We start from the raw sequence: 72089 nt of genomic DNA on the forward strand, positions 1-72089 counted from the left end.
ATCATAGGAACACAAAAACAAGGAAATAGCAACTTTGAACATAATAGAAAAAATAATACAGACAGGTCAACCCATTGCAGAAGAAGGCAGGGAGAGACAGGCACAGAGAGAGAAAAATGTAACTAGTAAAATATGGTGGAATGGAGAGGGAGGCTGACCTTAACTAATCCAAAGAGGTGGGAGAAATCCTTGAATGTAAAGGGATTAGAATCAAATCCTCTGAAAATGTAAGGTCTAAGATGGCCACCATCAGGAGTTATCTCACTTAGGTAGTAGTTTATATAAAGTTCTTCCAGTTCAAGGGAACCAAAATTATTGATCTTTTTGATAGTTTCTCCTTTGTACATACACTACCCTTGAAAATATTTGACTTATTTATGAAATTTTAACTTTAGAAATTTTTATTTGTTATTTTTTTATGGAAAGAATGCAATTTATTTATTTATTTGTTCTAATTAGTTATACATTACAGTAGAATGAATTTTGATTTATTGTACACAGATGGAGCACAACTTTTCATTTTTCTGGTTGTACATGATGAGGAGTCATACCATTTGTGCAATCATACATGTACCTAGGGTAATAATGTCTGTCTCATTCCACCATCTTTCCTACTCCCCTGCCTCTCCCCTTCCCCACACTCCCCTTTGCCCTATCCAAAGTTCCTTCATTCTTCCAATGTCCTCATTCCCCATTATGGTTCAGCATCCACTTACTAGAGAAAACAGTTGGTCTTTGCGTTTGGGGATTGGCTTCTTTGCTTAGTATGATATTCTCCAACTCCATCCATTTACTTGCAAATGCCATAATTTTATTCTCTTTTAATGCTGAGTAATATTCCATTGTGTGTATATACCACAGTTTCTTTATCCTTTCATCTATTGAAGGGCATCTAGGTTGGTTCCACACTTTAGCTATTGTGAATTGAGCTGCTATAAACATTGATATGGCATCACTAATTATTATTATTATTGCTAATTATTAAAATTGTTAGTGCTTAAAATAATTCTTATCACATGCTACTGTAGGAGATACTGTTTTCCTTATTTTAAAGAATAATTAGTAATTTCAATGCTCAAAAGCAATTTTTAGAGCAGGGCATGGTGGTGCATGCCTGTAATCCCAGTGGCTTGGGAAGCTGAGGTAAGAGGATCATCAGAAGTTCAAAGCCAACCTTAGCAAAAGCCAGGTGCTAAGCAACTCAGTAAGACCCTGTCTCTAAAGGGCTGAGGATATAGCTCAGTGGTCAGGTGCCTCTGAGTTCAATCCCTGGCACCAAACAAAACAAACAAAAAACAATTCTTAGGGTATACAGTAATTGAGAATGTAATGAGACTTAATTAATGCTATTGAAACAATTAATTACATTGAAATTATTGTAATAATGAAGAATTATGTTTATATATGACAAGATCTAAAAATTCAAGAAATTATATTGAAAATTGTATACTTATGTATATTTTTATATCATTTAAAATCATTAAAAAGTCATTAATAAACAGAATGCAATACATCTATAAAACTCTGTACACATCTGTAAAAATAAAAAAAAAATCCTCTGAGGGCAGAGAGTCCAGTCGGCATCATGACAATGTGGTGGGAACCACTTTTGAGCAGCAGCATGGTAAGCAGAGGTAGGAGATCAGGAATCATGAAGGAAGTTGCTGGAGACCCAGAAGTCCCCTACTGTGGGTAGAATCCATGGGAACCAATGCGGCTGAAGCAGGTGCAGAGGTCTGTGCCTAGGGATGCAGGACGGGGTTACTAAGGAGACAGAGCACCCTTTATTTCTGGCATATCATGGGAGCAGAAGATTCCAGGAAGATGTCACACAGGCGCGGCCACCCCCCAACTCTGATCTGGGTAATTCACAACAGTGGAGGTAGAATTGTGAAGCCCGTCAAGGTTTACACTCCCCATTCTAAACAGAAAATTCAGGGGCCTCTGAGACCCAGACATCCAGGAGCGATCAGCACCTGACCAGCAAGATGAGATGTGGACCAAATCTCAAATATTCACTGACAGAGCTCCCAGAGTCAATAAAAACCAAATGCCAGCTACTTCAGCTTCCAACTGGAACTCTGCACCAGCCCCACTATGGGAGTACACAAGCTGTCAACACTCCTACCCAGGCTACCCCAGCCTACCCAGACTACCCCATCCTACCCAAGATACACCATCCTATCCAGGATACCCGGTCCTATCCTGGGGCACAGGAAGCTGAGAGCTATTGCAGCCAGCTGTGGCTCCTAGCCACAATAGCTGGCAGCTTGTAAAGAATCAAGAGTGGGAAATGGAAACCCCCAGTCCTTGATCCAGGTGTTACAGGGCTGCAAAAATTAAATACAAAGAATGGCACAATAGCCAAAGCAATGAACATCCATCTTTGTGAACATCCATCTTCGCCAACAGTTTCGATCATCTCCGTGGACACAAGCCCCTTTTAGTTTCATTAAGAATTTTTCTCCTAACCCCCCTTTTTCCTCTTTTTTGTTTTTAATAATTGTTTTTAATTTATTTATGCTATTTTAAAATTTATTTCCATTCTGCTTGATGTGTTTGTATATATGGGTTTGTGTGTGTGTGTATGTGTGTGTGTGTGTGTGTGTGTGTGTGTGTGTAGTTTGTCACTGAATGAACAGGCTCACTCTCTCTGTGTATGTATGCATATATGAATATATATGTATATGATATATATAAATACACACACAGAATTTATTTTATTTTAATTGTTTCCTTATTTACCTGTTTCTTATTTAGCTGCAGTTTGATTTTGGCAGAGTAAATTTTTATGTGTGTTTGTTTTGTTTTGGTCTTTTCCTTGTTTGTTCACATCTTGGCTTTTGTTTCTCTTATTATCCCTTATTTATTCTTTTCCCCATTAATATTCAAATTCTCCTGTTCCCTCTTCCTTCATTTTGTTACTTCAGTTATTTTTTATTCCTCCATCTTCCTACCCTTCATCTGCAATCTCCTACTTTTCTTCTGCTCACTTTTTAAATACTTCAAGCTTTCTCTTGCCTTCCTACTGTATTTTCTCTTCACTTAAGGGACTGTATTTCCTCCATCTGATAAAACTAGGTATTTTATTTAATTTATATCACATACATGTTGTAGTGAATATTAATACATTTGGTGACATAGCAGACACATGCTGATTATTGTCTGATCTCATTCATAGATATTTATAGTTGATACTGATAATAAATACTGACCCCACCAATACTCTACAGGTGGTCATTAGTATTACAGACATCAAAGTAGACACTGGACATTTATTTTAAGGTTTACAACAGTTGCTAACAGTACTATAATTCCTTGCTCTCCTTTTCTCTAAGAAGAGCTTGGAAGAGATTGAATCATTCAAGCTCACAAAAGAAAGATCTATTTGCTGAACAGCACTCAAAACACAGCATTAAAACATCAGCCTTCACTCCCCACATATACACATACACACACTTATCCCACTTGAGTCTCAAGAATACTTCAACACATAGAATAGGGTAAAGAATAAAGCAATCCAACAAGAAGGCACCAAGTAGGAAAAACTCAAACATGACCTCAGTTCTCACTCTCGGACATCTACTCATGCAGCTGAAACAGAGACAAGTCTCTAGGAGAAAAAAGATAACCAATGGACATGTGAAAAAAAAGAAGAGGAATCCAACACAACTGATGGGCAAGTCCAATACCCGTGAAAACATGAGGAAGCAGGCCAAAAAATCTCCCCCCAAATTCACAATATCCCAACAACACAACCCATAGGTAAGGGAGTAGAAGGAGCTCCAGAGAAAGATTATAATAACTGATTACTAAAATGTTCAGTGAACTTAAAAAAGATCTAGTGAATAAATTAAGAAAGCTAATACAGAAGGTGAAAGAACATCTCAGTAAAGAAATAGAGATACTGAAGAAAGCAAAAAAACAGATGGAACTCCTGGAAGTGAAAGACCATGAATCAAACTAAAACTTTAAGCCCTGAAAACAGAACTTCAAGCCTTGAAGACAGTGTATATGAACTTGTACATGAACTTGAATACTAAATATAAAATAAAGAAATAAAAAAGACCATGATCAGGATATACAAGAACTCTGGGACAACATCATGAAAACAAACCAAGAGTTATTGAGATAGAAGAGTACATGGAGATACAAGCCAAAAACATGAAGAACCACTTCAGTGAGATAGTAGCAGAAACTTTTTGCCACCTTAGAAAGGAGATAGACATCAATGTATACATACATACAGGACCCCAAATAGACACAATCAAAAAGAAGTCTCTACCAGACATGCAATAATAAAAATGGCTAAAATATAAAATATGGGGAGAATATTAAAAAGTGCAAAAAACAAAAACACAAGTCACATTTAGAGGCAAACCAATATGGTTTATTACATATTTCTCAACTCTGACTCTAAAATCAAGGAGGGTCTGGAATGGAATATCCCAAGCTCTAAAACAAAACCATTGCTAGATAAGATTTCTATCCAGCATAGAAAGTTATCTCAGAATTTACACAGAAATAAAAACTTCCCATGATAAGGAAAAACTAGAAGAATTCATGACTACTAATCGGCACTAAGAAGAATATTTTAAAAATATAGTGCACATAGAGGAACTCCAAAGCTCCCAGATAAATTAAGCTCACTAGAAGGGAAACCAACTAAATGAAAATCCAAGCAAACTAACCACAATAGCAGGAAATAACAATCATCTATCCATAATAACACTGAAGTTAAATTATTTCAACTTTCCAATTAAAACATGTAGATTGTTAGAATAGACCAAAAAAAGAAGTTACAACTATATGCTGTTGGCAAGAGAATCATCTCATAAACAAAGACATCCATAGATTATAAAGAAAAGGATTGAAATAAATATTCCATGCAAAACAAGTCCAAAAACAAGCAGGAGAAGCTATTTTCAAATGAGACAAAGCATATCTTATGCAAAAATTAATCCGAAAAGACAAAGAAGTCCACTACATACTGGTAAAGAGGACAATCTAACCAGAAGCTATAACAATAATAAATATTTAAATTGTAAATAAGAGCTCTTAATTACAGAAAACATACTTATTTACATTAAATCCCAGACAGAACTCAACACAATTATACTGGTTAATTTAACACACTCGTATCACCAATAGACGGGTCATCCAACCTTAAAAATTAATGAAGATATTTCTGACCTAAAGAATACTACAAATCAAGGATGGGGATGTGGTTCAGAGGTAGAGCACTTGCCTAGCATGTGTAAGACTCTGGGTTCAAGTCTCAGCACCACATAAAAATGAATAAATAAATAAATAAATAAATAAAAGGTATTGTACTCATCTACAACTAAATTTTTTTTTTAAAAAAAGAGAATACTACAAACCAAATGGACCTATTAGAAAATCTAAAGAATATTTCCGTCTGAAACAGCTGAATTCACTATTTTCTCACCAGGTCATGGAATCCAGGATGAGGTCATCTCAAAGTCCTTAACATCTACAAAACTGTTATTTTATTTTATTTTATTTTTTTCAAAATGAGGCCATAGTATAGGGTTTGAGAGTTGGGACACTGACACATCCTTTAGGAGATCACTATGCAAAACACTACATTTCTGAATTTATATTAAACATTTTTTTTGCATTGAGAATTTATTTCATTTATTGATAATTCCAGTTACAGAAATTTTTAAAAGCTCCCTGTGTAGATAACAACCCTTTTGTAAACCCTTAATGCTTCATTTGAATCATTCTTCTGAGTACCTTCAAGGTTGGTTGCTGTATCCAGACACCTAGATGGAGATACAAGTGAAAATAGAGTAGATTAAGCTACATTCTCACCAGTCTTTCATTAAGGGGACTTTCTATTATTGGAGGAATGGTTTTATTTGGAAGGTAATGGGAAAATCATTAACACTTAATATGTTACTCATTATACAAATCAATAATAAGCATTGTAATATCATTAGCTCTACACTGAAGATGTCATGAATTAGGATTTAAGGAGGAAATTGGAAAACATATTCCACAGAACAAGTTTATATATATATAAACATACATATATATGTGTATATATATATATTTTTTATACCAAAAGGCAGTATGATGTTAACATACAGAAATGAACTTTGATTATGGGAGCATCAATTAACATGCAACTTAAACCAATTATACAAAAAGGGTTGTTAAACAATACCTGTTTTATGAAAAATAAAAATATTCCCCCAGAACATATTTGCACCACTGAATATAGCATCTGATCAATGATAATTTTCAAAAATAAACTGAATACACAGGCTAGATTGACATGTTAATAAAGCCAGAACTGTTATAGCTTTGCTCAGAATTTCACAAATATGGATCGAAATTTTTCCATGAAGAAGCTAAGTAAAAGAAGATGATTGGCAGGATTTACTTTCTATAGTAAGTTGTTTCCCTACCTTCAAACTTCTGCTTATAGATAGAATTGCAGGTCCTAGGGCTGTTTGAGACTGAAAATAAGTAAATAAAACAATTGTGTATTGAATGACGTGAAACTTTATCTAATTTCTAAATGTAAGTGCCTTTGTAATTAATGAGCAAAACAAGCACACCTTTATATAGAACCTCTTTCTTCAGCTAGTAGGCCTTCAGATATTTACAAACCACTTGCAGAGAATAAGAGAAAAAATAATTACCACGCTGCCAGTAGCAATACTGGTGATGAAGAAATGTATTTAGAACGTTAATGTGTAGGAAATACTCCACAAAGACTGCTGGCTTATTTTCCATTCTTTAGTACTGAAATTCCAAATGAATTCAGAAGACATGAAGAAAAGAACCCATACAACAGAATAATGTTCAGGTTTAGCTATAATTTTCCTAATCTGAGTGTCACAGTATTCAACTGCATGATTGTTTCCAAGTTTTTACAGTGACATATAGTAGGAAAAGGAAAGTAATACGTTTCTAAGGAATTACTCAAAAAACAAATGTGTACATACACAAATGGAATTTTGGCAAATATTCCATAAACTTTCTAAAGATGCATACTTGGTAGTTACAATTCTCACTGGAGCTTAGTTTTTTTTTAACATTTTATTTATTTTTAAAATGTTTTCTATTTGATTATACGTGATAGTAGAATGAATTTGAATTCATTGTACACAGATGGAGCACAACTTTTCTTTTCTCTGGTTGCACATGATGCAGAGTCGCACTATTTGTACAATCATACATGTACCTAGGGTAACGATATCTGCCTCATTTCACCATCTTACTTACTTTCCTGCCCCCTCCCCTACCCCTTCTCCCCTCGCCTTTGCCCAATCCAAAGTTCCTCCATTCTTTCCATGCCTCCTCCCTCCACTATGGATCAGCATCCACTAATTAGAATATTTGGCCTTTGGGTTTTTAGGATTGGCTTACTTTGCTTAGCATAATATTCTCCAACTCCATCCATTTACTTGCAAATGACATAAATTTATTATCTTTTAATGCTGAATAATATTACATTGTGTATATATACCATAGTTTCTTTATTCATTTATCTATTGAAGGGCATCTAGGTTGGTTCCACATTTTAGCTTTTATAAATTGTGCTGCCATAAACATTGACATGGCTGTGTCACTATAGTATGTTGATTTGAAGTCCTTTTGGTATAGACTGAGGAGTCAAATGGTGTTTTCATTCCAAGTTTTCTAGACAATTTAGAGCTTAGTTTTAAATGACCCTTATCATAATATTCTCTAATATGAGATTTATGGATTAAAATCAGTTTTATAAAAATCATAAATATGTGCATTTTTTGGTATTTATACATTTTTATTCTTTTCTTTTTTTCCTTTCTTCCTTTTTTTTCCTTTTTCCTTCAGTACTAGGGATTGAACCCAGGGGTACTCTTCCATTGAGCTACATCCCTAGCCTTCTTCTTTTTTTTTTTTTTTTTTGGTAGGGTTTTCCTAAATTTTGAAGGCTAGACTTGAACTTAGAATCCTTTTGCCTTAGCCTCCTGAGTATCTGGCATAACAGACATGTGCCATGATACCCAGTACAGTTTACTTGACTCTTGATTTTCCCATTTAAAATTTTAATAAAAATCATTTTTTTCATTTGAATGCATTTTTCCAAACAATTGAAGAGATCCATTGAATTTATAAACAGATTTAAAAACCCCTGTTATTTCAGGGTCATCTCTTTCAAAACATTTTTTTACTGCAATGAAAATACTATTTTTCAATTACATTTCCTCCCAAGCTCACTCTGGTGACTGAAACACTTTGTGGCCATGGAAATGTGAAAGTATGTAGTTAATACTATGTTGAAATACTTACTGAAAAATGAACAATTTCTTTTATTATTTATAAAAATTATTATCTCATCTACTAAGTGTGGTTCAGTCATTAGTTTTTCACTGTGTATCAGTTGGAGATACTGCAAGATCCTTGACATGTACTGCTAGTATAACTGCCATATTGACTTGGAAATTGGAAAGAAAAATAGAAATTAGAATGAGTTTTTCTTGCTTTTCAAGTGTTTTAAAATTGCATCATATTTCTGCAGACATATAAGTTCCACATTCAAAAGATTATTTATTATTTTGAATTATAAGAGTATTTAAGTATTTATTCTTGTATTACTTATCTGTGAATTTGCAAATAAGAAAGCACTTAAAGCTGACCTTCCTCCAAGAAATACTGAGCACAATCTTCTGAGTCCAACAGGGTGAGGTTACACATTTGGTCAATTATGTGCCATGAACCACCTGGAAACTCTGTCTGCTTAATGCTGAACTCCAGCCTTCTCTGTACTGTGAACAAAAAAATGCAAAAATATTGGGACTGGGGTTGTAGCTCAGTGGTAGAATGCTTGCGTCTCATGCATGAGGCCTTAGGTTTGATTCTCAGCACCACATACAAATAAATAAATAAATAATAAAGATGTGTGTCCATCTACAACTAAAAAAATATTTTTAAAAAAGCAACAATAGAGTTAATCTCTCAAAATGTAAGCACAAGGCATGACTAGACAAAGAATAGTTAGAGCCATCAGAGGATTGGCCATCAACAAGGAATGGCAGCCCAGGTTCCCAAGACAGTTACTGAGCAAAGATCAGAAACAGAAGGCCAGCTGGACTTTCCTAGATCTCCCAACAACTCAAAAATCCATCCAAATCTGCATCTATTATGCTCTTCAATACAATTATTACTGATGTGCTTATTTTGATAGCTTTATGTTTTCCTAGGGTTTTTAGGAATAAGTTTTTTCTTTGTAAGAGAATTGGACTTAAATACACACCACAGGGTGACACTATGCATAATTAAAATCATGAAAGGAGATTTACTGTGACCCTTGAAGGTGACAAGGGTGAAGTCAGAGGGAATACCTTTTCCTGTCCCACGGGCCACTTCCTGGGGTGGGTAGGTGGTATTCAGATTCAGCTTTAGCTGCAATGTGGATAACCAATCATTCTGGCCATACTACAAGCATTGAAAAGTTCATGATGAATTGACTTATGCTAATTTATTCACTGTGAAGTTGTTAAAGATACTTAAAATGAGACATTGCAAAAGGGAAGATTCTAACCACATGAATTTCACTCATTGAGTAAACATATGGTTTTTAGGTTACACTTTGGTCAGCAAATAGATTAAAAAGTAAAATCAATACAGTATAATAATTAAGACAATGTTTTTTCAGCATTCTACTACAAAATAGAAAACATAAAAGCATTCTAAATCTTTCAAAATGATTCCATTTCTTAGTTTGTAAACTCTTTCTATTCACATGTGGACTATATTTCTCTTTTGAGTAAATCTCAAATTGACAGAAATCCATAAATATTTTAAAACAAATTCAAATTATTCAATTCTTAAACTTAAGCTCATTTCATTTTTATGACTAAAAGATTTAGATTTAGATTTAGTTAGAGGAAAGAAATGATAAGAAAAGAGAAGATTTACAGTGTTTCATTCTGTAATTTTACCTATGTGTGGATGAGAAGACGAGAGTCAAAATATTAGGTTTAGTTTTCCTCCTTTCTACCATACTGATTATTTAAAAAGCTTACTATTTATCAGTTGTTGATATTATTATTATTATTATTATTATTATTATTATTATTATTATTATTAAAAATAATAGTATTTAAACCAAAGTCAAGTAAAATAGTAATTCCTGACCTACATTTCAATCTTGTTTGGATGGATACCCAAAGTTGACATGCTCTCTTCTCTCTGGATGTGATTTTTCAACACAGAAAAGCTAATATTCAGCAACACATACTAAATTTAGAGCCTGTGGGATAATGGATAAAAAGATGGTTTCCATTTTGGAGCATGTGTTTTAACTTATATGCATGGATATAATAAGAGAAAAAGGATACTTGTACAAATCTTCATTAAAATAATTGTCAAATGTGCTAAATCAGGTCTGGTGCTATCATTCGCATCTGTAAGTTGGATATGTTATATTTGAGAAAAGTATGGGCAAGAAAGTAAAAGAATTGAAGAGAATTAAGAACACCTCCTAGTTACAGGTAACAGTTGCTTCCAGTAGGACTGGATGGATAAGAAAAAATAATATTGTATTACAAGATTTTGGATGATAGATGTATCAAGAAAAATATGCATTTATAAAAGTATTTGTATTAAATATATTCTTCGATAACTAGTATCCTCTTGGTCCATGGCCTGGCAATTGTACAGCTGGTCATACAGCATATTACGTGGTCTCATATATTTTCTGTGTACGTGGAACTAAAGGAGTTTTTATAAGGTGATAAAATCCATACATATAATTAGTCCAGTTGAGCCTCTGACACAATAGCAACTCTGCATTCCTTAAGAGGATCCAGTGGATTGAAACTTGACATGCATACATCTGTCTGTGCCACATCAGAATCCAACTTCTTGCCAGGTCCAATCTAGGCCAAGTTTCTTAGAGCATACGCTGTGCTTGATACAATGAGATAGGTGCCTTTGGAGTGTGAAAAGCAAACTGAAGAAGGAGAAAGAGGCCTGGGGACAGATGCAGCAGCCCAGATATTTGTCAAAAAGCTCAGGGGTCATAATACACTAGAGAGTGACCCATGGTAGCAAAGCTCAGGGCAGTCGAACAGAAATTTTAAAGCTTCCCTAAGAAATACAGTTGACAAGTGAACAGGAAATGTACACCCAGGCCTTAGTGCTTTCATTGCTTTTTGGGCAAATTCACATGCAGAGAGAAAGTATAATTTGAGAATGGATTCTTCACATGCTCCATATCCTAGCAGGAGGGATCATTATTGTCCACATGTGTCACATACTGAGCAATCAAGTAAATTTTGGTTCTTCACCCTTAGGAAAATGAGAAGAATAATCCAAATTTAGGTACTTACTAAGAATACTAAGAAGATAATTGCTTATCAAGGTTTTAGATAATTAGGAAGTATTTCCTGAATTGATGCTATGGAAAAAAAAATTTCTTATTTTATTATTTAAGTGAAATTCCATGAGAGTGCTACTTTCAATAATAACTAATGTAATAAATAATAATCTCATTCAACACCACTGTACATGCTCAGCATGGCTCTAGGATTCATAGATAACATTTAAAGCTTAAGAATTTTCTTAAGACAAAATGGTGGTTCATCTCATTTTATAAGCAGATGCTTTTATTGGAATAATTCATATTATTTAAGGTTTTGTTAAAAATAAGGGAAGGCTCCTAAATCAATATTTTAAAATATTTCTTTTGTGCATGCAGATGTCCATTGTAGAGGCAGGGCCAGTCTTGGCAGCAGGGCTCATTGGAAGGAGACATACTCTTTAGCATGTGCCTTCTGCTTTGTGTTCTGGGACTGGGTGGTGTGCAAGGGACCCTGCACTAGCTGAGCAGCAGGAAGGATGGACAGCTCAAGCTGACACAGTGGGGTTGGGAAACTTCCCTTGAGTAGGGCCACAGGACCAAATGGCACAAATAAAAAAGAAGCAGAACTGGAAGGGAGCAAGGAGAGCTGTGATCTTGAGATTGCACCATCAAATGAACAGATTCACAGTCACAATTGCAGTTATTATTGGCTAAATGACAGCCACCCCATAAGTTTTCTTTGCTATTTTCTTTAGGTTGTAATGAAAGTGGAGTTGAATCCTGCTGGACCTCTGGTTTTCCAGGGTATTTGTGTGCTTCACTAGTTCATCAGCCCATTATTTTAACAAAGGATGGGTGAATTCAACTGATGAAATAATGGCTCTCTAAGTCTACTTTCTGTCTATCAGTTAACCATGTGCTCCAAAACTGTTGGCAGACAGGACATGACATAAATCTATAGGGACACACAAATGTGAGCATATTTAGAATATTCTGCCAACCCTGAGGTGATAGCTGCCATTGGATACAGTCTGTGTGTTCTCAGGAAGCTATAATTAAAATAAAAATGCCTGGGAAGAGCCCATTTCCAGGAGGAACTTAGGAAACTTTTGAAGAAATTAAATCCATGCCATACCAACTTCCATCCTGTATACACAAAACGACTGGATCTTCTCTGGCAGAGAGCTGTTGTTCTGTTCCAAGGTCACATCATGCTCACTTATTTCTACTTTGGCTATAGTATTATTTTCTTTGCCAAAATTTCTACCACTTCCTTCCCAATTACCCAAATCCAACCCATGCCTCAAATCTCAGGATTAACACTTCCTGCAGCTTAATTAACCAGGGAATTTCTGGAAGTCTTTATTTACACTAAAGCATGATCCTCTCACAGCTTTCCTCTGGGTAGCAGGTGGTTATGGCCATCCTAGGGAGGAGAAAACAGAGCACAGATAGGTTAACCCAGTCATCCAAAGACCCTCAGTCATGAAGGTGTCAAACTGGCATCAAAACCCACACAAAGTGAGTTCCGTTTGTGTACTCTTGACCCTGCTCCATGCTTTCCAAAGGGTGGCCTAGGGTTCTCTCTTATGATGGGTGGTGCTTTGTATGGCCACATGTCTACATGGATTTTGGTCTCGATTGATGCTCTATTGCTGTATAAATATCATTAGATAGGCCTATATATAGTTTGTATGTATGAACATTTATATACAGATATATACATTTATTGGTGGCTAGCTAGATGATAGATTATAGATGATCTGGACAGATGATAGATGACAGCTAGACAGATAGTAAAAGTGAGGGAGAGAAACATGTCAGGTTACATACTCTGATATACTAGTAACTTCTCTCAGGCAGGAGGCACGGAGCATTTTATTTACATTCTCCAGCACCAATCCAGACGGTGCTAAACATTATTTTTAGTAAGGTGATAATTCATAATTGCTAAAAGACTAAGATTTGGGAACAGACGACTGAGCTTAAATCCCAGGATACATGATTTACGGCAGTATGATCTTGAGAAAGTTTATTAAGCTTTCTGAGTCTCAGTTGTCTCATTTGTAAGTAGTTTAGAATAACAGTTTCTTCCTCAGAGAACTGTGGTTAGTATCCAATAAAGTCACCTGCATTAGATCACCTCCAGGAGTGCCTGTCCTTACTGAGTATAAGCTACTAAATGTGGAACTTGATTGGGTGAGATGTAAATTTATTTACAGAGGTCTGCAATACCCTAAACATTTTCTCAAATAATTTGACAGTGTCTAACCTGCTCCTGTCAATGGTAGATTTCTATTTTAAACCTACAGGTTTCACTAACATTACAGGTTTTCCATGGATAAGTTTTGCTAGTAGAGAACAACCCTAAATTTCACAGTCTATACATGCATACATGCCCTCCCTAAATCTCAGCCACACAGAGTCCATTGGCATCAGCATCTTTCCACTGTCATGGTGTTTTTAATTTGTTTTCACTTGTTTGCTTTTTTCTTTTTTTGCTTGCTTATACATAAAGGAGCTAGTGGTGAGAATTAAATTGTTCAAAATGCATTAGCAATTGTGTGACTAAGCTATTGTTACCTCTGCACAGAGCAAGGCATGCATCTTGATGTATTTTGTAAGAACCTAAGTAGTGTCTGGGTTATAGCTGTTGTTCTCTGTAGGTCAAAGATTAGCAATAAAAGCTACAAACCCCCATAGCACAAGTTTGTAATTGCACAAAAGCCACAGTCTATTTGTCTCAGTGGCCCTTTATTGCGGTGGAATCAAGTACCATTATTGCTACTTCAGTGGAGTTTCTAAAAACATTTCATTTATTTTAAATTTCCATTCAATTACTTTTTCCTCCTTCCATCTGTTCTAGTAATTGGGCAGGTTGATAAGAAAGAAACAAAAATATTCAAAGTGCTTGAATATTTACTATGTACTAAAGATTTCTCCAGGCACATTTCCTGCTTTTCTTTAATTTCTTACTGTTTTTTCCTTCTAATGTGTTCCACTGTCAATGGAGCTAGGATTATCAGGCCCTATTGCTCAAAGCTACTGTCATTTCACTGCCCACTGGGCAAAGACTAACTGGAATGGTCGTGAGGTGGTGTCCGGAGACGAATCACATTGGAAGCCACTCTCTGAGGCGTGTGATAAGTTGAAGCAGGAGGTTTTTTCTGTTGAGATAAATCACAAACCTACTTCTCCTCAGCAGCCCTGTTCACTTGTCTTGCCACATTAAAAAAGCTGAAATCCAGGACTCCTTCTATTCCTCATCAATATTTATGCTGGTGAGTATGGGCATTATGAGAAATAGCCACCCAAAGGAGGTCTCCTTTAAAGCAAAGTGACTAAAAACATTCTGGATTTTAAAAGGCAAGTGTTATGATCATTGCTATTCTTTTTTTTTTTTTTAATTTTTCCCTTCTTTTTTTAATGAAACACTTGGGAGCCCAAATAGGCAATGTTATTATCAAGGTCATGTCTATACATGGACAGAGCCAGACTAAAAGAAGCTTTATAAGTTTATTGTGTAAATTGAAGATGCTTGATAAGCTCCATCAGTGATATCAGTATTGTCAAGAAGTCTTTTGTGAAAGACGTTATCACCTCCCTTGCAGGGTCTCCCATTTAATGTGGATGAGCTGAACCAACTGCTTGACCACTGAATCTCTGTAAACATGGATTCAAGCTCTGGCAGAATCGAAACACAAGGCCCTGTTTTAAACAGTACCAGAGACAAAATAACATACACAAATGTCCACTCCACCTTCACTTACTCAGTCCTCAAACTTCACTTTCTCTGCAGTTACAGGAACCTGATGTTTAGCTTCCAGCTGTCACTCAATAACCAGCAGGCTTTGATTCATACAGCCAATGCCTCTCTGGCTTCCTTTCCTTAAGCCACAGTCCTGCAGCAGACACGTGTATCTCCCAATATGGGTGGCTTGAACAACTCCCAGCATCCTCTGTTTTTTCTCTCATCTCCAATAGACACATGGACACGTGTGATGGGACTGACCATGGTGTCACCTGCACTTGCTGAGGCTGCAAGAGATGATAACATCATGACTGAAGAGTCTGATGGCTAATTCTGCTGCTCCCACCCACGCCCAGACTCTGACACAATTGTCACATTTTTCTGTAGCTAGATGAGTCCTTTCTAATCCTAATGTCCATGACTCATTCATAGACCTGGTCAAATTTCTCTGTACTTTTAACTTCAGAGCTATTGATACATGAAGATGCTCTAGGAAAAATTTTAATGTATTTTTGTCTATTTGATTTTTTGAGCTAAGGAATTTTAAATAATCTATAGGGAAAGGGAAATGCATAATAGAATGATCCAACATAGTTTTAGAAAATACTACTCTTTTGTAGCAACTTGATGGCAGGAAGGAATCATTTCTAGTTGGCTGGGAAGTGAGAAAGGAGACTCCCTCCACTGCTAAATCAACCTGCAAAGACTGTGAAACTGTGGGATTTTGTTTTTGTTTTCTTCTATGTTTCCATTTTTTTGTTTGCTTGCATGTTTTTTTAGCTCTTGGCATTCAAATAAATCTGTCTAATAGTAACTGGATACAGGCTAATGAAATAAAGACTTTAGTGACCACACATGACAAGAATCTCAATCTTTTAAAAACAGAGTGGATAAATAAATAAACAAAAGGTCTCAACAGTTAAGATCAGCAGAATCTGACCTCCAGAATTATTAGCTATCACATTCAATAGTCTAGATGTCAACAACAATAAAAAAATCACAAAACATTAAAAAGTAAGACAGTATGTCACAAAGAAAAAATTAATATATAAATTTAAAAAAAACATATACATAAGGAAACCAAAACAAGGAGTGGATTAGATAAAACTTTAAATCAGCAATTATAAATACGTTTAGAATTAATTTTATTACATGTTTTAATAAGTTAAGGAAGATCATGAACAAAAAGTAAAGGAAAGAAGGAGAAAAGAGATACAAACAAAGTAAAAATTCTGATGGAAATTATAAAAAAGAATAAAATAAAAATTCTTAGTTTGGACAGGCAGCAACAATACTACCTGAGAGAACTCAGGGTTAGTTAAGCCAAGTAGGGCTTGGGAGCAGGGGAATCAAATGTGTGAATTTCCTGGGGTAGAAGGGATCATAGCGTGTTTGGGTAACAGAAAAACCATGATAAGAGAAGGAGTCATGTCAAGGAAAGGTACAGATGGAGGCCTAGAACATACTACCCACGTCATGGGAAGCAGCTGATGTTTCTATGAAGAGCAATGGAAAACATTTAAAAAATTCACCCATGGGATAACAATTTTGCTTTGTTCTGCCAGACCACTCTGGCTTCATTGAGGTGTGTTGCTTGCAGGACTAGGAATTGGGAAATCCAGGGAGCAGGCCACCACATGAGAAGAATATAGGAAGAAGTGAATGGAGGTGAGACATCTTTAGAAGTGAATGCTCACTGGCCTTGGCAAACATTTGTTCCTGAGGGTGAAGAGAAGCTGCTGTCAAGGAATCCCTATACACTCTAAGCACCTGTGTGCTGCTATTACCAGTCATGCTTCTTGCTTTCATTTTTTATTGTTATTACATTACCGATACTATTTATATTTCATTAGTGTTCACTTCCATTTACCTGTGCAAAGTTTAAAAGTAATTTCCATATAATATTACTTCACTTAATCTTTCTACACTTGGACTTGGGGAGGCTATACCCCTTCTGATTTTAAATGTCATGAAATTGGAAAGCCTGTGAACCAGTTGCTACACCTCTCTGAGGACAGGAGAGTCTTCTGGCTAGAAGTGTGTGAATTAAGAGATGTAGGTTGTCATTCCCTGGCAGGTGCCTGACTGTCCTTTGAGGTAGGAGTGGGATTCTGTTGAAATACACTTTATTGCCAGGGCTCTCAGGAACTAACTGCCTGTGTCTGAGATCCCATTTTTGCCACTAAGCCGAGGCCCTTGGGGTGTTGGCTTATCAAGAAACTTGTTTTTTAACGGTATATGAGAAGGATTTTGGACATGTGGGAATATGGGACTTATATAATGCACACAAATATATTTTGGCCATTAAATAAATAAATAAATAAATAAATATCCATGTCTTTAAAAAGTCCATTTAGAAAGATCAGCATATTTGCTTCAGTTATTCCATATGTTGATGAGTTACCTTTGTGCCTCACTAAAAATGGAACAAATATTTTATTGTTCAATGTAAAGACAGGAAAACTATTACTTCAATTGACAAAATATTATTATAACAAATTCACAAAGACACAATTTATGGAGACGTAGAAGGGACACTTTCTGAAGAAATGATACAAAATAAATCTCTTGAACAATAAAATAAAATGTATTTTCCTAAAAGGCAGACTTTGGTACTGTAGTTTTATATTGACTTGACTAATATGTCACGGAAGCTAGCATTCCAAAGTTTATAAAGAAAACCACTATCCTTCAATCACACTGAGAATTTTTGATAATTTTGTAAGATTTAAGAAAAGAATTAGAAAAAAAAGAAAAGCATTAGAGAATATTATTTAAAATCATTATTTAAAATGTTGTTTAAATTGTTTTTGAGAGCATCTGGGTAGATAGTCGAAGCACTCTGAGACATTGCCTATTCAAACAGACACAGAGACTGCAGTACTTGCTCATTAATGTTATATGTAAGTTTTGCAATGATATAATTTGGACTTTGGGGAATTTAGTTTAGTTTCTATATGGGCAAAGATCATGGAATATTTTCTTTAATTTTAAGAACTTTCTAATGAATTGCTAACCTGTAGGATGTCATCAATAAGATCATGTGAACCAGGCTTCTTGCTGGTAATGACTGTGTGAGTGGATTAAACCTTGAGTCTATAAGTCCTTCTTAATAATTAATTGAAGATTAGACAGATTTAGGGAAATATTGCTTTTTAAGAGAAAATGGAGCATGAGATTGACTTGGTAACAGTTTCATCAGAGAAAATAATCTGTACATGCTTAATTGTGTTTATATGAGATCAGTTTGCTTTCATTCACCTTTCAGTTCTTCAAGGATCACAAAAGCAAGCCGATGAGCAGAGGTTCTGTTGACAAAGCAAATCCTAAGAGCACCAGACCAGGCCCTGTCTCCCCTGATGCCAAAATTAACCATCTTGACCCTGATCAAATATTTAGAGGGCCAACCATGCTTAACACATGATTGGCATTTTATCTACACTGTATAGGAGATTTTATACAAGGTAATTTCAATGAGATATGGCTGAAGTTTGTTTTCAAGTAATACATGGAAAAACTGTTTTTTCAAAAGTACATTTGGTTGCTTCCATAAAATAATTCAATTGCAAAAATGTTTGTTTTACCCTATGAAATTCAATAGCTTAAATGATGTTCCTGATTATTTATTAATCACAAATATTTGATCCAAATATTCACCAGACCCAAAGACCTCATATTTGGATACTGAACTTTAAACAAGAGCAATGAGCATATTTAATGCATTTTTAACCCATTGAATAAATATAATTACATAAGAATTGGATATAACAGGCCCATGGGTATTTTATGTTAGCTACATTGATCTAATCACTTTAATATTTAATCTTTCTTTTGTGTTTTTTCCTCTTAGGTAAATTCAGATGGCAATCTAATTGTAAGTTTTGGTATTAGTGTCTATAAATATGAATTGCTGCAGGCCCACAATTCCTTAGCTCTGATTCCCAAATCTGATAGTGCTTGATAATAACACTACTATCATAGCCCATGGGGAACACACCTCTGCTGAGCCAGCAGGAGCCTATTTATGAAAGTCTTCATGTACCACTGAGGGCAAATATCTGCATATTTCCCTACAGAGTTATCAGCATGTTTGACTGGATGCCATGCTCCAAACCCTTTTGAGGCATCACATGATAACTTTTGCTGTCACTGTACCATTAATCTAATGGGCAAAAATTCTGAGCTTTGGAAGTCTTCTGACTACCAGGGTTTCATAGGAGAAATTGTGAACCTGAGTCAAGATCATTGAGGCATATGTTCTTTATTTACTATCGGAAAACACAGGATACATAATAATTATCCCTAAATTACTTTTTGAAAAGATGAAGAATTGACACAAGAGTTTGAAGAAGGTATGGAGATGTGATGGTGTGAATGAGGTTGCTATATTTCATGATTTCTTGGGGTCAGCCTGATCTTCAGTGATGTATAAAATTAGAGACAACAGGAGCAGTGACCTGGGGTTCTCATTGGAATAACTTAGAGGATCCGAGGATCTATGGTCAAAGAGAAAGAGCGACCTTAAGAAGTTACTGCAAATGGGCACACTAAATGGAACTGGATATTAGGGAAACCCAGTGGGAAATGTGGAGTCAGGAGAGGATCCCAGAGAAACTGAGCAGACAATAAAATATAAGAGATCTCAGAAGAACCATGTAAGCCAACATGTAGGAGTAGGTCTGAGCTGTGTACTGGGAAATTTGCTACACAGGTGACACATTATTGCATTTAATTCTCCTCAAATATGAAAAAATTCAGCGATGTTAATCTCATGTTCTAGATGAGAACACTGAGAAATCAGGTTCACTGATTCGTGTAAATTCAGGAGATGCCAGGATCTCCATCCATATTTAGACTGGATAAAGGATGTTTCTCCATCCATGATATTTTCTTAAGAGATGAATACATTTTTAAAATGAGGGACCTATTTTTTTCTGATAAGACAGAGAAAATATTCTGCTGAGTTTTATAAGAATAAATTACAAATAAATATAATTCAGCAAAAGCAATAGCAGCATTTGTTTAAACAATATTTTTGTTCAGACGTTAAAAACAATCTGCGGAGTGCATGGGCATCTAAGATTTAAAGTAGTATAGAATAGAAATTTGGGTCTTACAGAGGCAGAATGACACTTGCCTGCCATCTCTATGTCACATGCTATTGAATCTCTTAGATTTTTCTTTTTATGTGAAACAGGGATGATGAAGGATTGTTCTTAAGTTTTATTGTCATAAGAGTAAGATGAGGTTAGTAAAGTATTTGGCAGAGTACACAGAACAAAGCAAAGCAGTTCCTGACTTTCTTCATTTTATTATCAATACAAACAGAAGAAAGAGGAAGGTGATAGAATGGAAAGAGATCAAGCCTTTGAAGTCAACCATGAGTCACAGGCAGAATTGAAACTTCCCCTTAAGACCCTCCAGGTGTTGTGCTCTGAACATTTGAGCCAGACTCACAGATTGAAATCCTAACCCCAGGGTGAGGACATCAGTGGGTGCAGCCTTGGGAGGGGGTCATTGGACCAATAAGATTAGTGCACTTATGAAAGCAACCCTGGAGAGCTCAGTCTCCTGTTCTCCCATGTGAGGACAGAGCAAGAGGACCCCTGCAACCAGAAAGAAGGCTCTCAACAGACACCAACCCTGTCAGAACTTGATCAAGGACTTCTAACCTCCAGAATTGTGAGAGGTAAATTTCTGTTGTTTCTAACGCACCTAACTTATGATATTTTGCTATAGCAGTCATAATAGACTAGAAAACACCTAGTTAAGGGGGGGGATATGAAAGTACAATGATGAGGAATTAATTATCACAAATATTATAAGTAATATTCTCATTAATATTGAAATTTGCATAGAGTTATTTTGGTTTATATAAATTATGATTTCAGAATCAACAGTTAAGCCTTCTGTTTTACTAAACAATGAGGTTAGAAAATATGAGAAAATACTTTGACCTGAATAAAAAGAAGCACACACATACAGCACAACAAAGCATCACGTGTCTGTAATCATCATTCCTATTTAATATGGTGCTTGAGGTCCTAGGTAGTGCAAGAAGGCAAGAAAAAGATATAGAATTCAAACATGTAGGAGAAAAAGTAACAAGACTGTTTATATTTAAAAAAAACAATGAACTATGTTGAACTTACTAAAGAATCTGCAAAGAAAATTCACAAAACTAACAAATTTTCAAATCATGGGCTACAAAATCAATATGTAAATCAATATATTTAAATGTACAGTCAATGAACAATTAGAAATAGAAAATTAAAATTAAAACACAATGCCATCTAAAATAGTACCAAAATCCCTAAAATATAGATAATAATTTCATGAAGTTTTTACATGGTCTCTATGCTGAGAATAGACTCAATAAATAAAAAGATATACTAGACATGTACATTCAAAGATTCAATACTGATAAGATACAAATTCTCCCCAGATTTATCTTTTGATTAAAAGTAATACCAAACAAAATCTCTTGATAGATATTGAGAAGTTAAATTTAAAATGTATGTGACAAGAAAAAATATTTCTTGTATGATTTTTGTAAACAATACTTGTAGGATACTTATTACCATATTTCAAGGCTTTCTCTATAATCATCAGTCAACATGAGAGTATCTTATTATGACATTGGAAAAAGCAGAGATATGGAGATCAATTGCAAAATAGACTACTGTATGTGTATGTGTTTGCATAAATATCTGATTCACTTATAAGATGCTAAAGCAGTTGTTTAGTAATACTTGTTTAGTAATACTTGTTCAGTAATTAATTAATTAGTTTTATCATTTATCTGCAAAATACCACTCACTGTATTTTGTCCAGTTCATTTGATTTTTCACCTGCTACTCTTCTAGCCCAGCTAACTTTGTGTTACTAGAAAATAAGTTCCCTGGGTGCATTTTTTCGCAAAAGATGCTTTGTGCCCAGAACACTAGCACAGGAAGCACTCAATAGGTCTTCATTAGGTGGACAAATCAACAGCCATTTCAAACAAGCATCCCGATATGGATTTCCCCAGGGAGGGCTGGGAGGCTCTGGGAGCCCACAGAGCTGAGCTTTCTCAGTGAGACTGCAGCAGAGATGCACCTTCCTGACTCTGCTCTCACACCTAGGATCTGACTCTGCTCTCACACCTAGGATCTGACTCTGGCACCAGCCAAGGTGTTTTTAACCATTCTCAAGATGGACAGTGGAGTCTACATTGCCACACCTGTTAAACCGAGCCAGCAGAATATGGTCAAAGGAAAGATTAGATGAAGCTAGAATGAAGGCAAGACAGAAGGTCATTTGGGGTGCATTTATAAAACATCTTTCAAACAAATTGACAGAAAGAATTGAGTGTTGTCACATGACTTCCAGTTGCTCATTCACTTGTTCTTTCTTTAAGGTTTTTCCCCAAGTTCATTTTGCTGTCTATCATTCTGTCTATCATTGCCTCAGAATTCAAGGTTTGTACCAGTAGAAACAGTTATTCCTAAGTGAAGCCAACTGTGTCAAACACATTGTCGCCTGGGAAGGACTTCCCCAAGTTCAGTCTGCCAAGCCTCGATGATGGTCCTAGACATTTGATCCAGAGCCAATACAAGTGTTTTCCTCTGAATCACATAAAACACAATTTTATTTGTCAACTTTGTGTCCTTTTCCTTAATGTAAATAAGTCCCCACCTAACATGAAGAGAAGCGGTTAAAGTCAGACCATCTAAGGACATGCTGCTTTGTAAAATACTGAAGCCACTGTGCTGCTGTTGGCTCTGGAGGACTGGAGGAAGTCAGGAACTCCTGCACCTTGGGAGAAGCTTGGGAATTGAGTTCACCTGGGCTTTTGTAGTTGGCTTTCCTTTTTACAGGGCACATGGTGCTATTTAGCAAATTATTATTGGTGCAGACACTGTATGGCAGAAACCTGGAGGGGCAAATGCACTTCCCAAAGGTCCCTAATTAAAAATGCAAGAGGATCTTTCTTATCAAGAATATCTGGTGATATATGTTAAATATCTTTGTTCACTTCAGGATGCATTAGCCTGCTCTGAAAGCCTTGTCAGTACTCTTTAATACCAATTATAGAGAACCTTCAAAGTATTTTTCTTACAATCTGTGAATAATTATGTGGTGATTTGAATCTCAGCCTATATAGTCAAATTACATAGTTAACTGGGAAGTTGTCCTGCACTGGACAAAAATACCTATTATTCTAATGTGAATACACACAGGGAAGGACCTGAAAGAATTTCAGCTGTTTGAGCCTTTTATTCCCCCAACTATTTCTTCTTCTTCTTCTTCTTCTTCTTCTTCTTCTTCTTCTTCTTCTTCTTCTTCTTCTTCTTCTTCTTCTTCTTCTTCTTTTGTACTGAATAAATGATTCATTTTTCTGTAGAAATGGCAATAAATTCAATAACAAGAAAATTTAGAGAATCTGGTGGCACTTCCTGGATTGTGACAATGTGGAAGAAGCAATGAGAGGGCTCTGTAAGGCAATGAAGCCAGATCAGTAGTTCCAATGGCAGGCTCTCCAGTAATCAGCAGATGTTTGTGATAACCGATGGAAGTCATAGAGTCCTTGAAATCATAGAAAGGATTGATGATACTGCTTATTTCTGAAATTAAAAGATGAGATTTATCTTCATGATCACGAATGGGTCAGCTTAAAATTTCAATAGTTGGGGAGGAATTGGAACCTACTGTCAACTAATCAATTTGCAATCACCTGGAAGCACAGGAGGCAGTGGGGTACAATCAGCTTCCTCCTTTAGTGAGGGACCAACCCGTGCCAAGTCAATTTAATTTCCTTCTCTAATGGAGTGACAGGACACTTAGACAGGCCCCGAGACAATAGATGTAATCTATCTGCACTTGAGAAAGACTTTTCTCTCAACTCCACAGAAAACCCTTATCAAAGAGATACAAGAGTGTATCTGGGTGGGTGAGTGGGTCATTATGAGGGAGGTCACAGAGACACAGCAGGGCAGAGCCCTGGAGAGGCAGAGCCCGCCCACCAGTGACTCTGAAAGGCATCATTCAGGATGCAGGAAACTCGTTCTGCAGCATTCCTAAACACCACTAGACTCAAAGAGGACAGTGATGACTGAAATTTAAGTTTTGAAAGATACAGCCCAAGTGATAAAAAAAAAAAGCATTTAATGTATTTAAAAAATTATTTCTCCATAAGTGTGTAGTTCCAGGTTCTGGTGATTTTCCGAATCTCCAAAAAAAACAGAACTTGTCATTTTTTGAAATTAAGTAGGACTGATAAAAGTAAATTAGGAGAACTAAAGTCCTCAGATAGTAATTATATAAAAAATAGTGCCAATTCGTTAAAAGTCAAATTTAAAATGCTGTAGAATAATAGACAAGTGAATATTATCAAAAGAGGTCATTTACAATACATAACATTAACTCAACAAAACAATAATAAAAGTTCATGCAATGTTGTTAGTATTGTTTTTATTTCACATTATCTTTCTGTCAGTTATCTCAATCTACATTAAATTAGGGTCATTTTTGGTAAAACATTTCAGAGAGATTGTTAAATAATACTGCAACAGTTTAGCCTACAGACCTTCAAAATACTTAAGTATATGATCAGAAGGATTTTAAAGTGCCTGGGAAGTCCCTGATCCACTCTGTGTTAAGGTCCTACAAAAACTACATTATTGATGCTTGAAATCATATCTGGATTAACTACTTTATAATTTAATAAAGTAAATAACTAGATCATTTTGGAAGGCTGCAGAAAATTCACCCAAGATGAGATGGAAAACCCGAATCATCAAAAGTAATTAAAGAAATGCAAATGAAGTAAACCTGTGGTAAATGTTTGCACTTGCTAAATTAGTATTTTCAATTATAGCACACAAAGATGGCAAGGTTAGGAGGACACTGAATTACTCATAAAAATTTGATTGCGATCTAAATTGGTACATCCTCTTTCTATAAAGATGTGTCTTGTGACATGGGAAATACCAAGGTACACATGAAGTTTGGTGAATGCTTCCATTCCTCCTCTGGGGATTCACCTACAGGAAATAATACAGAAGTAAAAACGTGCCCTTCTATGTCTTTACACAACAATAACACTGAGCACTCTGCTGGCTTGTTATCAGCCCCCAGCTGTCTCTGCTCCTAGAAGGAAGGAGCTCAGGACTGCACAAACTCTTCCCTTCCACAGCAGTTCTGAATAAAATCTGTCTCTACACCTTGCACTTGTGCCTGGCTCTGCTCCTCTTTACCAGCACCTGTAATAACTTCCTTGACCTTGGACAATGGGATAGTTACAACACACTTCACCTTCCACATCAGGCCCCTTACCTTCAACAACATAACCACTTTCTTAAAATCTCCAGTGTCAGGATACAAGGTTGAAAGGACAGCTCTGAGGACGGGATGATGCCAGAAACTTCAGTGACCACTGCTTACAAGATCTGACACTAATACTACTGGATCAAAGAACCAATATGCAAACTAGTGAAGATTTGTTGAAGTACAGTATGCAATAAAATTGTCTTATGGATAGGATCGTTCTGTGCTCATTGCTTTTCTGGAGACAACGTGCATATGAGCCAAGTTGTGGGAAGACTTCTCCTTAAGTATGATATCAGAGCAAAGGCAGTTCATTAGTGGCAGTTTTTAATAGCATGAGGTTTTGTTAGGCTGGTGGGCCCATCTCCACCAAGATTGTGAACCAACGACAGAAATGCAGTTTTTTTGTGAAATGGAACCCAGGCAACTTGAAGGGGCTCAGCTCACTTCTGTTAATTCTTATGTTTTTTTTTTTTTTTTTTTTTTTTTTTTTTTAGAAAGAGTGAGAGAGAGGGAGAGAGTGGGAGAGAGAGAGAATTTTAATATTTATTTTTTAGTATTTGGCGGACACAACATCTTAGTTTGTATGTGGTGCTGAGGATCGAACCCAGCGTGCTACCGCTTGAGGCACATCCCCAGCCCCTGTTAATTCTTATTGACAGGGTCTTTCTTTTGATATGCTAATCCTTTTAAGCAGAATGTAGTCAATTGAGTCCTAAAGTGACTTTGCATATCACCTCCCATCTGATTTAGAAAGGGAAATTTCTTGGCAGGGCAAGAGGAGATGAATGTGTACAGTTCTGGCCACGTATTTCACAATACTGTTTGTCCAAGGAGCTTTACAGTGTCATTGTCAGGAAATGGGAGTTTGGGCCTGACCGCCTCACCACATACTGAGTGCTTTAGACAGCATGCAACCTCGCTGACTTTGTGGAGATCAAATAAGATTATTTGTTTGAAAGAGCTTTGCAAACTGTAAAAAGCACTAGACAACATATGTTGTTTTAATCCCCTGATTTTGTGCTTTATATCATCCGAGAAGGCGGGAAGTTGTGATCCATCCTCAGAAAGAAATCCCTGTCTCTAATTGCCCATGGCACCTTCCTGAGGAGATGTAAACTACGCCTTCATTTTCCCCTTTGATCATCTATTAATTAAAGTCCCTTCACAGACCAAATTTTCCTTTCTTCTCTTTCGAGTTTCCTTTCTCCCCAAGTACCGCCCCCCACTTTTGTTTTCTTCCCTCTGCTTAACTCCAGCATCCCAGAATATTGGGGGACGAGGAGTCAGACCTTATAACTGGTTGTGTACATCCCATAGTGTTTAGGAACTGAGGAATGGAGTTCATATGGCAAATGTAAAGTGCTGTACGTTTCACCTTATTCCATTGTATGTCCCCCAGAAGTGGCAAGTGCTCCCTGACTGTGGAGTCCACAGGGCAAGAAGATACCTTCTCCCCCAGGACCTGCTTTAGGGCCTGTAGACTGTACTGCCAGGTGATGCATGTACTATGTGGATGTTAGGTAGGAAACTTCTTCAACCACATTTGTATTTAAGTGTATGTGTTGCTGTTTTTAGACTCAATTCCGAGTGATAGAGTCCAGTACAGAAGAGGAGCTCAGAGGCTGGATCTCCTGAGCTTGTTAAGTGGTGGGCACAGCTGCAATTGGCTGCCAGCGGGAACCAGAATGGAAGGTGAGAAGGAGGCAGGTTGAAGCATGACTCAGTTTAGAAGGGAGCCTGAAGGTATTTCCCCTCCGAGGTGGCACAGGCTGTCAGGTTAGGGACACATTTTTTACTCTTTAAAAGTTTTTATCTGAAATCTGTCCAATAACCAAAATAGAATTGGGTATACGTTTAGCCATAGAAATACATTCTATTACCTGATCCTGAAGGGACTGTTTTGTTTCCCTTTTAAAATGATCTTCCACTTTCACAATCCTGTGATGGAGTTGAAATGCCAACCCAGGCCTTCCTATAGATGTGTGTGTGTGTGTGTGTGTGTGTGTGTGTGTGTGTATATCTATAGGGGTCCATGATATACGTATAATCATTTTTTTTAAACATACCTTAGCAGCAATTGCAATGCAGGAGAAGGAGGAAGAGGACAACATTAAGACAATCAGACTAGTGAGGACTTCTCCTTGACTTGGCCTGATGATGGTACATCAATTTGTAACAAAGACTTTTCTCCCTTCTGAGTTTCTCTTGAATTTAAAGTGCAGCCTGCACAGGACACCATGCTTGCTCTTCTCCCTGCATCTCACAGACATTTAACTTGGGACTAATGTGCAGTCCTCCCCATCTGCCCATATATCATTACAAGAGCAGGGTTTCCTCCCAAGGTAATCCTGGCTGCAAATGAGTGAGAAGGTGAAATATTCAGGGCAGGTTCAGCCCACATAATAAAGGGAGGCAATCTACTATGCAGGCAGATGAGGAAGAGGTAGGTGGAAAGACAGGAAGTGCATCCCAGGTGATGCTGAACTGCCCATCACCCACTTAGCCCAATGAACAGATTTGAGATGAGTCTCATGTGAAGAAAAATAACCTCTAACCAGAATACCAGGCCTGCCCACTGCACGCTGTAGGGTAAGCCAGTTTGTACTAGTTCTTTCTTTGATCATTTTTGTGAGTTAAGACACAGATAATCAGGGATGTATAGGATATATACTCATGTATCTAACATCAAAATATTAAAATGATTTGAAATACTGCAGGATTTCATCCAAATATTCCATGGCATGCCTTTAACTTGGAGCTTCCTCAATAGGAATATTATACTATGAAAAGCTTAAGACAAACTGGAACAATGTTTCTCATAGCACCTATCAGCTTAGCTGGAATATCCAATGATCAAATGGTGTCTCATAGAAATGTATGTTTAAATATTATAAATTATTGGGACATTCTATAATGCTCTTTTTTTGAAAATTGAAACTTTTAACAGGCACATGTATACACTGGCTTGATGAGGGCTCATGTGTTTTGGAAAATAAATAATTTGGAAAAGTTAGAAAGTTTCTCTTTTCTCTGAAGCTTCTAAAATTGTTCTTTTTATTTTTAAATGATATTTTAACTTTTTAAAAAAAATTTTATTTGTTCTTATCAGTTGTAAATGACAGCAGAATGCCCTTTGATTTATTGTACACAAATGGAGGACAATTTTTCACTTCTCTGGTTGTACACAAAATAGAGTCACACCATTCATGCAAACATACATGTACTTAGGATGATGATGTCTATCTCATTTTGACTTTTTATGAGTGATTTTCAATAAAAGTAAAGGAAGCCCTGCTCTTATAATGATGTACGGGCAGGTGTGGAGGACTGCACGTCAGTACCAAGTTAAATGTCTGTCTGTGAGATGCAGGGAGAAGAGTAAGCATGTGTCCTGTGGACGCTGCACTTTAAATTCAAGAGAAATTCAGAAGGGAGAAAAGCCTTTGTTACAAATTGATGTACCATCATCAGGCCAAGTCAAGGAGAAGTCCTCACTATCGGATTGTCTTGATGTTGTCCTCTTCCTCCTTCTCCTGTATTACAGTTGTCACTAAGGCATGTTTAAAAAAAGAAAAAGATTATACATACTTTGTAGATCCCTATAAACACATGCGTGTGTGTGCGCGCACACACACACACAAACACACATATATCTAAAGGAAGGCCAGGGTTGGAATAGGATTGTGAAAGTGGAAAGATCATTTTAAAAAGGGAAACAATATAGGAATAAAACAGCATAGGAAGTTTTATATAAAATGCTGTTATGGTTTAGATATGAGGTGTCTCCTCAAAAGGCATGTGTTAGACAATGTAAGAATTTTCAGAGATGAGATGATTGGGTTATGACAGCTTTATCCTAATCAATGGATTAATCTACTGATATGGATTTACTGGGTGGTAGCGTATGTAGGTAGAGTGTGGCTCAAGGAGGTAGGTCACTAGGGACATGCCTTTGGGGTATACAGTTTGTCCCTGGTGAGCAAAACACACACACTCTCTCTCTCCCCTTCCTATTTTACTATGTCCTGATCCACTTTCCTCCTCCACAACCTCTGCCGTGATGTTCTGCCTTACCTCAGGTCCAGAGCAACGGAGTTGGCCATCTATTGACAAAGAGCTCGGAAACCTTGAGCGACAAATAAACTTTGCCTCTTTCAAATTTGTTCTTTTCGGGTCTTTTGGTCACTGTGGTGAAAAATCTGACCATAAAAAAGTTTTGACTTATTTATATTCTAATTCAAGCATGAATCAGAAAATCCCAAGAACAAATTCCTTTTTCAATCCCAAAGTCTTTTTTTTTTTTTTTTTAAATAGGGTCTTGCTAAGTTGCTGAGTCTTGCTTTGAACTTGTGATCTTCCTAGCTCCCAAGTTACTGAACTATAATTATGAACCACTGTAACAAGGCCCAAAATACATCTGTAAAAATATTGAGACATTGAAGAGAACAAAACTGAAAGTCTAGTCTGAAACCCTTGGGTCTAGAGCTAGATATCTTGGCTTCATTCTTCCTTTGAAATGGAATATTCGTGTGACTTTGGAAGAGTTATTTAATTTCACTTTGTCTCATTTCTAACATGACATTATTAAGAGTTTTATTATTCATTATGTCCTGTTCAAAAGAAGTAATCTCAAATATATGTACAATTGGATGCATAAAGGTATAAAATCTTCATGAAACTCTTTATATCTTTCATGATAGAGTCTCTATTCAAACACAGATTGTTAATTATTTTGATAAAGAAGATTGCTGTAGGAGAATAGCACTTACTCCACTAAAGGGAGTATTATTCAGTTTGTATCTCTGTGACCAAGATACCTAAACAGAACTTAGAGAAGGGAAGTTTCTTTGGGTTCACAATTTTATGGTTTCAGTCCATGTTCAACTGGGTCCATTGTTCTGTGTCTGAGGCGAGATAGAACATCATGCCCGAAGATGTGGTAGAGGCAAGCTTCTCAGCTCATGATGGTCAGGAAGCAAAGACAAATAATGCAAGGAAACAAGAATGAAATATTAACTCAGAGGCATGCCCACAGTGACCTAACTTCCTCCAGTCACTCCTAACCTGCATATAGTTAAAATTCAGTCCATTCAAATTATTATTCTGTCAAGTGGATGAATCTATGGATTAGGTTACATCTCTCATAATCTAATTATTTCACTCTCTCCATCAACACAGGAGCTGTTGGGGGACACCTTATGTCCACACCATAACATCCTGCAACTGGCTCCCAAAGCTCATGTACATCTCATAATGCAAAATGCACCTATTCCACCTCCATATGTTCCCATAATTTTAACTATTCCAACATTGCCCAAAAGTCCAAGTCAAAAGTCTCCTCCAATACTTTTGTCAAAGTCTTGGTTGTGAGCCCCTGTAAAATTAAAAGCAAGTTATATAATCCAATATACAATGACAGAGTCAATATCCCCATTCCAAAAGGTAGGATTACGGGTATAGAAAGAAGGAAGGGGACCAAAACCAAACCAAACTCCAACTAGACAAACGTAGCTCCATACCTACCATCTGGGTCAGATGGTGGCACGATGTGAGATCCAACAGGCTTGAGCAGCCCTGCTTCCTCATTTCTCACATGTCTGCCTATGCTAGCCCTCAGTCACTCCCCCAGGGAGAATCATGGACTGTGGCCACAACCAGTCAATGCACTCCTTTGGGGCAATATCAGATCTTGTGTCTTAAAGAAGGAGCAGGCAGAGCTGTTGTGGGACCAAGGGCTGAGAGTCTGCAATACAGTCACATTGGCTTTTCAAGGGCTAGAGCATAGTGACTGTACATGGTTACTTCACTCGGAGGAATGATTACACCTCATTCCATGTCAGGAGTTCTCTATAGTATAGCACAGTATAACTGGAGAATCACAGAGGGATGAATAGCCACAAAGACAGGACAGAATGAGAATTCAGATAGTCCAGGAATTAGCTCCATAATTTATCACTGTTGGCCCCTATAGTCTTAAACATATACTTGGTCTCTCCATACCTGCTGCATTTGACTGTGGAATGAGATAATTGTACTACTTACTGGGCTATTGTGTGGTCGCCATAGGACACTATCAGTGTACTTATTGGTCCTCTACCTGGTAGGAAGCATTGGAAAGTGGTCACATTGTCTCTATTTGGTAATTTGAATGATAACCATGTGATAAAATGCTTTATGCCATAAATGATACACAGGCCTTAGATATAAAGTATTTTACATTAACAAATTATGTTAAAGAAGCTATTATAACACATCCAAAGGACAGGAGTAGTTTCATAGAAGACCACCATGTAAGACAGTTTTTAACCACCTCACAATATCTGGTAAAATATTATTGGGTTTCCGAATAGTTACATTTATTTTATTTTATTCATTAGCACAGCAAATATATATTGCATACACACAAATAGATAATATATACATAGACACATTATGATTCTAGAAAATTGGTATAACATTTAAAATCAATACTCAAAGAAAAGTATGTGATGAAAAGTCTTCAGAGTTTGGTGAAGTATCATTCTTGAAACACAAAGAAGGGGCATATTTGTTCTAAGTCATTTTGTTGATTAAAGTAGTCCCATTTTGAAGTAAATAACTATTTTACTAGGTCCTAAAATCCAACCATCTCTTTATATTACTCTAGGGAGTACTTTCTATAATATTAACCCACTGTTCGGTACTTAGATTGAAGTTCTTGAAATGAAAAATGACCATTTACCAGACTAGCACCAAATGAAATAAGATTACAGGCCATAATGTCTTTTAAAACAAAATGGCAATGTAAGCCACAAAATGTGCAGCATTCATAGTTATGGGAAGAGAATAAATTGTTAGCTTGAACAAAGTCTGCCAATTTGACATAAGGCAAATGTTTTTGTAATGCTTTTATCTCACTTCCTGTAATATTCATAACTTACTTCCTTAAAACAGGCACAGACAGTAAACTCATGATACTGAAGTGGCACCTGCAAAGGGTTGGGCAACCACTGGCAGGGGTTCATGCTTAACACCAACTAAGGATAATGAGAATTTTCCCATGGCAGGAACAGAAAGCATCACCTGTGAACATAGGAGACCTGACAAGCTTTTTCAAGCTGCAACACCAGAGTACAGATTGCTTTGAAGGCCATGGCTCTCAAGTTCTCAGCCAGCTTTCCAATGATTATCCACAGAGTACTTGTTTACAGTTATTATTTACTTCATGTTCAGAAGCCCTGGGAGTCAGGGTAAATTTCCAGGTGGGAAGCCTGAGCTTGAAGGATTGTAAGTGCATGTCACCCATTTCCATGAGGAAGCCAAAGGGTGGAAATGAGAAAATGATGTTTGGGTCAAAAATTAATGCTTTAACTAAGACATAGGAACATAGAAAGAGCTGTATAATGAGAGGGAATAAGTCATAAAAATGTAATCCTAAGAAGGACTTCCCAGAATGGTCTACACAGAACTAGATCCTCAGCAGTGAGGTCTGCTTTTGCATTTTAAGATATACAATAAAAGTAGGTGTTTCAATAACACCTTATTCTTCCTTATTGTTTTAAGCATATTAATTAACTTTATATTAGAGCAGTTTTAAGTTTACAGCAAATCAAGCAGAAGATAAAAAGCATCCCATTCGGGTGCAGTGGTGCACACCTGTAATCTCAGCGGCTTTTGGAGGCTGAGACAGGAGGATCATGAGTTCAAAGCCACCCTCAGAAACTTAGTGAGGCCCTAAGCAACTTAGTGAGACCCTGCCTCTAAATAAAATATTTTTAAAAGGCCTGTGGATGTTGCTCAGTGGTTAAGCGCCCCAAGTTCAATCCCTGGTACCAAAAAACAAACAAAAATCCCGTATTGCCTGTGCTTCCAACCTGCACATACACAGCCTCCCTCCCTGCAGTCCACTTCCCCCTCTTCCCCCAGCTGAGTGCTATTTTTACCTTTTGTGACTCCACCATGACACATCATCATCAATCAAAGTCCACAGTTTACATTAGGGTTCACTCTTGGTGAACATTCTATGGGTTTGGACAAACATATGATCATACAGAGTAGTTTCTTTGCTCCCTAAATTATCTGAGCTTCACCTATTCCTCCTCTCCTCCCTCCAGTCCTTGGCAACCACTCATCTATTTACAGTCTCCATAGTTTTGCTCTTTGTAGAATAGGATGTATATTTGATATTAACAATGTAGCCTTTCCAGACTGGCATTTTTCACTTAGTAGCAAACTTTGTACACATTTCTAGATGTTTTTGTGGCTTGAAAACTCCTGTTCTTAGTGCTAAATAAAGTCCCATTGTCTGCATGTACCACCATTTCTTCATTCAGCTAGTGAAGGGCATCACAGTTGCTTCCAAGTTCTGGGAATTGGGAATGAAGATGCTGTAAATGTGTGTGCAGGTTTTCACATAGATATAACTCTTCAATCCTTTGAGAACATACCAAGGAAATGATTTCTGGATTGTATGATAAGAGTAAATTAATTTTGTAAGAAAATGCTAAACTGTCTTCATCAGTGGCTGTGACATTTTGCATTTTCACCAGCAGTGAAATAGGTTCCTCTTGCTCCAGACCCTTGTCAGCCCTTGGTATTGTCAGTATTCTGAATTATGGAATTCAATTAAGTAAGTAATGGTGTTTTAATGTATTTGCTTTATATTTTCTACATAACACATGATATTAAGATTCTGTTCATGTTTGTCATCAGTATATCTTCTTTGATGAGATGAATTTTCAGGTGTTTGGCTCATTTTTAAAACCATATTTTTTTCTTATATGTAATTTTTGCAAATCTTTACTTCTATGTTGACTTTTTTTCTCTCTCTCTCTTGTCATTGACTTTTGTAGAGCAGAAAATTTTAACTGCAATGAAGTCTGCTCATCAGTTCTTTCTTTTGTGTTTGATGTTTTTGGTATCATATTCAAAGGCTCATCCAAAACCCAATGTCATATAGATATTCTTTTATATTATCTTTCAGGAATTTGATGAGAGATTTGTCATTTTAATTTGTTTCAGTGCTTCACTTAGAGTTGATTTTTCTCAAGATCATATTTTGGAGGGATTCACATTTGGATGCCCAGTTATACTAGCACCATTTATTGAAAAAAACTATCTTTTCTTCATTATATTGCCTTGGGTCCTTGGTCAAAGTCTATTGATTATATTTACATGGATCTATTTTTGAGCTCTCTGTTCTGTTACATTGATCTGTTCTGTCTATTCTCTAGATAATACCACACTATCTTGGTTATTATATCTTTTTTTTCAAATTGCTGTTGACTTGTGTATTGCAATCTTATATTCTACAATATTGCCATGTACATTAATTATTTATAGGAATTCATTGTTGGTAATTATTTTTGGTTTATTAAATTTGTTTTTGTAAAGATATGTAACCAACCTATAACACATTTCTGGATAATAGGATTTTAAAAATTAAAAGGATCATAATTTCCAACCCAAGAAAAATACACAAAATAGGGATTTAGATTACTCCTAGAGAGGGTGCAAGTCATGAAGGACACTCCAGAACCTTTTTTTCAAGAACCATGACAATTCCAAAACAAAAAATTCTTTAGGATCCTGAGTTCCTCCACAGGGCCATCACAGCAGGTCACCAGAGATATTCCCGTTGGAACCTTGTCTATGGAATACATGAGATGAACACTTGATGTTTTTAGTTTATTTGATGTTGTGAGATACCACCATAGAATTCTCCCCATCACTAGCAGCTGTTCCTTGTAACAGACTGACAGCATTCTAATGGATGTATATCATAGAGATGTGCTAACATCTTGCCAATGAATTTTCCCCATGGTGGAAACTAAACCAATGAACAATAACCTCTCTGTCTTCACATATTGATATTAACGATGTAGCCTTTCCAGACTGCCATTTTTCACTTAGTAGCAAACTTTGTACACATTTCTAGATGTTTTTGTGGCTTGAAAACTCCTCTGTTCTTAGTGCTAAATAAAGTCCCATTGTCTGCATGTACCACCATTTCTCTAAGATTAACTGCTCATTAAAAAAAGAAAGAAAGAAAGTTAAGCCACCAAAAATTAAACTTGATTATTTAAAAGAACAGATAAATGGACATAGAGCCTAGAAGTCATACACAGTCATCCTCCCTAGAGGGTCCCCGATATTGGGGTGATGTTCAGCTGTTACTGTCTTAAAATTCTTAATATGTTTTTGGTGAGGGATCTTACATTTCCATTTTAAGTGGAACCCACAGATTATGTAACCCATCCTGTATAAAACCAACTTTTGGCAATATGCATAGGCATATTGTAGGACTATCTTAAAAATATTATCTCAGAAATTCTCTGAACGTTTTTAAAGTATTTCTCTTAACTTAGATCTTTATTTGGGGTTATTAGAAACCCAAGTAAAATGAAGAAAGTGTAATGTGTATTCTAATTCTCTGCAATCAAGCAAAAGTGTTTTTTTTTTTAATTTTTTATTGAGGTAAAAACACATTCTCTGCTTTAAATAATTTGCTAATATTTTACCAAGCTTGTTTTCGTTTTATATTTTATCTATTGTTTTATTTTCAAGGAAATTTATGGTGGTTTCAAAATTTATAAATACAGTCAAGACCAAGAGAAAAAAAAATTAAGGCACAACATGAATTGATAGAAATACATGTTATCCTCTCTCAAAGGATTGTTATGGTATGGATATAAATAAGCCTCAGCACTTCCTAATCCACTAAGCAAGGAAGAAAATGCAATCAGCCATAGTTTTCACAATGTTTAATCCACATTGGGGTCTAAAATTCACGAAGTCAGCAGGTGGTGTACTGTGAAGAAGCAAGTATAAATCTCCAGGACGGGTTTCCCAGTCAGAGCTAGGTTGCAATATGCCTTCAACAAGGATATGTTCAAAGAAGATCCTTCATGATTTCTCAGGAACACAGTGGCCCTGAACCTCTGTAGAAGACACAATTCTCCTTTGTTGTCACATAATGGATAAAGCTTTATGAAACAAAATTCCTACAACAAATATGGTAGTTTTATCCTTGCGATCATTTCAAGAAAAGTTATGCATTTGAAGTTTATGATAGAGTATAATACCAAAGTGCAGTTCACTGAAAGGGATTTTTATGGGGACAAAGACTATAATCTATGAACAATATTTCCAGCCTTTGAGGATCAGTGAAAGGCATGGAATGTCTTCCTAGAGAAGGAGCAATTCAGTATTCCCAAATTTTATGAAGCATTTCAGGGGATGACAACCTTTACTTACCAGATACCTCATTCTGATTACCTGTGGTAATTTGTGATTCAACTGACTGTTCCATGAGTCAACATATACATGAACTTCAACTAATTAAAAAACTCAGCACTAACGCAATTTTCAACAATTCTCTTAGATTCTATCAATCTCTCTGAAATATATGTATGTGTATATGTATGTAGATACATATATACTACCAGGTAATACCATCACCCCCATTTTTGGGGTGAATTTGTGTGTTTAACTTAAAGCCAGAAAACTGAGTCCTGATTCTAAATCTTTATGAAAGTGCTAGGCGATATCTCAAAATACATTAAAGTATTTATTTAAAATATTATTCCTCACTTCTTTCCCTGACCACACTTCAGCATTATTTCTCATCAAAAGCAACATAAATGGAAGCATTAAAACAAATTTTATTTTATGACTAGAAAAGAATAGGTTATTATAACCAGTAGACTTTATTAAAATTAATCCTTTCATTTTAAAATATGCTAATTTTTGTTAACATAGTAACTGAAAACATGGTTCTTTCTTAGAGCACCCAATAAAAGAGTTATATTTCTTCTTTATAACTAGTATAAAAAAGTTTAAAATAGATTATATTTATAATGTCTTCAATTTCTGAACCATATGAAGCCATTTTCCTGGGTCAGAAAATTGATTTGGTCCTTCACTTTTCCTTAGCCTCAATCATGAAAAATAGGAATTCTGATGTATTCAATTTTCATCCCTAGTAGCATTATTCTGCTTGACTGTGGTAAAAATATCTCATTCTCACAGAACACCGTAGGCTTTGCCAGTGGGTTCCAATAAGTCAAGGCATTCATAGAAATGGATAAGTAATGCTAAGTTGCAATAGGATTTAACTCCCTTTGCTTAAGTGTGACTAAATGACAAAGCCCAGCTGATGTCATCATTATGTGACTAACAACTGTCAGAATACAGGAATGAGTAGAGAAGATCCATTAGCTGGTAATAAATATTTTCTAGTAGTATCATGTGTTTAGAAATGACTTAAAATTTTGTTTGTGCTTCTTGATATTGAAATTGACGAGATCACCTTCATTATGGGTAAAAATCAATACACTTGAATTTCAGATGTAAGATGACATTAGACCCACTCTTTTCTGAATTTGGATATAAATGCCTGCTATTTAATAAGGGAATCCTTCTATTAAAAGGAAAACTATTAACATGGAGTCAGAATATCCATGTTTGAGACCCATCTCTGCAACCTGGGTAGACTTCATGATCTTTCTTCTTATTGCTAGCGGAGGTAATATTTTTAATCTTGAAGAATGAAGAACTCAACTTAGATCATTTGTGTCAATACCAAAGAAAGTTTTGTCTATTATTAATAAAAATTATAGAATAGAGGATTTTTCTCACTTTGGATTTCTGTAAGTTGTTGATAGATGAATGATGGGGGCATCTTTTAAATTTTAATGAAAGTAAATGTTGCAAATCTTTATCTTATTCTCTAAAATTGGACTTCTATTCAAGAACCTACCTGCTTTCAAATATAAGCTTAACTCTTATTGTCTCAAGAAAAGAGACCACTCACACTTCCCTTGCAGTTACTCACATTGAGATGAATAGAGAGAGCTAGTTCTCCTACTTAATTTTATTGGAACTTTTAAAAACAATTATTTAAATTAATCAATTAATTTCGGTAGGATCCTGCTATTTTCAGTTTGCATTGAGATCTGCTAATGTAGTGGACAGAGCTGCTAATGAGCATGATACAGTAGAGAGAGAGAAAATAAAACTTAGGGGAATAGGAGAGTAAAGAAGAGGTCTATCCATAGTACACTAACCCTATAGCAATGGGTCAAACTTGAGCTTGCCTTGGAATCACCAAAGATCTTGTCAAAACCAGATTTCTGAGTATCTGCCCCCCAGAGTTTCTGACTCTGTAGAACTGAAGTGGAGCTACAAAATTTGCATTTCCATGGCATTCCCAAGAATGCCCATGTTGCTGGGCAGGAAACCAGACTTTGGGTTTTTAAATTTATGGTAAGGAACAAAAGACTATGATTTAGAGAAGAAATATTGGCTATTTGGGTCTGATGTATATGTAACTATGTAAAGTTAAGGTAGCATCTTTTCTAATGAGGTTTGTTTTTCTCTTTCATGTGTATAATGGATACATTATGAGTTTACGCCAGGTACAATAGGAACCTGATTAGAAATGCAATGTGATTCTTCAGCACCTCCTGAAAGTTCTCTAACAATCTCTCACTCTACTTTAATTGGACTGAGTAGGTTTTAGTGATTTGCAGCTGAAATCTTCTCCTGCTGTAGGAACCTAATTCCATTCACTTACCCTGCAATATTACTTATGTGAACAAAACAAAACAAAAATGAGATGGGAAAACAATGAATTCCTGGAAGGCCACATTTTTCTTGAAAGATTTAAGCACTTCCTCCTCTAAAAGTGTCTGACCCTATTTTACTAGGTAAATCTTTGTCACTTTTTCCTTTTTCTGTTTAGCTGAAACAGTGCTCTTATCAGAATACAGACCAGGTAGAAGCACAGTGCAAAAGCAATTAATATGTCCTTTGTTGAGTAATTAATGTTTTCTTATCAATGAAACTTTAGCCTTGCATTACCAACCTGCACAAAAATCTTATTGAGATACCCAGTCACCAAATTGCCTCCATTATTGCAGACAGTACAGGCCTGGCCCCACCATTACCATTTCCTGCCCAAAGTCATCCTATAAGCCTCTATGTCCTTATCTGTTTTACCCATAACTTCATAAAGTTCAAGGATGTATGTGTGGGGTGGTGCTTTTCCTCTGGCTTCAATGAGGTAAATTAACCTAATCTTGGACTGTGACCACAGGTGTATTTTTGTTCCTCTCTCATTGGTAAATATCAATGAAAAAGAAAAAAAAAAGATGCTTAAAATCTGATCCTAAAATAACATGAAAATGTGCAATAGCTCAACTCAAGCTTATGTAATAAATAAAACCCAATTTTGAATTTGATTCCTTACTGTTTTATATTTTCAGCAGTAAGTATAACAAATAAAACTAATGTCAATTGTACTTGTCTTAGAACGTAAGAATTGAATTGGAGGGAAAATGGAGATCTGATTTTTTTTTATTTTTATGCTTTGTAAACTTGATTATTCATCAAACAGAAATTTGCAAAGATTTGTTTTAATTTAGGTTATTGCTTAGTTTGGAATTTTTCTAGTATTTTGGGATAAAACCTAGCCATAGATAAGCCATGAGCAATTATCTACCATTGTTAGCATTATTGTTTGTCCCAAAAGCACTTCTGTCTGGATTGTATAGATTTATATTACATCATTTCTCCAGTGCACTAGTTCTCATTTGTAATAAGGAGCAGTGGTTTCTACTGTTGAGGAGAGAAAATCACAGTCAAACCTTCCTTAGAATATCTATTGGAAATGCTGGCTCTGTATTGTCGATTTCATTATCGTGTTAGAAACACTTTTGCCCCAAGTGCTTCTTGTGGTCCTGATTCTTAATTGTTGTTATTTTGCAGTGTAAAATATTGATGACATTGGTCAAAAAGATTGACAGCTGCATGAATTGTTATTAACCAGTCGGGTGGTTGCAGCTCACATTTCAATACACTGTAAGATGAAGCACAAGCCCTTAGGGGGACTCCTTTTCATTTTCTTTTTCAAATAGGCCAATATTAACCCTTTCTTTGCATTTTTTCTTATTTTCCTTTTCCTTTGAGCAATGAAAATGTCATTTATTGATTTCAAATATGAAATTTAAAAGGACTAATCATTTATCATGTTATAAATTGGAAATTATCCAGAAAGCTCAACATAATAAAGGATTCAATACTTGTCACTTAAAAAAAAAAGAGTAGGAACAGAATTCTGCCCAAAGAGTCCCTTCCACCTTGACCCTGAAGGTCAACCTGGGAATGACAAAGCAGAGCTGAAGAGAAAGACTAAATGACAGCAGAGGAGAAGAACTTCCCTCCTGGCTTCTTCAGCAGACACATACAGAGGAGACACACACTTGGAAAGTTAATAACACAGGCAAAGCCTTTTGGGGAATGTTCATCTATTTGTTCTTTTTTTTTTTTCAGCAGGTAAATTCTGACTATCAAGTCCTCTTGTGAATAATTTTGTCATCTATAGCGAATTACACAAAGTTTATCCGTATGGTGTGTGTTAGTGTGGATTACTCTCACTTGTACACATTACTATAACAAATTTAATGTATAATTAATAGCATGAACTGAAAAACAACATTGGAGTAAAAGAAATAACTGGGTGAAAGCAATAATTCCAAGTACTTCTGTTTCTCCTAAGAACCAATCTTAGTTTCAGAAAATAGAAGTGATTGAATTAAAGGTAATTATTTTTAAGCATGTAAGTAAAAACATAATTACAGTGAATTTTAAGTTGCATAACAACTTTTAGAGGAGTGTGAGCTGGTTCCTTTTCTACAGACTCTTAAATTAAGAAGTCTTAGCAAGTTCTAATTTTGGGTAGAGAATTGTGGCATGTTATCAGAATGAGCTGTGTAGTAGAATAAAATCACAATGCGTTAACAAAACACCTTTCCAGAGAGCATTATAGAACTACCAGAGAGGAATTGTGATAGGACCAGAAAACTTCTTTAACAAGTTGCATGAACAGTTATGGTGAAGGAATATGAGACCCTCTACAAGCTCCAAACCCTTTTCTCATTGAATCACTAATTAGCTAAATGATATTCAGAAGCATCTCATTTTCCAATTCTGCTAATTTTTTATTAGAATTTCAAATAATACAGAGGATATTTATTAAAACCCACACTTGCCTCATTACCTACCTTTGCACTGATCTAGCTGTCCAGAGACAACATCAAGCTATTCAACTTTGTAGTTCATAGTGGGGATGTTGTACAATAAATTTGTAGTTTCTTTATAATTTATCAGCTTTATCTATAGACTTTTTTTTTAATCTGGTAAAACTATAATTGATCTATATGCCTCTCTTCCTATTCCTCTGTGCTTTCCATTGTTCATGATATAATTGTAGATTTAGTTTATCTGTCTTATCCATTTTTAATTTGTTCACAATTTGTAATATATACTTGAGCCCCAATATGCTATTTTTATAACATTATAAAACATCTCCAGACTCCTAACTTGGTGAAATGAGAATAATACCAACGTTTCCCCTATTATTTGTCAATCTTTCCTTTTTTCTGGTTTTTAACTATCTGCAATCAACACACACACACACACACACACACACACACACACACATCTATATTTTCATAGGGTTAAAATCCGTAATATTTTAGTTTGCTTTGCACTTAGTCAACATATCACTAAGAATAATACTGTGTGAAGAATAATATACTATATACTTTCTTCATGTGAACCAGTTCTTAATCAATGAGTATAAAGTTAAAAGAAATCATGCATTATTAGAGATTAAAGTCAAACCAAATATGATATATCCAATCCAAAATAGAAGAGGAAGCAAATGGATTTTAGCTTAAGATCTAAAATAGTCATAGTAGCAGAATAATTAGGTAAATGTTTTATTTTATTTTTTACTTTAACTTTACAAGTTGCAGTCTGTGTATGACTATATCTTCACTTTTGCTTTCAAGCGTTCAACTATTCTACAATTTTTTTCAAGGCCTCTCCAGTTGTTTCCTCAGCCTTTAGGTGAGAATCAAAGCAGGGTGGTCTTGTTTGCAAAGGAATGTGCTCATGGGGCATCTGAAGAAATCCACCTTTGAAGTGTGCATACAACCTGTCCCATGTATTCTCCCTGCTTACAGGCATGGGACAGCCCTCCATTGTACCCCAGCCTGCTGCCAGGAAGAGTGCATGAGGAATAAAATGACCAAACCCTCTTCATAGTGTTGTCCAAGTTCTTTCTCTGGGATCAGTGAAGAGCATTCTGGGCCTCGGCAGCCCCAGGGCTACTCACACATTTCATATTCTCCTCTGGTACTGATTGTTGAAGAGGTCATGAATCCCAACCCCTCTTGTTCTTTTCCCGATGTCCTTTTCACTTGTTTGCTGCTGGTTTTATTAGTGTCCTCTCATTTGTTTCTCTGCCCTCCTGTTTTATACATGGTCTCATTCATTTTAAATTGGTGTGTTATGCCTTGGTCAGTTCTGACCCTTAGAAAGGCCTTGGCTAATTGTCCACTCTTACACATAGAACATCTTTGCAGGAAGAAATCCTAGGTTACTGAAAATTATTGACCTACAAGAAACTAAAAACTAAGGCTGCATGTGTTGACAGTCACAGAGTGGGGCAGTTGAAGAAGGAGATATGTATTGTTGTTAGGAAGTAAGTGATGTGGCTTCTGGTGTTGTTTGGGATCCCACATGAATAGAAGACCCAAGAGCTCTTCTGACTTGGCATGAGGTGACCCCATATGGCTCTGGAGAGAGGGATAAGGAAGGCAAGCACTGGGACCTTTGTTAACTTTAATATGAGCTGTTCTTTTCCTTAACTTACTTAACATAGGGACTCTCAGGCTGGGATCCTTATATTATTTTGCTCATCCTCCTCTCAGTTCATCCTCCTCTCACATTATTGTGATAGTCTGTGTCAAAATCTTCTGAGTATAATCTAGTTTTGCTTATAAACATCAGTGCCAGTGCGCATTTTTGAAATGTCTGTTTTATAAAATGTCCTTTAATCATATAACCGAGACCTTTAAATTTATACTTATAAGGAAATAATGAAAGCGTTTTCTGGAGATGAAGGCTCCCAGACTGTTAGACTCCACCGTCAACAGTTCCTCTTCCTACTTACAGTTGTATGTCATGGTCTCCCTACTTAGACAGACACCAGGGTCAATATAAAGAATATAATCATGTGTCAAGAAGAATCACCAAGTAATTTATTTAAACAATGCTTACAATTGTGCTTCCTCCATTTGTGTGTCTCTGGTAATTTAACCTGCAGCGTTTCATTCATGACATTTAATCAATACATGCAAATCACTTCAGGGACCTATTATATCCCGAATTCATTAATCTACTTGGGCAAGAGACAAGCATGTAAGAGGATTTTCTTGGTTGAGGTCAAAAAGGAGGATGGATAGTATCAAGTTCCACAATCACAAGTACTTTTGACACTGCAATACCCCGGAGAGTAAGTAGTCCTTTTGATTTGCTTTTTAAATTCAAACAATTTTCAGTCAGATATATTTTGCACTAACTTGAACATGTACGTTGTTACTTAATATTATTGTTATTTCTAGTTCTACATGCTAGATTCTGACATAAAATGCAAAATAAGGATATTTTTCTTTTTTAGAGGTCAAAATGTTTTATTCATCATGCAATACAAAGCTGAAAGTAATTCGGTAAATTTCTCTTATACCAATCTTCAATAGGAATTTGGTTTATGGTTGCATCATAGTAAACCAATGGGATCAGAAGTTCTATTATGGTATATCATAAAATGTTGCTTAATCCTTAGGCTTCGCCAAGAGAGGATTTATCAAAATGTTTGATGGATATAAATTATGACAAGTATAATGTGATACAAGACAATCTGACTACTATTACTACTATTTTATGAAATGAGGAAGCTTCAGTGTTTCAGAATTCTTGTTTTTCTTCAGAGTAGAGAAGAACAATGAGCTATTTGATGATTTTTCAGTTATTTGTATTCCTTTGTTGAATAGTCTATCCTTTGGATTATTTTGGATTGCATACAGACAGGCTTTGCCATTATTAGATCCATTAATAAATAACTCTAAACTGTGAATTTTCACAGTATGTCTCTTCTAGCCCCATAGTACAGATCTCTGATGGCCTTGGTGTCTAAACCTCTTTCCTGCACTGGCTGTGTCCCAAACAAAACAGCACGAACTCTACCCCAGCATGTGCTAATGGGCGTGGTTCTGTAACACAGATTACTAGTGCACACTCCAGTGAGTGTCTAGTAAGAGAAGACTCAGTGGGTGAATTATAAGCACTGGGCTTCTGGATGATTGAAATAATGAGTATGATCTTGGTATACTAATGGGAGACACTGCTCCCTATAGTTTGAGTTAGAAAAGCAGACAGAACCACAGACACTGAATTCTTACATCAGACTGTTGTAGATTTCACATGTATGGAAAGGGCATGATAAAAAAAGAATTGGTATTTATTTTTCCTTTTACTTATACAAAGAAATGTGAAAGGAGAAAAATGTCAATGAAACTTGATACACTAAAGAGACTTAAAAATACAGTGACTGAGGAGACAGGAATAAGTGAGACTTATGACTTATCTCTTCTTTATCTTTTTGGAGTTTCGAACATATAAAGATGTGAATCCTATATAGGGATACTATAGGTGATCTGCCCTAATCGCCTTTGAGGGACCACAGCTCTACCCCCGCTGCTGCTGGGTATTAGATATTAATCTCTCACATTGGTACTTTTTTACAGAAAATTGCTGTCACCACAGCTTGTACTGTTACCCTGGAAATAACTGAGAGGTTGCATATGTCTTTCAGTTAGTAAGATCCCACAACTAACTGATATGAAGGTATCAAGTGTTCTTTGACTCAAAGTGGGATACCTCTGGGCTTGCTATACAACTTGGCTGAGGGAATAGACTGCAGTCTAAATCAAGGGGTGATCTCTGTCTCCCCTTTCTCTATTCTGCTTCCCCCATTCCTTTTAGATTGATCTTGAGAGCACTCCATTAATACACCATTGACACAAGAATCTCCATCTGAAGTTCTGCTTCTCAGGAATCTGTCCTTAATGAGTTTTATGGAGCAAAAGAAAGAAAAAAGAAACTCAAGTGTAGAGAGAAAGACTCTTAAAGGGTTTTTACTTAAGTAAATTATTATACTGTATTTTAAATGGATTAATGCCATTCTCGTTGGATTTTGTAATTTCTAGATTCTCACAAGCTAAATACAGCATAACAAATAGAAAAAGATCACCAGTGACTACTCATTGGCCATAGGTAAAATGATGGCTCTCCATGGATCTATGTAAACCTTATGCATTTTTATTTGCCTTTACAACAATAGTAAGTTATATTAAAATTAATTTTATCCAACATTTACATTCCAGACTCAATGGCCATTATTCAGTAATAAGAACTTCACTAAGCAACAGTAATGTTGCATGCATTTCACTAAGCAAGTGCAAAAATCAACGATTGGTCACCTTGATGGTATTTGAAGAATTCAAGAGCAATGACTCTGTCACTTAAGGTATGATAGGGGGAAAAGAAAACACTGCAAGTATCTTGAATAGCAGGTCCTCTAATACAGGGACAGTGGTACCTATGAAAGAGATGGGAATCAGAAGGGAAGGAAGGTACAACTTGGGCTAATCACTTGCAGAGTCAGCAAATGTCTGAAACCACAGAATTGCAGGAGAGACTCTTAACTCTCCAGGACAAACTACAGCTTGCTCCACAGTCTTATAGCTACTGAATCTCATCCATTACTTGCATGCTTTTGCAGGAGGAAGAATAGGCTTCTGATTCTCTTCTATCTTTGAAATCTCATGCAAAGTTCAACTGACAAGCAGTTTGGAGAAAGTAATCTCATTTCTCTAACAGAGGGAAAGCCTGGTTCACAGGTAGAGACTGACCCTCTGCAAATCGAGAAAAATGCATTTTAATCCTTAGAAATAAAGTTACAGCAATATGAAATGGGCACCAGCACATTCACTTTTAGAAAAGATGTGTCTATAGGGTCTGGTGGACAGTTTCTCAAGTTTGGGATTGTATTATTCTGTGTTCTTGAGTTTTGATTTGATTGCATCTAGTAGCAGGGGATTGTGTTTTCTGTTGATGGAACTGGAATGTCTTCTTAAAAATGTACTTAACATTTTCCCACAGCCGTAGCGAGCTTCACAGATTCAAATTAAGCACTGAGCTGCCTGTTTCCCTTGTAAAATGCTTATTGATTTAATTTCCTTTTAGTTCAGATGGTTAAACTATATGTTACCCTGAAGACAAGGTTTTACACACTGAATGCCCTGAGACTGCTAGCCAGGCACTTACTAGAGAGGCCGATGATGCCTTGTCACATGGGTATCAGTTTAGGAACATTAGGAAGAAGGTCTGAGAATATGTCTATAATAGTTTCAAAGTAGTTGAAAATTAGGGATGTATTATTTAATGTTAGTCTATAGCTCACAGGTAGTGGTAATCCAATTTACCTCATGATTTTTGTCACACAAAACATATTTTTTTTCTAATAGCAAGAGAATCCAAAATCAGCAACATGAATAAAAAAAAAAGAAGAAAAAAATGATAAGATATATCATGATAACTGAGATGGGAATAAGGTGCTCTTAAAGGGGGACAGGGTCTTTAAAAGGTGACAAATTAGGTGTTGGAGATGTAGCTCATGTGCTAAGCATGTGAGAGCCCTGGATTCAACACTCAGCACCAAAAAAAAAAAAAAAAAAAAAAAAAAAAAAAAAGAATGAAAGAAAAGAAAAGAAAAAGTTTACAAAACAAATTATTTTGTGCCAAAATGATGTAGTGAAAAACGTTTTGACACTGAGTGAATAAATTAGACTCTTTAAATATAAAATGTGATCACGTATATCATGTACTGACCACATAGACCATCTCCACACCAAGAATGAATGAAGTAGGGTATATGAAAGCCTTAGCCATACATATGTTGTGAGGATAGTTTCAACTGTCATTATGCTCTGACCAAGTCTGTGCTGTATTTTTGTCTAGCTTGTTGACTTGACTACTGGAAAAGTGTGTCATACTTTAAGTATCTGCTGTCATTTGTAAGCTCCGTGCTGCTCCATCTGTCCCAGCATGGAGCATGAATGCCCAGTGTGCCATTTTAGACCTTGCATCCCTCCTGGTAACCCTAAAATTTCACAACACTTACTACATTCTGATAATTTTTAAACGTGCTGACATCATGACAGCACAGACCTTTCTGGGAAAAACAACTTATATCTGGATTTTTTAGAGTGCTGAAAATCAACAAGGCCTTGTAATAGATAGAGACACAGCACTTGCAACATTTTTTTTTAAAAAAAGACCTCCATGAAAATCAAAGTGATTCATTATCATAATTTTGATTTGGTCCATGGTATAAAGGTTTCAGTTTCAAATGAGATAGCATTTTATGCATGATCATTGCTGAATTAAATTCACTCAAAATAGAATTCATATAAATAAAGATTCTCACAGCACAAATGCAGGCTGAGATTAGAGCCCAAACTCTATGAATTTTTTGGAAGATATGACAAATTGAACATATTCTTCTTATCAAGTAAAAATATATGTACTCTTTTAGTCTTAAGCAGATACATCTGGAGATCCAGTGTTGAAGAGATTTAATCAATGCTCTACCCAAAATTGGCCACACTGTGAGGATAAGGGCACATTTCTCCACACTCCTCAGTCTGCCCTAGATTTCTGGGCTGGATTATGGTTCTGAAGTTTCCCAAAACTACCCCCAGTTTTCATAATTTGTTAGAGAACCTTGAGAGTTTCTTGAGCATTCATTGAAAACCATTGTCATGATGCTCATTCATTACAAGGTAATAAATAGTACAAATTAGAACCAGCCAAAGGAAGGCTCACTAAGGGCAAAGTTAGGAGAGTTCCAATTAGGAAGCATCCATTGTCCTCTGGACACTCCCATAGCATCAGTGGTGTTTGCGAGAGTGTGACAGTAAACACAGTGTCACCCAGGAAGCTCATCCAAGCTTTGGTGTTTTTCCCAGGGCTTCCTTATTAGACATTATTTTTTGATTGATTGCCCCACTGGATAAACTCAGTTGCTAAATCGACTGATAACACAGAACACAAAATTCCCACTTTAAATCATGTAGTTGGTCTTTCGGCCATGACCAGTCCCCACCCTTAGTCATTGCTTGTGTTAAACTATCAGGTGTGGTCTGAAGGGCCCATCCTGAATAACAAAGGTAATCCAGCCCCTGGGCAAGTCCAGAGGTTCAGAGGACACCTCCTAGGAGCCAGGGATGATGGAAGACCTCTCTTTAGAGAAGGGCACCGTTATCATTTAAAAGTATGACATCTTAAAATGTGGCAGACATTTAAGAAATAATTATATGGAACTAAAATGTTCTCCTCTAAATTGTGTATGAGTCACATCTAAACTTTAATATGACTAAGCCCAGCTAACCAGGAAGTTCATTTAAATAGCAATCTATAGCCCCACATTGTTTGGAATGTCAGTGTGGAAGCTACACAACTATTGTTAACTAAAAGGGAGGGAGAAATTCACTGCAAAGAAGAGAGGTGCAAGCCTCTTTCTTCCCTGGATGAGCTAGAATATAAGGATGACTGAGACCTGAGCACTCCTCATCGTGAACAACTGCACTGTAGGTGAAGTTTAAGAGAGGATGCATCTCAAGGGGACTCTAGGAAAGATAGCAGACATAGAGAAAATGGACTTAAATAAAGGAGATCAGTTTTGTTTTTACTGGACATATTTATGAATGAAATTGATTAGGCTCCTTGCTTCATGCACTGTGTGTGAATTTCAGATTTCACTGTGTATATATCAAGCCTCTACTGACCCATATTCCTCTCTCACTTTTATATGTGACAAAATCTATCTGCCTCAACCATAGAACTTCTTTGCTTTTCTTCTCTGTTTAGTTCAAGCTGAAGTAAAGCAAAACAAAATATTGGTGGCTTAAATTTTTAAAAATTTCACTCAAATCATCAGTCTATCTGGCCTACAATTTTTATTAGGGAATCTGTATTCTAAATTTAAATGTTAGTTGTAATGTCCCATTAAAAATGTCAAATTAGGGATATTTCAACTAAAAATTATCTTCTAGGCTTTTTATAATTTTCATTATTTTGTGTTCAAAAAAGTGTCCTATATGTATTATTGCATTTTGGTTTTCCTGTAAAAGTCCATTCTGCAAAACTGAGGGATTGGATTGATTATGTTACACTTATTTCAGATTTCATTGTAATTCAACATATTGATCCATCTATTCATAGAAGCTTACACTGACACAATATCTTGCTGATTTTGTCACAAAGACTCACAAATGATTCTGTTGATACTCCATTTACAATATGTTATTAGTTTGATGTCAGAGTCAAAAATCAACCATTGGCATGTTTATCAATATACATCTTCATATTGAACATATATTAATAGCTGAATGGTAGACCCATAAGATAGCCATGGTAGAATTAAAAGTTGCTGGATATATATTTAAATATTTTATCAGTATATCCTGGAATATTATGTTTCTTTCCCCCTAGTCTATGACAATAATTATTATAGACTTGTAGTAGTCAAAAACTGTATTGGCTTTGGGATGAATTAAACAAACAAACAAACAAACAAACAAACAAAAAAACCTTGCAGCCTGTTTGTTTAGTAACGAGAAACCACAGATAGGTCATTGCTGTTGTCATTTTATTAAGGCCTGGTGAGGCTACTTTGATTTACAGAATAATCTGCCATGTTTGTATAATAGCTACTCAGTTTGGGTCTTCAAATCTTTGCCACAGAAGAGAAAAAGGCATAGTGAGAGGACAAGGAAATAGATGTGTACAGAAAGAAATGCTCTGTCAGAAATTCTAGTAAATTCTGCTTGTGTCCTTATGTGTTGATATGGTTTGGATATGAGATGTCTCCCAAAAGCTCACATGTGAGACAATGCAGGGAGTTTCAGGAAAGAAATGATGGGATTGTAAGAGTCTTAACCAGATCTGTGAATTAATCTCTGATGGGATTAACTGAGTGGGTGCTAGAGGCAGGTGGGGTGTGGCTGGAGGAGGTGGTTAATTGAGGGTGTGGCTTAACTGAGTAGTAATAGAGACAGGTGAGATGTGGTTGGAGGAAGTGGTTAATTGGGGGCAGGGCTTAACTGAGTGGGAACTAGAGGCAGGTGGGATGTGACTGAAGGAAGTGGCTAATTGGGGGCGTGGCTATGGAGTATATATTTGAATCTGGAGCTGGTGTCTCTTTCTGCTTCTTGATCACCATGATGTGATCTGCTTCCCTCTGCCACCCTATCCTAATTTGATGTTCAGCCTCACCTGGAGCCCTGAGGAAGGGAGCCAGCCTTCTCTGGACTAGGACCTCTGAAATTGTGAGTCCTCAAACTTTTCTTCCCCTACAGTTGTGCTGGTCAGATTCATTAGTCACATCAGCATAAAAGCTGACTAGGACATGTGTCTTCACCCACAAATGTATTATAACTTCAAAAGAGTTGAAGTAGAAGAATTGTTTTTACCTGTTTTACTGCCATGGAAAAAGTTAAGATTCTGTACGTGAAGCATAAGTGGTGGATAGATATTCCGTAAGCAGCTGACAGAAATCCCACATAAGACACAACAGAATTCCAACACAGACCATCCACTCTATTTTTGCATGCCAGGGAGATCACATAGCCTGAAAAAAGAGAAATAGGGAGAGAAGAAGATATCTATCTCTGGAGTTTTTTTTTTTGTTGTTGTTGTTGTTGTTGTTTTGTTTTTTTGCAATCCTCCGTTTTGTTCATTCTCTTATCTTAGAAACTACCTGTATTTATAAGACAAAATTAAGTTAGTACGCTTTGAATATATTTTTCTATAGCCCATATTTGTAAAAACAACTTCCCTTTTTTACTTTTATAATAGCTTATATTTACTTTTCTTTATTCCTCCTCCTCCTCCTCCTCCTCCTTCTTCATTTTGTAATACTAAGAATTAAAGCCAGGGTCACTATGTCACTGAGCTTCATTACCACCCTTTTTATTCTTTGAGACAGGGTCTGACTAAATTGCCCAGGCTGGCCTTGAACTTGCAATCCTCCTGTCTCAGCCTCACAGGTATCTGCGGGTATAAGCAAGCCCCACCACACCTGGCATTGTTTGTTAGGACAGTTATTAATATAAATATACATTAACATGATATAAAACTATTGAAGACATTGGAAAATTGACAAAAATGTATAATTTTAAATGACTCAATTTCTTGAAAATCATGGATGTTCCAGAAAAAGGAGAGTTTGTTGATATCTTTGTGTGAGAATGTTTGTGTGTGTGTGCGTGTGTGTGTGAATTGTGACCATGAGAAAGGCGAGAAGTGTGGAGTGACTGGAGATGATCACACAGGTGGCAGGATGTGATTGCTGCAGGAATTATTAACAAAGAGGTCATGACCTACTGGCTGTGCATTCTCCACTTTCCAGAAGGAGTGGAAGACCATGGAGCTTTAGCATCAGGATAAAAGAAAATTGGAGCTCACATTTAAGATTTCAGGTAATTTAAAGGAAAAGGTCGTCAGGCAGAGGCATCAATTTGAAAATTATTACAATATTCTCATTGAAAAATGATGAAAGAATAGACTATAATTGTAGCATCAGGGTGTGTTCCCAGACTTGAGACGGAATGGTGTCCCGATAAATCCATTGTAAATTTGAAGTATCTTTGGTGGGAAAAGCACTTCATTCACTCAAGCTACTGAACATCAGAGCAGCTCCAATCTGTGTGGTCCGGGTGTTTGCCCTTGGGATTTTGTGGCTGACTGGAAGCTGTGGCTCACTGCTGCCGCAGGCCTTGCAAGATAGGATCACAACGCACATCCACTAGCCCAGGAAAGGATCAAAATTCAAAGTATGGTTTCTACTGAATGCATACCACTTTTAACTTTGTAAAGTCAAAAAGCCTTCAGCTGAGCCTTCTTTAATTGGGTGTAGTCTGCATTTCAAAAATAAATGTAATCATCTTTTCATTGTGTGATTGTTGACTTATACACGTCTGTGGTCTTTACTAGATTGTAAGAGGTCAAGGTAGGAAGGTGTATATTCCTTCTTCTTCTTTTTTTTTTTAACTTAGCAATAGCCTAATCATATAAAATATGGTTGGGTTTGATTAAAAATATCCTAATTAAATTTATTATTTCCTATGGAATAATTTTAACAATTTAGATCAAAAACACAAAGCTGCATAACTTTCATCAGTTATGAAACACTGCAAGACTGAAAGTCACTGATTTGAATGTGATCAGGGATTCAGACGCAATTCACATCATATAAAAACTGGCTAAATTAAATGTAACAGAAGACCTGCCTGGCTTTCTTCCAGCTCTTTCTCCAGATGGTTTGCCCCTGTACATGTAGAGGTATGAAAATGAAAAATGATTATTCTACTAGATCTGTGTCTCTGTGCCAAACGGAATTATTTACAAATTTGAGGTGAATAAAAAAAAAAAGTCAAATAAAAGAATGGTACTTTAAAATCTTGTGAATGAAAATTTCCCGAAAATAAACGTAGAAGAACATTGAGAGGGACTTTGAAGACTTCCTCTTTCCTTCCTCTCTTCTTGCTAATTGGCTTTTAGAGATGATCAGTCAAAATGGCCCTCAGCAATGAAATCCCCAAACATTAAATGTTCTCTTTTTCCCCCACAATAAAAGTTACTGTTCAACTAAACTTTTTCAATGTGCATTGGTCTCATAGCCACTGTTGAATGACATAGAAATAAAAGACAGTCTTTTTGACTTAACACAGGCAAGAGATTCCATTAATATTTTCTATGTCATGGAGAAATGTTTGGTTCTGTAGAACACTAACTCCAACTCATGCTAGAAGGTTAATATGTTTGTTTAACTTAGTGTTTTCAGGCTCATTAGACAGTGTTTAGATATTATGTATTATAATTATTAATCATATCTCAATGGAGGAAAGAACTATTCCACCAAGTATCTTCAAATTAATATTCAACTTACTCTCTATTAATTTTGCAAATGGAAAAACTAATGACGTACTATAAAAGATTATATGTATGCTTACTATTCATCTAAATGAATATCTACATAAGGTTTTAAAAATAATTTTTCCAAATGGCTTGGGAACAAAAAGCACTTATATTTATTTAAGTATCAAGTTCTAACTAGAAGTTACTATAATAACTGGATATGATGTAAAAATATTGATCTTTGTGCTTTCTTGTATCCAGTAAGCACAGGATATCATAAAAATTCAATGCAGCCTGATTTTTCCAGCTTCCATTTAAAGATTCACGAACTTTAAAGCATATTCATCATCCATATTCCTGTGCGTTTATGTTCCAATCTATAGCAGTATAATCTCCTGAGGAGTTTGGACTCATAATTCTCTCTCAGAACTTTTACTGAAATGGGTCTGTTTTATCATCAAGCTTGAATCTTAAATAGTTTCTCTTTCAAATCCTAACCATGGGTTATTAACTTAAATGTTCCCTTTGTGGTTCCTTCAATGAAGACTTATAGGTGTGATTTGTAATTATATCATAAGGTTGTTAATGCCTTTATTTGAGAAATACAATAAAGTAAAATAACTCAAGCTTCACACCTTAAAGTTTAATATAGAACATCCATGGGAAAGGTAATATGTTTTTATCAAACTAATTTTTATTTTAAAACAAATTTGTAAAATACAAATATATGTATCTTTAAAGCATAATGTCCTACTAAAAAATAAATTCTCTAAGTCAGATAGATATATTCCTTGGGTTATATACTCACTAAATAATCGTATTAATCAATCCATTGTCTATCTCCAAATTGTACTTTCCTGCTCCTTTATTTTGGAATAACAACATTTGCATACAACTTAAATAAAATCAACTCCAACATTGTGTAGGACATGTAGGATTTATTCAATAATTGTGCAATTCTCAAGAAGACAAATATTTTTTTTTATTTTTTAACATATTGTAATTATGTGAATTTTTGCTAATGTATTTGACAGAAATAATTAGCACACCTACAATCCCAGATACTCAGGTGGCTGAGGCAGGAGGATCACAAATTAGAGGCCAGCCTGGGCAACTTAGAGAGACTCTGCCTCAAAATAAAATATAAAAACAGGGCTGGGGATGTGGCTCAGTGGCACAGCATCCCTGGACTCAATCCCTAGTAACCCTCCACACACACATACACACACAAAGAAACTTGTCAAATCTTTAACTCATAGTAAAATCTCAAACTTCTTATGCTTATTCTAAATGAAATAATGCTATATACATCTTAAGTCTGTAAACAATGGAAATTTATTTCTCCCATTTCTAAAGGCTTGAAAGAATTTCAAATGTTATATCTTCAAAATGCACACATGGAGGTTCATTCATCTAAGATGATGCAAAAGGGATTCAACATTTGAGTGTGTGCGTGATTGTGCATGTGTGTGTGTGTGTGTGTGCGCACGCAAAAGCATGTGCACACCTGAAATAACTTAAAAACTAGTTGTATTAAGCCCCAGAATACAAATCACTGGACATCAGGCAATGGTCCCTGAGAAATTGGAAACAGGTATGGTGAGCATGCTGGGTGCCTAAGTCTTGTGAGTGGAGAGGGTTGAACAGGCCTCAGTGCAGGAGAGGAGTCTGGGAGTCCAGGGAGACTCTTCTTGAGAATCCACAGAGCAGGGTACCAGGAAGCAGAGGAGCAGAGAGAGAACTTTTGATGCCCAGGGTCTGCCTTCGGTTCTACTCCTGTTGATGGAACTGGACAGGGGAGAAAGAAAGGATTTGAAGGAACAATAGCTGGGACCAACATCAGGCTGAGGATAGTTCCTATTTCTTCCAGAAATACCGTAAAACTTTATATTTCAAGGAGTATTGAGTACAGTAGTCAGAAGGGTTTTGCCTCAGTAGAGAGGAAAATTAGCCCTCAGCTGAATATTGCTCTCATCCCACACAGCAAAGCCTCACCACAAGCTTGGTAGGGGCAAAATCTTTCTAAGCCATTTAACCACATCCCAGAACAAAACCTCAATATTCACCAGAATGCAAAACTATCTGACAATGAGAAGATGAGGTTCACAGAGTCTGGCATCCAGAATCTGTTATAAGATTTATAAAAATGGAGGAAATATGTCCAATAATGAACAGAATAACCAATCTCTGAATACCAGCCTAGAAATGAGTCTGATGTACTATCTGTAGAGGAGGATGTTTCTCAAAACTCTAACATGTTTAAGAACCCAGAGGAATAAGGGAGCATGCAGAGTTGGGAAAAGATAGAGAAGGACTCCCACCAAGCTTTGGGCAATAAAAACTAACATTTCTTTTCTTCTTTTAATATTTTAAAATTTTGAATTTGTTCTTTTTAAAATATTTTGACATATTGTATGTACATGGAGTCTAACTTCCCATTCTTTTGGTTGTACATGATATGGAATTTCATTGGTTGTGTATTCATATAAGAACATAGGGTCTGGGGATGTGGCTCAAGCAGTAGCGCGCTCGCCTGGCATGCGTGCGGCCTGGGTTCGATCCTCAGCACCACATACCAACAAAGATGTTGTGTCCGCCGAGAACTAAAAAATAAATATTAAAAATTCTCTCTCTCTCTCCCTCTCTTTCTCTCTCCTCTCTCACTCTCTCTTTAAAAAAAAAGAAAAAGAACAGAGGAAAGTTATGTCCGATTCATTTTACTGTTTTTCCTATTCCCACCTCTCCTACATTTCCTTCATTCCCATTTGTTAATGCAATGAACTCTTCTCTCCCCATCCTACCTATTATGAGTAAGCATCTGCATATCAGAGAGAACATTCATATTTGGCCTGTAGTTTCTTGGGGTTGGCTTATTACCACTTAGTAGTAGTTCCAGTTCCAAGCATTTGTAGGCAAATGCCATGATTTCATTCTTCTTTATGACTGAGTAATATTCCATTGTGTATGTGTACTACATTTTCTTTATCCATTCATCTGTTGAAGGGCACCTAGGTTGGTTTCATAGGTTGGCTACTGTGAATTGAGCTGCTATAACCCTTGATATAGCTGTGTCACTAGAATATGCAAATTTTACATCCTACTGAGGAGTGGAATAACTGGTCAAATGGTGGTTTCGTTCCAAGTTTTCTGATGAATCTGCAGATTGCTTTCCAGAGTGGTTGCACCAATTTGCCATCCCATCAGCATTATATCAGTGTACTCTTTTCCCCACCTCCTCGCCAACATTTATTGTTACTGGTATTCTTGATAATTGCCATTCTTACTGGAGTGAGATGAAATCTCAGTGTAGTTTTAATTTGCATTTCTCTAATTGATAGAGATATTGAATATTTTCTCATATATTTGTTGACTGATCATATTTTTTCTTCTGTGAAGTAACTTTTCACCATTTATTGATTAGGTCTTTTTTTTTTGGCTTTAAGGAAAAACTAACATTTCTCAAATCGATAGTATGCTAGATATGCTAACATGCTAAAGATAATAAGATGAAATAATTGAAGACAGAGGCCAAGCCTGCTTGGGTTGCATAGAGTAGGTGGTCTATGAACACTGAAGATTTATCTCCTCCTGTTTTCAGGCTGGACAGCCCAAAATCAATGCCCAGGCAGCCAGGTGTCTGTGGAGGGCCTGCTCCTTGGTTCCTAGACTGTCTTTCACTGTGTCCTCACCTGGTGGGAGGAGAACACAAGCTCCCAGGCCTCCTGCAGCTGCACTGAATCCCATTCACGTGGGCTCCCTCCTCACAAGCTAATCACCCCCAAAGCCCACCTCCTCATACCCTCTCCTGGGGGCGTAGGCTTCAACACGTTAACTCAAGGGGACATGGACATTCAAATCACAGGACCCAGTAACAGAGACTCTCAGACTGGGTGTGCTATGCTGCTCCTGCCTGTTTACCTACCAGTAAGTACACTCAGGGTGCAGATGTCTCCTCACTTCCTCCTGCTCACAGCCCAACAGCCCCTGTAGAACCGAGTAGGCGTCGGATTTTATCTTTGGTTCTCTAGTAGTTTCCCTGTGGGATGCTGGAACAGGAAGGGATGCTAGGTCCAAACTGGGGAGATCAGAATAAAGCATGACTGTACTTAATCAAAATGTTAACATCTGTCACTCATTGTAAATAATGTGCCACACTAACTTAAGATGCTAGCCAGGTGCTCTAGTGCTCACCTATAACCCCAGCCACTTGGGAGCCTGAGGCAGGAGCATTTCAAGTTTCCAAAGATAGCCTCAGCAGCTTAGAACCCATCTCAAAATTTTAAAAAAAACAAAGAAATATATACATAACTAAATAAAAAGTGACAAGAGATGTAGCTCAGCAATTAAGCATGCTGGGATTAAATCCATAGTTCAAAAAAAAAATTGCTTGGGAGCCATATTATCTTTGCATTTTTATCCTACAAATTCCAAACTTACTTATTTAAAATATTTTGTAATTAAAAAAAATCTAGGGAACAAAACAAAGATTAAAGTTACTAATTTTCTGTCCTACTAACCTAGTGTATCAAAAAATATACATATCATGCTTGGATTCAATTTCAAAATATTTTTGTTATCTCATAATTGATACCATCTGCTATGCTCCAGAAGTGCTTATTTAAGAATGCAAACTGAATATTATTATATCTAAACCACTATAATTGCCCCAAACTTTGGAAATATAGCACTTCTTTGAATAGCTTGCTTCTTAATTGGCTGATTAGCATGTATTTTGGCATTTATTCTACCTGTGACATATAATAACTCAATCCACACAGAAATGTATGCTGGTTGCCAGAATATCATAATCTGAAAAGCCTTGAAATCGAGAGCAGTAGATTTATTCTCTGGAACTGCCACTTACAATGAAGTTATTATTGGATAGATGTCTTAAAGTACTTAGATTTTATTTTCTTCTTCTGTAAATTGTAAATAGTAATAGTTACACAAATTGATTTGTCATTCATTTGAGTTAATACATAGCAATTGTGTAATTTGAATGTTAAGTATACTAATTACATTTGGGGGTGGATACTCTGACTCTCCTCTACTTTGGCAACCTCAACTCTTGAACTCCTTTACTATTGGGCCTGATAAAAAGTAAAGTGGAGAACTTGAAAATCCAAAATGGTAGGTCGGTTGTATTTCAAAGGAGAGAGACTACTAGCTGGTAAAAAGCAGAGCTCCAGAAAAACAGGAGGTGACTAGAATACAGGGCACATAGCAGGACTGTGGGAGCTACAGAGAGAGAAGGAAGGGAAAGTGGTCGCCTTCTGCCTTCTTTGAGATGCTTAATATGAGAGAAAAATATTTAGCAATCCCTGCTATTAACTTCAATATCTCATATTTTTTTAAATCTAAGAAACACTTTCAAAGCTACATTTTTAAAGCAACTTTTTTTTTCTATTGTGTCTCAGGGAATTAGAGAGTCTCATAAGGCAAAAAGAATTTGACCCACACTGAGGAGTGTGGCTAACAACTTCCTTGCTAAATCCATGCAACAAATCAGGTGCCTGTCTGCCCAGTCACTGCCTTACAAGTACTGTGTGCACAGGGCCTAAAAGCTGGTCTCCTGCATCACAGGGTGTAAGTGCCATGGTGGGAGCAGGTCTCTTGACAGGCGCCTCCAGTGTGCAGGATCCCCATTCCCAGGAAGAGAGTTCTACACAGAGGCAAGCGCTCATTACTTATTTACAGCCCTGACAACTGTGCAAATGAGATTCCTTAATGGAGTGCAGGCCACTGCTGACTCAGACACATCAACACCACTTGCAAAACAGGCACTGACCAATTTGCTGGCTTCATTTAACACATATCAGAAAGCACGCGGCCTAATTGTGCTGCTCACAGACAAAGCCTGAGTTGGGTGGCCACGTTCATGGCCCACACAAACACAAAATGGAACCATTTTTTCCTTTTCTTCTCTAGCAGATCTGATGTGATATCAGCAAAAGAAAGAGTCCCAGCAGAACAGGAGACTGAGGTGACCCCAGCCCCTCTAAGGAGACAGGGAGACAGTATCCTATTTGCGCAGGGAGACAGTATCCTATTTGTGCACTGCAGCATCAGGCTCTGAACAGGGCTCAAGGCACTTTTGACTGAGTCTACGGTGGTGTAAGATGAGGACCCAGTTATGGAATTGTGAATTATTTTATTTTATGTTCATTTGGAGAGTTACAATGACTACATGATTTTTTTTTTCTCATAGCATTCTGTTTTTTTATGTCTTGGTGCTTTTCTTATTTTTTGGCATTATATCATTATTTGTATTATAAGAACTTTCCTAACTAGAATATAAATTCAATTAAAGAGACCCAAATACTCCTTTACATCTCAAATATATGGCATTGTGCTTTACAAACTATGATTGGCATATTAATATTCTTATTTATGAGTTAAGTAAAAAGACTGTCGGCAAGAATTGCTATTCCTTGTTTCTTGGTAGATGTTTCCTTAACATACCAGGGATTAATGGAACTCAAAATAATAACTACTTCAATCAGAGTCACGGAAGGAGCAAAAGAGGAGCGTGAAGCCTCATCTAGGACCTCCTTAAGTGGCAATTAAGTGAGCATCTGCTGTCACTTGAGCCAAATCTATGATTTTTATTTTGTCCCTAGTCACATAAAATCATATTGTGGGAAGGCTCAAGTTCACTCAACAGGACAAAACTGGGAAAAAAATAAAAGTTTTGTTTTGACATTTTTTTCTGCCTTTGACAGCAGATCTTGTAGCCCCAAACTATTTTGTTAGTTATTTTCTAGTGGAAAGGAAGAAAGCTGCCTAGGTGCTCCCAGGCTCTTCACTGTCTGAGCTGAACCCTGGCACCGCATGCACTGTTCCTTGCTTTTGGCTATCAACATTGTTAAGACCCATTTTGATGTGTGAAGCCTGTCATAGTTTTAATGCCACTTGGCAATACCAGGTTGTACAGGTGGCGATCTGTCGATGCTGAGAAGAGTTTACGCTTTGGGTTATTATTCCAAGAATGAAGTTAGAAAATAGCAAATGTGAAAAGCATGCTCCAAAGAATCAATAATAGCAGCGTGCTGGGAGGAATATCTGTGAGAACAGGATTCCTTGGGTTAGGAGAACATTTTATTGTTCTGTGTTTGAAGCAAAGGAAGACATGCAAAAAGCTTCAAATCAGGGAGGTGCTATTTATCTTCCTCTTAAAGAGGTGACCAGGCAACAGGAAGGCACAGACCTCATTACACCTCTGATCCTCCTTGAGTTATACCAGACAGTTGACAAGTGGCTGTGGCCATTGTCCAGCCTCTGGCACATAAAAGGAGAGATAGATCCACCAGGAACCAGGTACATAATGAGGGGAACCAGGTTGAATCAACACAAACTGTTTATGAGGAAAAACTAAAGAAATTCAGAAGTGCAAGAGCAGAATTAAAATTTATATTAAAAGCAATGACCATAAGAATATCAGCAGTGCAGAAAATTGATATAGTTTTGTGATAACACAGGCTGCTTTACTGTGAAGTTATTAAAGCTAAAACTTAAACAAGTCTCCATTGCGCGGCTGGCCCTGTAACTGGGGCGACCACTGGAAGTTAAAAACCACACTGGCAATCAAAGAAATGCAAATTAAGAACACTGAAATTCCACTTTTCAATGAATTAGATTTACAATAAGGAATCAGTCCTAGTGAGTGAGTGCACAAAAGTATGTGGAAAAGGGACTCAGAAGTGGCTAGTGTTGATGTATCTTGGAAAACTACTTTGGACAGCAGTTCCATAGCACCACCAAAGTTTAATGATGTGGCAAATTCACTTCTGTGTTCCTGGAAAGCTGTAGGTTCTAGGTAATATATTTATCCAGGCATAATAGGACTGTGCAAAGATAGTAATTTTCTTTGTTAGCATAGGAAAAAAGGGAATGGGATATTAGTCATTAGAGGTATGGAATATATTGTGGTATTTTTATATCAACATTATAAACTGGAATTAACTAACAATCTATCCATCTATCTACACAGAGTTAAAATTCACATACATAATATTTAGAGATAAAAGGATGTCAGAAAACATACTTATGCAGATGCTCTTCAACTTAACCAATGGGCTTACGTCCCCATAAACCCATTGCAAGTTGAGAATAATATAAGTCAAAAAATGCATTTCATATGCATAACTCCATAGCTTACCCTAGCCTACCTTTCACATGCTCAGAACACTTAATTAGCCTACAGAAAAAAAAAAAAACATTGAACACAATCCTATTTTATAATGTAGTATTGAATATCTTATCTCATTCATTGGATATCTGAAAAACACTGACCACAGAGTACAGTGTGGGATGTGGGTTGTTTATCTCTCGATTGTGGGGCTATCTAGAAACTGCAGCTAACTGCTGCTGCCCAGGATCTCAAGACAGTGTCATGCCACATACTGCCATTCCAGGAAAAGACCAGAATTCAAAATCCAAAGTACAGTATCTACTGAATGCCTATCACCTTTACAGTATGGTAAAATAAAATAATCATGCAGAACTGTGGTAAGATAGGGAAGATAGGGACAGCCACTAGAACAATTCACTTACAATGTCAAATATGCTATGGCATTCACACACACACACAGAGCATTATTTGTGGATGAATACTGGTGCAAGTAGAATATTCATATATAAATATAAATATATATATATATATATATATATATATATATATATATATATTTATCAGTACATATCTATCTATCTATATAAATTATAGCATGGGGTTATCTGTAAGCATGGAGAGAAGCTAATGCAAAAGTCTTGTGAGATTTTATCTGTAAGGTTTCATGTTTCTAAAATTAAAAGGGAGAAAAATGAGGCAAATATAGTAGAATATTGACATTTTTTAATTATTAGTGTTTAGATAAATATTAGATAATTTCAATAATATTTTATTATAAATTTAAAGTGTTTGACTCAATTCCTTGAAGTAGGTATTTTTAAGTATAACACTCTGGTTGTTTATAGAGATGTCACTTTAGGGTCATTCATTGAAATATGATCTACTTTCCTTTCTTTTGTCCTTCTTCCCTTATTATTTATTTCTCTCCCCTGTCCTATCTTTCTCCTTTGCTCACCCTCCTATTCTCTCTCTCTCTCTCTCTCTCTCTCTCTCCCTCCCTCCCTCCCTCCCTCCCTCCCTCCTTTTCTTTCAACTTAATTTCCCTTCTTCACTTCCTCTTTCTTCCTTTCCCCCTTATAATCTTTAATATTTATTGAACTTCTATGATGCATGAAGCCCTGTGGGAAGTGCTTATAATAGAACAAACAATCAAAAAAGAAGTCAAGTGACCTTCCTCCCAGGGCTCATGTTCCTACAGAAGGAGTTAGACAAAAGAGAAGCAAACAAGCAAGGAAATAAATAAATACAATAGTTAAGACACTGCTAGAAAGTGATCGCTGCAAAGAAAAATAAGGCAAGGCAAAAGGAAGTCTAGGATCCACCAAGAACCGATTTGGAGGAGACAGAGAAAGCAGACTGTGCAAAGGGCCTGTGCAAGGAGACTGTCCTTCCAGTGTGAGGAGCAGCACTGAGGCTGGTGTGATTACAGCCTAGTGAGAAGGCGACGTCGCGTTGGGGACAGCCTAGTGAGAAGGAGACAAAACGTTGGGGGAATAGAATGTGGGGGCTTATTGCCCAGGACTTGTGTTTCATTGTCAGGGAAAAGGAGAACACTAGATAATTCCGGGCTATCAGGCAGCAAGGTCTGGCTTGCAGGTCAACAGTGTTCCTGTTTGCTGAGTTGAGTATAGTTTGCAGCTCTGTGAGGGTCAAAAAACAGGCACTACTTGGAGACCATTGCAATCACTCAGGAGTCAGAAATGAACATGGCAGAAAGTGTGTGGATTCAGAATCCTTTTGTAAATTGAGTATCAAACATGTACTGCAGTGGAAAGTGAGGAATCACAAATAGCTTTCAGGTTTCTGCTCTTGAAAAACGTGGTGATGCAGTTGCCACTCACTGAGATGTTAAGGACTGATGAGGAGGTTGGAAGTCAGGATCTGAGCTTGGGCATTTTAAATCCGAGCTATCCACAAAACCTCTGAGGAAATCATCAGTTAGTCTCTGAGATGAGTGGGAGCCTGGATTTCATGTAAAAGTTCAGAGTAGAAATATAAGAATGCGAGGGTATTGTTGCTATATAGATTTTGTTTAACAAAACCATGGCGTTGGATCTGTTCATCAGGGCATTATGGATAAAAGTAGAGATCTTTTCAGCACTGAGCACCAGGCAGTCCACAGTACCAGTTCAAAAGAAAAACAGGGTGATGTATTTTCCTGGAAGGTGAGGGAATAAATAGTGAATTACCAATCATTTCAATTATTATTGTTAGACCAATAGAATAAGGACTGAGATACCATTAGTTTTACAAAACTGGACACTTTGACAAAGCTCATGATTTTAGAGTGTGAGGCAATAACCCAGTGAGAGTAGCTTCACAATAATCAGAGGAGATTCTGAGATGGAGTTTGACTGTCAACATGAGCAAAGAATATAAAGAGGCCGTGGGTTAAGAGAAAATGTTATTGTTGGTTTTACTTTTCTTCCCCCTCCCCCCGCCCCAGTGGATGAGCTACATATTTTTATAAAACAAGGAAATTGTGGTTTTAGGTCCTTGTGGAGAAGTCATGACTCAAAATTTTTCTAGTGTTATAAATTTTGTAATCAATGCAAGATTGAAAATAGAGGAACAGAGTGGTAGAATTTGTGTGTGAAATAGCTTGCATATGTGGATTGATGATTATGCAACATTGGGCAGAAATGCCAAAATTACATAAAGTAACATCTCCTTCAGCCTTTGAAATAAGAAGATGTGGTTTGTTAATTCTGTTTATTAGTACTAAATATATATTTTCTAAATTTGACTATATTTTATGAATTTAAAAAATCAGATGATAGTATCTATTCATACATTGTGCAATAAAAGTAGCCTATAAAAAAGGGATGTGCAACAATCTAGCTTTATCATTCAGGTGTATCTTAGCATGCCTGCACAACTAACAGTTTTGTGATTTCCTGGTTCTCTTCTGGAGTTTGTGAATTTACTGGGGCCTCAAATGCACCAGTCACTTCTTGCTCATCATGGTATCGATGAAGAGATGAGACTGTGATATCTTGTGGGATCACACTGGTCCATCTGTCTGTAGAGTATGACAGAGAGTTTGGGAATTTTATTTACACAGTCCTGGGCTCTGTTGGTAAATACATGTTCTTGGTTTTTTTTCAAGTGAACAAGAACTGTTTCTGATCTTCCTTCTAAGTAGGAATAGAAAGAGTGTATCTGTGAGTTTAAAGGCTGCATACTCAGGCACTGCCTGGAAGAGAGGCCACAGTTGGAGATCAGATAGATACTCTCCATGCTATGAGATCTATCTGTCATTGAAGAAGATACTCTGCTGAAGCAAATGGAGATATGTTGGTGACTTCCCCATCTGCAGCTTTTTGGTCCTTCCTGCTGGCTCTGAGTTTTACCCTTCTACCTCTAGGAGGTAATGCTCCTCTTGGTATGTTTTTTTGTCTGGGAAAAGAGAGTTTAAGAACTTACACTTGCTGTTCCTAAGTATAGTAACCATCACTCCATAAGTCAAGGAACAATTGTGAGGGTCATTTCAATGACCATGGAAGACTGGAGATCAGAGAAATAACCCTCACTTACTCTTACCCTATTGCTTCATGTTAGCCAGGTTTGTGACCAGTACCCCTGATCTACAGAAGAGAATCACAGACCTTCCTCATGATCCCAGAACCTTGCACTGGTATGTGCTTCATTGGTGTGGCAAGGGCTGCAGTGTCCACAGGTGCCCACAGTGTATCACATGGCCTCCGGCTCTTTGCTTAGGACCCTCACTCTAATGAACAGGTTCTCACTTTTGCCCAACATAGAGTGTGTCAGTTCAGGCATTTCTACCTCCATGTGTCTGCCATGCCCATTTTCCCTGCCTCTGGGAGAGACCTTGGCATCACCTCTTAGGGACCTTGCTGCACAGTTTGATCCCCTTTCTCTCCAAATACGTAAACACTTTTCTATCCAGACTCATCACTTGCTCCCCCTTGTCAGACACTCTCAGAATCCAGTCCTTGGTGCACTTTTCTGGCTGCTACTGGTAAATGATAATTAATTTTACTGTTTTGTTACTGTATAGCCTCTGCACCAAGGAATCAATAGAATTTTCAGGTAATCCCAAGGGAGCTCAAGAGAAGACATAATCTTCCATCCCAGCCTGAGCAGGAGGAAGAGGCCAGGCCCTTCTATTTCCCTGCTGACCAATCAATGATGGTGCATGGCATAGAAGAGGGCATGGTTGTAGGAACACTGAGAATCTTTCAGAGGCTGACAAGTGATGTCTGTCTTCTGGCATGACTCCTAGCTGCAAGAATGAAAAAAAATAAAAGACCATCATTCCTAAAAGGAATCTGGGCTGTGCTTGCACATGCACCAGAGAACAAGGTACACACCACTAGTGAACTATCTCCCTGCTCCTCACTGATTTCCTAGGAGTCCCAGCATCCCTTCAATCTTCTCTTTATTAAATGATTCAAGAGCCTTTAACTGCTCTCTGTCTTCATGATGACTCTTAAATCCCTGTCTCAAAATGGCTCAGCAACTCTGATCTTAACAACTTTCCCAAGGCCTCTCAGGAATCATTCCTTCATTTTACCAAGAAGATTTGAAAGATGCTGGAAATGCTCCTCTTGAAGACAGCTAAACAAATACAAGCAAGTAATAATTGCCATTAAATATTTTCTTAACAATGGGCAATTTGGTACTTGCTTTAGCAAGGTGGTAGTTGGAACAATAGCCCTATACTGAGCTCATTAAGAGGTGTGACCATCTGTGACCAGGGAAGCTTGTGCAGATGCACTAAAACTTTTAGGCAACTGTCTCTATGTAACATTAAATCCTGTTTGGACTAAATGCTTACACATGATCTGAGTGGCACCGGACCTAGAAATTTCATATAATACAATGAAATTGATGGCATTCTGTTGTTTGTTCCTTTTCTCTCTAAAGCACGAGGTTAGAAGAAGTCTCACAATTAGGTAGTTTAGAAATAAGTTTGCCCTTCTCTGTGGGGAAACATTATGACAGACATTATTGTTTGAGGTACGTATTAAGAGAAATAGTTAAAACTGTGAAGGCCTCTAGCTAAACTCTGGCTCTTGGATCATAAAGCCTCTGGCATTTACACAAATAAATTACATTATGTTACTTTCTCCTGTTTTATGGCTGAAAATACCAAGTGTTTTGGTAGACAAATGACAAGCTCTCAGCCTGTCCCTGTTGCAAGTTACAGACAGATGTTTGATAACTGCAGCTATCGCAGATGGAAGGGGTTGTGTCAGGGTATCTTCTCCTGGGGGGCTATTAGTCTCTGATCTGAGATATGCCATGGGGGAAAAAGGAGAAGAAAATAGTAAGCACCAGCATTAGGGCCATTTGTCACCTACTGCTGTGTGTGGAATAAAAGGGTCCTCTTTCAAGATAGTCTATTATCTGCTGCTTGCTGGCTTCATACTGTCATATGTTTTTTTCAGTAGTCAATAAATTGCTGAAGGCCACATTTAGAGAGTAAGTACTTTTGTACATCTAACTTTATATATTGTTCCTTTATTTACAGCAGCATTTGCCCATTTTTTGGAAGAACCTGCTGTATATATGAAGGGTTTTTTTTTTTTCCTTCTTGTTTTTCTTTTGTCTTACTGGTTCAGTTAACTGATGATAGTTTACCAATTTACTTTTATAATATATTAACCAGCAAAACATGTTTTAAAATATTTTCCCTGCCTCAAAGTAGGAGCACACTTTCATTTCTCGAAAGTCTTAACTTATTCCTTTTATTTAATCTCATCTCTGATGTAATCTGTGCCTCCTTAATCAGTTTGCACACCATATGGGGTTCTATAAACCGTGTATTAATTGGTGGAACAGCACTGTTTTCTTTTAACACTAAAGCCTAGATAACTGGGGATTATTTCCTATGCTGTATTTTACAAAATCAAGGAGGAAAAGCGAGGTTGAGAATCATTCAAGAGTGTTTATAGGTAAGAAATTTTCAACAACCTTTGTTCTACCCAGCCAGCCATTCACCTACTAATTTATTAGGGACAAGATCAATAGCCTGAACGAGATTGCTGTGCTTAACTTGAATCGAATTTATGCCATGTTTACAGCTGTTTTCTCTGATAGCATCCTTGGAGGAGATGAGCTGTTAATCTAATGTGCTTTTGCCACCATTTTGCATGTGCTGATTGCTTCAATGACTTCCTAGAAGATTCTTTATATCAAGACCAAACTCATAGCCCCAAATCAATCAGAACTGCACTTTATTTCTCCCCAAAGAACATATAAAACTTACGAGAAACAAAAGAATGCCTCTTAGCTGTGATTAGCCTTGGAAAATGTATGTCCACCTAGGCAAGCAAAAAGTGGTGAAACAGTATTTTTGCACTCTGGCAACACAGTGGGTACTGCACTAATGTTCTGCATGGTGCAATAGATAACTACCAATGTGCTTGCTTAGAACACTATTCACCGTCTCTCTAATCAGAAGGCTTAACATGGCTTAGGTGGGTCTCTGTGAGCTTCCTAGGGAGGCTCAGGCTCAACCAGGGAAGAGTCCCCTTTCAGGTTCCCTCAGGCTTTGGGCAAAATTCATTCCCGTAGGACAACAGGACATGTGTCAGCGAGATTCTAGAGTGAGTTTTTGGTAAGATGGAGAATTGAATAAAACAACATCATGGAAGGACACCCATCATCTTTGCCACAGTGGTCTTCTGGTTAAAAGCAAGTCAGACTGTTTCTGAACAGACTTGGGAGATCACAAGGGGATGTGAACACTAACTGAAGGGATCGAGGGTGCCACCTTGGTAGCCTCTTGGACACAATCTGCTTTCTGCCTCCCATGAGGCACCTCCTGCCCCTGCAAATGCAGCAACTCAAACTCCAGAGTTTCATCATCTGAATCAGGTGCTAGTGCAGATGAGGATGCTGGGCTTGACTGTTGCAAATGCCCCCTGTACATGATTCTTCCCCACTTGTGGAATTAGAGAGTTCTTTCTACCCTATCCTGCATACCATGGGGGAACAGGCATAAGATAGCAGCAATAGAACCCCAAGTATCAAAGAAAAAAGTGGAAAGTAAAAAGGAGGTAGTTTCCCATAACACTTTTGAAAATCCAGCCAGGCAAAGGTTGGGAGGTGTGTTGCTAATGTCCATGAGGTTTCAAGATGTAGGAATGATTCCTCCTGCCCCTCCCCTCCTTCATCTGGGACTAGGCTCCTCTTATTTGGTGTATGCATCTTCTTGCTCATGCACTGTGCTGGCAGTATAGCCATGGGGCAAAAATTATCATCTATTAGAAATATTTTGACTAAGCAGCAGAATAGCAAAAAAATAAATAAATTCTGTTTCTGATGTTATCTACTAAAATCTAAACATTGAAAATGTTATGTTCTGAAAAATCAAAAATGAATAAGATGTAGCAAAGTTATACACATCCACATTTTTCTAGGAGTTTTATACACATTGAAATACTCCTCTGAATTATTATTTTTAGGCAATTTCAATTCATATTCCTAAAATGCTGAGTCAAATAATAAAAACTTTAAAAAGTGGACATTTAATGGATTTTTAATGAAATGTTTTAAATTCACACCTTTGAAAAAACTATTGTGCTCTTATTTAAAGAGTAGGGTGGAGAATGAAATAATTATTTTTATTCAAAATATTTGGGAAACCCTATGAAGAGGAAGAATTTCTTCTGAATAACATGGGATGGAGAACAGACATTTTCTCAAAGGAAAAAATGGATGCTGTTATCAAGGGAGGAAAAAAAAAAGCAGGGGAAATATGTGTAGACCCACAGCCCACAGTCACTGGGGCACACTACCTGCAGAATGTGGCTAAGGCAAGACCAAGGTCTCACTCTTTTGTTTGTTTGTTTTTGGTACGGGGGATTGAACTCAGGGCACTTGACCATAGAGCCACATCCCCAGCCCTATTTTGTATTTTATTTAGAGACAGGATCTCACTGAGTTGCTTAGTGCCTCGCCATTGCTGAGGCTGGCTTTGAACTCATGATACTCCTGTCTCAGCCTCCTGAGCCCCACTGGGATTATAGGCATGTGCCATTGCGTTTGGCTTTTTTTTCTTTTTAAATAATTTTTTTTTTAGTTGTAGATATACACAATACCTTTATTTTTTATTTATGTATTTTTATGTGGTGCAGAGGAGCAAAACCAGTGCTTCACACATGCGAGGCTGGCGCTCGGCCACTGAGCCACAATCCCAGCCCTTCACTCACTCTTAAAGAGTGACTCTGATTCAGGAGGGTGCTGGGTAAGTGATATATATGACCAGTGGACACCAGATGTTGGTCATTACTGACAGTAGAATGTGGACAGCCTGGATCAGGGGTCAGTGAGAACATACCCGGACAGTTCTCATGTGAGCTTTGGGTAATGGGGTCAGGGCAGTGACACGTCCTAGAGTGTGGGGTGAGTTGAGTAGGGTCTGTGGTCAGAGGCTCAGTGCTGACAGCATCATGGGATGTGTCAGTCCCAAATACTTTCTGAGGTTTTGCACACCCCTGCTTGCCAGTGGCCCCACCTGGTGGGTGGTCAGCCGGTGGTGAACAGGATGCTATTTCAGGCTTCTTACCTGTCCTGGATCCCTTTTCTTCCCTTCCCTATCACCACAATAGCATCATATCAACATTAGGAAAACACTGATTAAATACATCCCCCCAAACCTACAGGATTTTACTATGCATAGCCATAGAAGTGCATTTGCTCAATGTTTGTCAGATCTGGCCTCTTTATGCAAGAGAGACAGTAAATAGTGACAACCAGAGAAGCAGGGAGGGTGATCAGCAGTATTATGGTTACTCCTGAGGAAGCAAGGCTCCTTCAAACATCATTCTGCAGTTTGCAGTGGTATTTCCCAGACCCTTTGGTACACTCCACTTTGTGCGTGGGGGGCATGTTTAAATTTAGAATGTTCTTTCCCATATTCTGTACATGATTTATTCCTTCTCATCTTTTAGCTCAGCATTTGAACTTCTTTTACTGAAAGAGGTCCTCTCTTAATCGTCATTTCTTTAAGTCAGTTTCCTTTTATGACCAAGTATGACATTACTGGAGTTTGATTTTTTTACAGTTATGTGTATGTTTTATTTTACTTCATTTTTAAATTTTTTAATTTTTAATTGTCAAAATAAAATGATGTATTTATGGGATAAAACATGATGTTTTGAAATATGAATGCATTGCACAATGACTGCATCAGGCTAATATACCCACCACATCACATTCTTCTTGTGCTTTTGTAGTAAGAACATTTAAAATCTGCTTGATTTTTCAGTAATTTTCAAATTTTCAATAAATTGTTACTAACCATGGTCACCTGCTGTGCAGTGATCTGCTGGACTCCCTTCTCCTTTGGCCAACATCCCCCCAGCCCATCCCTATTCTCTCCCTTCTATGTCACTCACTTGTGACAAAATAGCGAGATCACTCAGTGTTGCCTTTCTGCGTCTAGTTACTTCACTTAACATAATGTTCTTCAGGTTCACCCATGCTATCACGAAGGACAGCATTTTTTTTTTTTTTAAGGCTGAATCTATTCCATTGTGTATATATGCAAAATTTTCTTTTCTGTTCATCTACTGATGGACACTTAGATAGATTCCTCATCTCAGCTATTGTTAATAATGCAATGAACTTAGGAGTGCAGATATTTCTTTAATATTTTTTTATTTTCTCTGAAGTCAGCTAGTAGTAAGATTGCCAATTGGAATTTCAGTTCCATTTTTAGGTTTAGAGAAACCTATGTACTCTTTTCAGTAATGGCTGTACTAATTTACATTCCTACCATCAATGCATAAGTTTTCCTTTTATCCTCCTCCTCATCAATGCTTGCTATCTGTTGTCATTTTTTAATAGTCAGGTGTAAAGGTGATATTTCATAGTGGTTTTTAATTTTCATTTTCTTGACGATTCCTGATGTTGGACATTTTTTTTCATATATCTGTTAGTTACTGGTATGCCTTTGTATTTGTTAACTTGTGCTGCTTTAACAAAGTATTTCAGACTGAGTAATTTTCAAACATGAGAATTTTATTTCCCACTCCTCTGGAGTCTGAAAAGCTCAAGATCAAGGATCTACTGGTTCAAGTCTTTGGTGAGGGCTACTTTCTCCTACCCGTTTCAAAGTGGAGGTGCCTTATTGCTTTTCCCAAGGATTAAAATGCTGCCTTTTCAATAGTGGAAGGCACAGGGGTGAAAAGTAGAAGAGCTTGGTCCCTTTGTTTTTATTATAAGGCACTAGTCTGTTCATGAAGGTGGATCCCTCATGACTTAATCAGGCCCTCAGAGGCCCCCACCTCTTAACACCATTAGGGACTAAGTTTCAACAGAGTTTTGGAGGGGATACACAGAAAAACCATTTTTTTTTTCTTTTGAGAAAGGTCTGCTCAGATCCTTGTCTAATTTCTATTGAGTTGTTAGTTTTCTTACTGCTGAATTGTTTGAGCCCCTGATAGAGTTTGCATATTAGTCTCTTAAAATATGTTACTAAATTGTACAAGCTTTTGTACTTTTAAAGGAGGATATTATACATGAACTATCTGTTAGGATTTTGCTTTTTCATTCTGAATTGTGCTACTGTGGTTCATACACGTTTTGGCAGGGAGCTGTGAATTATTCATGTTAATTTCTCTCTAATATTTCATAATGTGACTATATTTTTATTTATTCTCCTGTCAATGGAAGTTCACAGGAGCTTTTTAAATTTTATGCAACAGTTTTATTAACATTTC

This window comes from Spermophilus citellus, assembly GCF_964194105.1.
Source record: "Spermophilus citellus genome assembly, chromosome: 6".
Lineage (NCBI taxonomy): Eukaryota > Metazoa > Chordata > Mammalia > Rodentia > Sciuridae > Spermophilus > Spermophilus citellus.